This window comes from Eulemur rufifrons, chromosome 30 (assembly GCF_041146395.1).
Source record: "Eulemur rufifrons isolate Redbay chromosome 30, OSU_ERuf_1, whole genome shotgun sequence".
NCBI classification, from domain to species: domain Eukaryota; kingdom Metazoa; phylum Chordata; class Mammalia; order Primates; family Lemuridae; genus Eulemur; species Eulemur rufifrons.
In genome coordinates, this window is record NC_091012.1 from 25,194,637 (window position 1) to 25,266,063 (window position 71,427).

General features: G+C 46.9%; 2 protein-coding genes and 1 pseudogene across 6 annotated transcripts; 2 read left to right on the plus strand and 1 right to left on the minus strand.

Annotated features, from left to right (window-relative positions):
• The first annotated feature begins 7,005 nt into the window (after positions 1-7,005).
• LOC138378291 (transmembrane protein 185A-like) lies at positions 7,006-9,678 on the plus strand. The gene is made up of 3 exons (XM_069463644.1): positions 7,006-7,196; positions 7,794-7,917; positions 9,107-9,678. The coding sequence occupies exons 1-3, from the start codon at positions 7,047-7,049 to the stop codon at positions 9,349-9,351; spliced, it is 519 nt and encodes a 172-aa protein (XP_069319745.1). The 5' UTR covers positions 7,006-7,046; the 3' UTR covers positions 9,352-9,678.
• Positions 9,679-15,425: 5,747 nt separating this feature from the next.
• Positions 15,426-35,284, plus strand: LOC138378837 (melanoma-associated antigen 8-like; annotated as a pseudogene).
• Positions 35,285-38,381: 3,097 nt separating this feature from the next.
• LOC138378229 (protein EOLA1) lies at positions 38,382-43,586 on the minus strand. 5 transcript variants are annotated; one of them, XM_069463568.1, is made up of 5 exons: positions 43,408-43,586; positions 42,232-42,284; positions 40,767-40,884; positions 40,384-40,666; positions 38,382-39,588 (listed from the first exon to the last, which is right to left on the minus strand). In XM_069463568.1, exons 3-5 carry the CDS (start codon positions 40,770-40,772, stop codon positions 39,365-39,367), a joined length of 513 nt encoding a protein of 170 aa, XP_069319669.1. In that variant the 5' UTR covers positions 40,773-40,884; positions 42,232-42,284; positions 43,408-43,586; the 3' UTR covers positions 38,382-39,364. The 5 variants fall into 5 exon arrangements, with proteins under 5 accessions (XP_069319669.1, XP_069319667.1, XP_069319668.1 ...); XM_069463566.1 differs by lacking the exon at positions 43,408-43,586 and adding an exon at positions 42,861-42,912; XM_069463567.1 differs by lacking the exon at positions 43,408-43,586 and adding an exon at positions 42,861-42,912 and having other exon boundaries at positions 40,767-40,907.
• Positions 43,587-71,427: the final 27,841 nt, after the last annotated feature.

Here is a 71,427-nt window from a genome sequence, read left to right on the forward strand (position 1 = left end):
AATGCTTACTTATGTGACGCCCAACCTTTCATTGAAGTGATCTCTTTAACTGCATCACTATGAGGTTTTCCTTTCTGAGGTCGATCCAGAGGGGTGGGGCAGGAGTGTCCTGTCAGCCACCCACAGAGACAGCTAGGGCCATGGTGTCCCCAGACAGGAAGTCTGAGCAGACTAAAGGCCGTAGCAGATGGTGGGCACCAGGACCCTCCCCAGGCCCCAGAGCACCCCCAGACCCATTTTAGGATTTGGAAAGGAGGGGGAAGGGAGAGGGCTTTGGGGTCCTGAGGGACATGGGCTGTGGTGAGGATCAGCCGCCCAGGAGAGATGTGAGGAGGATCACCCGCCAGATCCATCTGAGCTGCCCTGGGCCGGCCCGGGGAGGGACGTGAGGGCAGAATGGGGCCAGAGGAGAGCTGGAGCCCTGGGCCACAGCATGAGCTGGGTGCTCCCAGGAAAGGCCAGGGGCAGACCCTGTGGGACACTGCAGGATGGAAGCAAGGACACCGCGTGCCCCTCTTGGAGCGAGCTGATGGGTGTGGGAGAGTGCACACCCCAAGGTGGCTAAGGACTGCAGGGATGCAGCAGCTAGGACCCCCTCCCACGGCCTCTCCCGGAGGGATTTCCAGGCCCCGGCAGCCTTCGCAGCAGCCTCCTGTGTGGGCACACGCCACCCCGGGATGAGCCAATCCTCACCGGGGCAGGGCAGAGCAGACAAGAGCCACCCCGCGCCCAGCCGTGGGAAGGTCCTGCGGTTCTCTGGATGGCCTGAGCCTGCCCCGCCGAGGGGCTGGTGTGAGGCCTCCCAGGACGTTCCTGCTCCCCTGAGAAGCCTCCCTGTTCCACCAGCCACGGTTAAAGCCCTGCTCTGAACTCCAGCCTCCTTGGCAAGGGGCTGACTTCCTGCCTGGCTCTTGCCAGCCCTCCCCTGTGGCAGTTACCCCTGGCAGGTGTCCTGTGGCCCTTCCTGAGCCAGTAAGAGGTCCCACGTCTAACAGCTTGCCTCCTTAGGGTGCTCCTGCCACAGTCCAGGTGAGATGAATTGTGAGGCTGGATTAGGATGGTGCTTGAGGGCTGGAGAAGGGGTACAGAGCTCCGGGGTATTGGCCAGGGCCAGGGGCCACGTTGGGAGGCTGAGGGGGAGGCAATTGCTGAGGACTGTTCAGGAATGTTGGCTTCACGTTGCCTAGTTCTCTGTACTTGTGTTTGGTCCCCTTTCTCTCTTTTTGTTTTTCTTTTTTTTTTTTTTAAGATACATATCGATCACCCTCCAAAGTTTCCTTTTGTGTTCTTTAAGTTTTAAATTTCAATATACTTTATTCTGAAGTATGGTGGATCTGAAAAAAATTTGCAAAGATGGAACAGAGTTCCCTCAGTTGCAGTTTCCCCTATTGTTAGCATTTTACAAGAGGACGGTACGTTTGTTACAGTTGATGCTTTATTTGTTCTGAAGCAAAGGCCATTCTTTACTCAGATTTCTTTAGTTTTTCCCTAATGTCCTTTTGCTCTTCCAGGATTCCATCCAGGATACCACATTATGTCTAGTTGTAATGTCTCTTTTGGCTCCACTTGGCTGTCACACTTTCCTTGTTTTTGATGACCTTGACAGTGTTGAGGGGTACTGGTCAGGTATTTTGTAGAATGACCTTCGTTTATGGTTTGTCTGGTGCTTTTCTCATGGTTAGACTGGGGTTGTGGGTTTGGGGGAGAAAGACCACAGAGGAGAAGTGCCATTCTCATCACATCACAGCAAGGCAATATATATCACATGACTCATCACTGATGACATTGACCGTGACCACCTGAGGTGTTTGTCAGTTATCTATACTATAAAGTTACTTTTTTACTCTCCTTTTCTATACAGTGTTCTTTGGAAGACAGTTACTATGTGCAGCCCACGCTATGAGTGGTGGGGAGTCATGCTCCACTTTTCTGAAGTGAGAATATCTGTGTAAATTATTTGGAATTCTGCTCTGTGTGAAATTTGCCTATTCTCCCTCAGTTGATCATTTATTTCTCTTAGCATGAGCTCATAAATACTCACTGTATACTTTGGTTTAAAATCCAATGCAACTTGATGTATTTGGTTGTCCAAAGTGCTCCACGCTTGGCCATTCGGAGCTCTTTCTGTTAGCGCCTTTTGTACATGCCTTTCTCGTACATCTCTCAATATGAGTTTAAAAATTTATTAGCACTTCTTTTGCTTTCAAGCACTACAAGATGCTTTGGGATCATCTTGTATAATTCCTTCCTCAATTCTATTTTTTCTTGTTTTTTGTTTTTTGTTTTTTTTTCTTCCTTAACATGCTCCTGGCCAATCCTTCTTCAATTCTAGAATCACCAATCTCTCCACTGATTCCTTGTTCTCTTTATTGGAGAATGGTATTAGAAACCTAGATCCGGGGCACTGGGTAAGCGTATTGTTACCGGGGCATTGTTGCTTTATGGCTTCTCTGCAGACAGAGGAAGGAATTATATGTGTGTGTAATAACCTGTGTATGTGTATGCACCTAGGAATATTTCCAGATGTAATGACCTATATGTATATGAAGTTAAAGATGAGTTCTTACTAATGTCTCCAACACTTATCCACTATAACATTGATTATTATAGCCTCATCTGCTTGCTTGACTGTCAATTTTCGCTCAATAGTGAGAAACCTTGAGGTTGACAACTGGTTTGTGTGTCAGTGTAGTGTTGCCTTTACTAGGTAGCCTCCAAAGCCTGGTCAACTCTAGAGGAACTATTAAAATTGAATTTGTGGGCCTGCAGAGCAGTGGTTCAGCTCCAGGACTCCCTAGGACCACCCTGAGACTCCCTGGGATTTCACTTAAGTAGCATCTTCCCTAGAGGCTCCGGACTCTGGGCAGCCTGCCTGGCGTCTGTCTATGAAGCTCTTGAAAGGGCAATGGTGCTTGTTATTCAAGTGTCTGAACTGACAAGCCATCTCTCTCTTGATGCTTGTCATCTGGCTACTGGCTGGCCAACCTGGCCACTGGCAGGTACCTCTTCCTAGCACAGTGTGGCCTGTGGGTTCAGCTGGACTCTGAGTTGAGTCTCTGCTCATCCACCCTTACTAGCTGGTGGCTCAGGGCATGTTATACAAGCTTCTCTGTGCTTTAGTTCCTCTTCTGTATCTGAATGTTCATTGGCAACCTCATCAGGGCGAGACATGTCCCCCACAACACACACATACACACACACGCACACACACACACACACACACACACTCACACTCTGCTTGTACAACCTCTATCGAAAGAAATATGGAGATACCTAAAACAACTAAACTTTTGATTTAGCAATCCCGTTACTGGGTATATACCCAAAGGAAAAAAAGACATTCCATAAAAAAAACGTTTGCACTCGGATGTTCATAGCAGCACAATTCACAATTGCAAAGATGTGGAAACAACCCAAGTGTCCATCAATACATCACTGGACTAATAAAATGTGGTATATGTATACCATGGGAACTACTCAGCCACAAAAAAACAATGGTGATCTAGCACCTCTTGTGTTATCCTGGATAGAGCTGGAGCCCATTCTTCCAAGTGAAGCATCACAAGAATGGAAAATCAAGCACCGCATGCACTCACCATTCAACTGGCATCAATTGATTAACACTTATGTGCAAATATGGAAGTAACATTGATAGGGTGTCGGGCAGGTGCGAGGAGGGAGGAGGGGATGGGTAAATTCACACCTGATGGGTACAGTGCGTGATGTTCGTGTGTTGAGCATGCTTGTAGTTCCAACTTGGGTGGTGCGAAGGGAATATATGTATCCAAAGCATTTGTACACCCATAGTATTCTGAAATTAAAACGAGGTAAAAATTAAAAATAACATTGCTGTCATTTATTTCATTTATCCATATACACTAATCAGCTGATACATTGTTACTATTGTTAATCTAAACAAATAGTTATCTTTTAGATCAGTTAAGAATAGGAAAGCTTTTTATTTTACCTTCATTTATCCCTCCTCTGATGTCCTTCCGTTATGTAAGGCCAAGTTTCTAACCTATATAACTTTTCAGTAATTGTTGGAACAAAATAGACAGAAAATGTGTAAGAACGTGGAAGATCTGATGACCATTAGATACAGAGAATCATTTAAAAATTTGAATGCATTTCATTTTTTAAACTTCCCAGCAAACAAGAAATATATCGTAATGTTCTCCATTAGTTAAAGAAAATCTACAAAAAACCTAGAGCTAAGATTACATGCAATGGCAAAATATAGAATGCTTTCTATCCAGGGCCGGGAGTAAGGCAAAAATACCTTATTTCACATTTCTGCTCAATTTTTTTCTATTAGACATTTAAACTATTGCAATAAAATGAGGGAAAGAAATAAAAGGCATAATAATTTAAACGGAAGAAATAAAACTTCTTTGTTGCAAACAGCATGAAGATCAATGTGGAAAATCCTAAAGATTCTATGAAGGAACCAAAAATATAATTGACAGGTGAACGAACATATCATGGTTGTAAGGCACAAGTTCAATATACAGAAATCAATTGTATTTCCCTATACTAGCAACAAACCCATGAAAATGACACTAAGTCAAGTACACCATCAATAGCATCAGAAGACATAAAATATTTTTTTTTTTTTTTTTTTTTTTTTTTTTTTGTTGAGACAGAGTCTCACTTTGTTGCCCAGGCTAGAGTGAGTGCCGTGGCGTCAGCTTAGCTCACAGCAACCTCAGACTCCTTGGCTTAAGCGATCCTACTGCCTCAGCCTCCCGAGTAGCTGGGACTACAGGCATGCGCCACCATGCCCGGCTAATTTTTTTTTTTTCTATATGGATTTTTAGTTGTCCATATAATGTCTTTCTATTTTTAGTAGAGACGGGGTCTCACTCAGGCTGGTCTCGAACTCCTGACCTTGAGCGATCCACCCGCCTCGGCCTCCCAGAGTGCTAGGATTACAGGCGTGAGCCACCGCGCCCGGCCAATATTTTGGAATAAATTTAATGAAAGGTATGTAAGACCTCTACATTGAAAACTACAAAAGATGGGTGAGAAAAATTAAAGACTACCTAAATAAACAGAGACATATTAACATGTTCATAGATCAGAAAACTCAAAATTATTATTCTATTCTATTGGTTATAATTCAATACTATCATTGTTCATATTTTTGCTGAAATTTCCCAGCTTTGGGGAGTCCTTTTTGCCTTTGGGAACTCCTGCATCATGTTTTTTATATTTCTCATCATTTCTTAAGCATTTCCTTATTTTCCGACACCACAAAATATTAAGTTCATCTTGTATTTTCTTTGCCCCAGTCCTAGAATAAAATATATGAATAAATAAATCTGGACATCCTCAAAATTGAAATGAACAAGAAGACAGGCCACAGATTGGGACGAAGTATATGCAAAGCACATATCAAAACACTGATGAGTACCTAAAACATACAAAGAACTCTTAAAAACTCAAAAATAAGAAAGCAAACACCTAGTTTAAAAATTGGCAAAAGGCTTAACAGATAATTCGCAAAGCGGATATACACATGGGGAATAAGCACCAGAAAAGACGCTCAACGTCATTACCCATCAGGGACAGGCAGGATGGGGTCCCCGGCACATTTATCAGAATGGTGAAACTCTAAAACACTGACATTTATCAGAATGGTGAAACTGTAAAACACTGACAGGGCCAGGTGCAGGGAGATGGAGGGATGGTGTAGAGGAACCGGGAGGCTCCTACATTCCTGGCAGGAGGGCACAAGGGCACAGGCATTCTGGAAAACGGATTGGCAGCTTCCCATACAGTTAAAGGTGCACTTGCCATGTGACCCAGTAGTCACTCTCCTGGGTGTTTACCCTAGAGAAACGGAAACAGCCAGCCATTTAGAAACCCAGACTCCAGTGTTTGTAGCAGCCTCGTCTGGGGTAGCCAAACGCTGCAAACCACCTTCGATGGACGTTGGGGAAGCAAACTGTAGTCGTCCATGAGGTGGAATACCCCTCGGCTATGAAAGGGAACCACCTGTGGACACAGGGAACGACGGGGATGAATCTCAGAGACATCATGTTGATCGCCAGAAGCCAGTCTCAAAAGGGTTGCATGCCCTGTGATACCCCCTATGTACCGTTCTAGCAAAGACAAAAGTACAGAGACAGAACAGATCATTGGTTGCCAGGGGTTATGGTGGAGTGAGGGTGTGACAATGGAAGGAGGACAGCACCAGGGAGTTGTACAGCGTGGGAGAGCTCCTCTGTGTCCTGCCTGTGGCTGTGAGGATCTACACGTGTGTTCCAACTCATGGAACTGCATGCCAGAGGAAGACAGTCACTTTTACTGGACCATAATTAATCAAAGAAAAAGGGAGAACTGGGAGGCAGGGCAGGAGGGAGAAGAGATGACACAAGGGAGCCAGGCCAGGTGACGCCCCCAGGGCTTATCCTCTGGGCTTGCCTGCGGGTGAGACAAGGTCTTTCTGGTAGGACAGCAACATACTCAGAACTCACCTGGGCATGGTGGCAGGGACAGGGATAGCGTTGTGTGCCCAGCGTCAGCCTGCCAAGTTCAACTAATGCAGTGGGGGTCCCTAGAAGCCCAGGCAGCTGAACTTTCTGGGGACCCGTCCCCAAGTGTGTCACCAGAGTACCTCCAGCAGGTTGTGGAAATGTTTCCTGAGAAGCCGGTGCGGTGGGGTGTGATGCCAGTGAGCGGGGCAGCGCCTGAGTGAGTGTAGGAAGGAGGGAGTGAGGGACCCCAGGAAGAGCAGAGGCGTGGGGGCCGGATGCAGGGCTGTCACGGAAGGAGGAGGGACTGACTGACTGACGACGGAACGTGTGTTTGCCCAGCATCAGGCCCTACAGCAAGCAGACCGTACCTCCTCTTCTTTCCCGCGCTGTCCGCACGGCAGTCCTGGGAGGAGGGACCGTCCTTATTCAGGCTGGCGCCGTCTTACCCGGAGAGACCCAGCAAGGTGTGGACACCGCCTTCCACCGGAAGCTGGGGTGGAAGCTCTAAAGAGACTTCTTCTGCCCTCCTTGCCTCAGGTTGTGTGCGTCCCCCTGTGGATTCTCATGTCCTTCCTGTGCCTGCTGGTCCTCTACTACATCGTGTGGTCCGTCCTGTTTTTGCGCTGCATGGACGTGATTGCAGAGCAGCGCAGGACTCACATAACAATGGCCCTGAGCTGGATGACCATCGTCGTGCCTCTTCTCACTTTTGAGGTGAGCTTTCGACCTACGGCAAGCCTCCCCAGCCCCCAAGGCCCACCCTTCCCTGCAACAGCGCCCTGCCTACCTGGAAAGGCAGCCTGCTATCCCTGGGAACTGCAGCGAGAGCGCGCCTCCAGGATAGGGCGTCTGTCCAAGGACAATGTCCTTTCTTTCTCTTGGGGGGCGCAGGCAGGGGCTGGCAGTGAGGAGTGCCCCTTTCCAGTGCTGATGCGTCTGTGTGTCTTGAGGTCCTACTTTTTGAAAGGGCGAGTTGGATATTGGATTTTCGTATTTGAGTTCTGTGGGGAATTCTAGAATGGCCACCATTGACTCCTTTGAATGAACACGGGGAGGAGGAGTTTCCCATAATACTCCTGGGGCCGGAAACTTTTCAAGGGGAGGGACTTTTGCTTAACCCTAGAGAGGGATGTGAAAGCTCATCTCCTGGCAGCCCCCGAGGATGGGTGGTCTTTGGCCAAGACCCGAGGCGCTGACCTCTCCGCTTCTGACAGCTCACCGGGCGGGGGCCGTCTGAAGAGGTGCAGCTTACATAGTTGTCCATTTTCCGTCGTCGTGTCAAAAGGACCTTGACTGTGTCTCTCTCTTTAGATTCTGCTGGTTCACAAACTGGACGGCCACAACGCGTTCTCCTGTATACCCATCTTCGTGCCCCTGTGGCTCTCCTTGATCACACTGATGGCAACCACCTTCGGACAGAAGGGAGGAAACCACTGTACGTACTCGGCACGTCAGAAGCCCTTCACCTGTGTGTCTGCGGGGCTGCAGGGGTCCCCGAACTATGAAAGGATGAGCCTGAGGACCCTGAGTTAGAAGTTTATGTTGGAGAGCAAGGGCTGAGGAAGTTCTAGGACCTTCCAAGGGAAGGGCACGCCGTCCCCTGGCCTGCGCCAAGGGTCTCCTCCAAGTGCTCCCTGCGATTTGAGGGAGGAACAAACAAGGCAAGCAGCCTCTCACAGCTCCCCTTTCCTCCTCTGCAAAATTGGGATCAAGATGCCTCTTTCGAGGGCTTGTGAGGAGTAGATGAAAAGTCCACATCTCCCACCTGAAGCCCGAGATCCTCCTAGGGCCCCTTTGCCCTCCCCGTGCCCCATGTCCTTGCTGAAGTCAGTGAGTGTTGTCAGGTGCACCTTGTGTGCCCTCTCTTCCTCTGCACCTGCATGCAGTGCCACACAGTTTTGAAACCCTCTGTAGGGAGGGTCCCTTCCTCACGAGGCTGTGAGCTCCATCGCATGCAACCCCAGAGCACTGCCCTTCTGGAAGCCAGTGGGGTGGGAGCAGTGCCTGGACTGCAGCCCAGGCCATGCTTGCTGCTTGTGCCCCGGGAGGGCAGCACGGAGCCGACGGTTGGGTGGTGCGCAGAGAGGAGGGGCAGGCCTCGGGGTGGCCCCTGGCCTGGGCCAACACCTGCCTGCCGCCTTCCCAGATTCCACAGGCTGACACAAATCCTCTTCTTGGAGGACACCCTTTGTCACCCAAGAGCTTATCCTGGGCATGGAGGATTAGAGGAAGACGGCGTGGTCCAGGCCCCACAGGCATTGGAGACTCACGAGGGCAGTGGTTCTCGACCTTGAGCACCCAGCAGGATCCCTAAAGGCCAGGAAAAGCGGGCGGCCTCGGCCCACGCCAGCCCCACCCACAGTTTCTGATTCAGGAGGTCAGGGCTGGGGCCCGAGAATGGCATCCTGAACAAGGCCCTGGGGATGGTACCGCTGCCGGTCTGGGAACCCCACTTTGAGGACCCCGGAGCTGGAGGTCATACTCTGGCCCCTTATTGGGTTGAGGCCTTGTTGAGTCTCGGTTTCTGAGCTCCCTGCAGAAAATGGACTTCTTTTGCAGGAAAGAAAGGTAATGCGAAAGTCACTTGGGCCTAGCGTTTGAAAAAGAAAATTCTTATTTTTCAGGGTGGTTTGGTATTCGCAAAGATTTCTGTCAGTTTCTGCTTGAAATCTTCCCATTTTTGCGAGAGTACGGAAACATTTCCTATGATCTCCATCACGAAGATAATGAGGAAACTGAAGAAACCCCAGTGCCGGAACCTCCTAAAATTGCTCCTCTGTTTCGAAAGAAGACCAGGGTGGTCATCACGCAGAGCCCTGGAAAGTATGTGCTTCCCCCTCCCAAATTAAACATCGAAATGCCCGATTAAACGCCACCTCGGGGGACAGCACGTAAGTGGACTGGGACGCACACTCTCTCCACCTCCCTCTGCCGCCTCTTCACCCACAGCCCAGCCCCGGAAGTGGAGCTGGGTCTCCTTCCAGGTACGTCCATCTCACGCCTTGTTTGCATCCAACGCCTGTCAGCCACTCAGCACCAAGGGACGCAGAGGTGGCAGGTGACCGGCCAGGGTGTGTGTCAGCGGACCTGGCTGCCAGGGAGAGTGGAAGAGGGAGCAACGATTTCCATCCGTCTGGGTGGGAGCCTGAGGCGGTTACTGGTCCCCGTCAGAGCCAGGGTGGTGGCTGGCTGACGAGCCCCGCAGAAGGGACATCTCTCTGCATGGCTGGTTTTCAAAGTGCTAAACGTTCCGATCCAACCTGTTGTTCCAAAATGTATGTTCCCACAGGGCCGGCCCCCACGAGCAGCTGCCAGTTGTCCCGGTCTTGGCGTAGTCAGTAGGAACTGCAAGGATGTCTCTAAGGCACCGGGTGGGTGCTGACACACAGCACAGTCCTCCTTTTTCCTGTTCCTACCGTGGAAGTCGTTTCTCTTTGGGCACGCCGACAGCAGTTTTTAATCGGCTGAGGGGCGCGCCCTTTCTAATGGAGTCACTCCATGCCTGTATAGTATTTATACAAATATTTTAGCACCGTAATACACGGTGTTAACTCCTAGTTCTGTACAGTCTACTCTGTTAAAGTATTTTTTTACAAGCTTGTGCTGGAGACGAGGAGGTGTTCTGCTGCAGAAGTAGAAGCCGGCGGCACGCCTGCCCCACCCCAGCAGGGTGCCACGCCTTCATGGGACACTGCCCTTGCCGCCCTGGAATTCCTCCAGGTACCCCGTAGCCGCTATTGCCAGGACAGCCACAGCAAGCAAGCAAGAAGTGGTTCGCGCTTCTCTGACGTTCTGGGAATACGGGCTGGCCGAAAACCTGTAAGGCGCTGCTGGACGCCAGGACACTGGAGGGTGTTGCCAAGAGCAGAAATGGCGTCAGCGTTAAGGCTCAAGCTTTCTGTCTGCCAGCAACAAGGAGGCTTTAGACGAGGTGCGATGCCTTCACACGTGAGTGCGGATTCTGCCGGCACCGCGGGTACAGCCGTGAGTCACATGCTACAGGGGTGATAGCCTCCTGCCTGAAAACAAATCAGTCATTCATTTAAAATCGGGCAAAAGGGGGCGTCGATCTACTCCGCCGGGAGAGGGGGGGTGCAGTGTTACCGCGGGAAGCTGCTCGCAGGCCCAAGTGGGCTTCATTCCAGTCCAGCTCACGCAGGCTCCGCCCTGCAGCAGGCCTCCAGGGAGCCTGTGCTGTTTAGGGTAAGGGGGAATGGAAAGGTGTAGCCTTTCCTGCTCTGCGTGTAAAGAGTGTAGCTAAATCCACTATTTTTACTCTCTTAAGCCGTTCAATAAACTGGCTCTTCACTTTACACGGGTACCGTGTGCATGTCCTTTTGTTGGTGGTCCGGGAAACCGGAACTGTTCTCAGCCAGAGCAAAGGGAATCTCCAGCTGCCACAGGCAGCCGAGGCTGGCGGGGGTGGGGGAACACCAACGTCATTGAGCTCGTGCCCAGAATCAAGTACGGGAGTTTGTGGACAGGTGGGCCCGTATGTGGGCACAGCGTGTGACACACAGGCTGCTTTGGATGGACGCCTCTCCCTTGCCCTGCCAGCAACACACCCGACAGGAAGGATGGCAGAGATGGAACGCGGGGCCCACACCTGCACACATCTCTCTGGAGATGTCGGCTAAGGAAAATAAAATGTGCGTGAAGGCCCGTGGCCAGATGCCCTGTCACGCTGTGACCACGAAGGCCCAGGGTGTAGAAGGGTGCCTCTGTTTGGCGGGGTAGGGGGGCATCACCCCCAGGAGTGCAGGCTGAGGAGAGGTGGGAAGAAGGCCGCCATCTGCCTTTGGCTGCCTCCTGCCCAGCGCTATGGGTGTCTTAGGAACATCTCTGTGGAGGACATCCCAGGGTGGTGACAGTGTTCAAAGCATGGTGTGGCTGCAGCCGGAACCACGGGGACCATGCTAGACTTGATTGCGTGCTTAAAAGCATCAATCCCATGCTGAGGGATGTGGGCCAGCGTCCCCATCAGTGGGCCCTGACTTCTTTAGTCAGTGCTGTGCGGTGGCTCTGCCTGGCCCCAGGACCTCTAGGATAAGGAGACAAGGAGAAAGTTCACGATCTGCGCCTACGGAATAGCAGGTGACCGGAAACACTAATGTGTTCCAACGTCGTCTTTCCCATCGAGAGGACTCTGCATGGACCAGAAAGTTGGCATGCTGACAGGTCACTTGTCTGGCCTGGCCTGGCCCTTCATTCGATCGTGCGCTGGCTGTGTTGTGATGTCACCCCAAGCAGCCTGAACCCCTTTGTGATGCCCGGAGCTGCGTTATTACCAGGGCGTGCTGCTGGCTGCGCCACACTCCCGGGCTGACATGACCGAAAGACGGGCATCACTTCTCACTTCTCGTGGCGAGATGTGAGGAAAGTAGCGCCGGGGGCGGGGGCACAGCTCCCAACGGTGCCTTTTCCTCCAGAAGTAAGTCTCCCCCAAGGGAGACTGCACACCCTCCTGTGCCTGGGTCGACCCGATGTCCACTGGGTGCCCTGACGTCAGGCCGCCACTTGAACAAACTGCTTTCTGAGCTCTGGCCGAGGAGCCTTTGTTGAGACGGCCGTGCCCTGTCTATGACATCCCGTCAATGGGAGACGGAATCTCCTCTCCCTCCCCTTCCAACAAAAGCTGTGGAGGATCGTCCACAGCAATCAGTTTGCGTCCCTTGGGTGGGATGATGGTGGCACTTGTGTAGGGAGCAGGGAAAAGCTGTTTCAAAAGGAGACGCTGGAAAGGAATGGCCCCGACAAAGGCTTTACAGAGATGGTATGGAGCGCTTCTCCGCCAGCTAAGCCTCTACAGCTTCAGCAAAAGGTGTCAGGACATTCACACTTCCCTCTGCCTTGCGACCTTTTTCACTGGAGAAAGAGCAAGTCTGTGTCGTGAGCAAGGAAGCACAGGAGAAACCTCGTGAAGGCCTGAGACAGTGGGCTCTGGGGTCAGGTCGGGTGAAAGTCCCAGGACTGCCTCATGAAAATCGAGTGACCTGGGGTGGGACACAGAGCCACTGCTGTGCCTGCTTCCCCCTCTGGGTGGTGGTGACATTAACTAAGTAAGAATTCACGTGGGGAAAGGGCTGAGAACGGTGCCAGCCCGTGTCTAGCGCATGAAAGATCAGGGCTGTTAAGTCCTTGTACCTGCACGTCCTCCTCTGGAGGAAAAGAATGTCGCCTGGCAGTTGGTGTGTCCCCGTGACTCCATAGTGCTTTAATCTGTAACAGAGGAAGGTGTGGGCATCTGTTCCTGTTAAAATATCAGCGTCCCCCTGGCTGGCATCTGGGTAGGAGCTGAACCGAGAGCATTTAAGGGAGCCTGCCGAAGGTGGCATAGACGCGCCTGCTTACCTTGGTCCGCGGGCCCCTGGTACAGAAGAGCCAGTGCCCTGGTCTCCCAGCCAGGGGGTAATTCTCTTGCCAGCTGACACTCCACTAGAAGCACCCAGAATCTTCTTCTCTCCCAGGCTGCAACTTCAAAGTCCCTTTCCCTTGGCCGTGTACGCTTCCTAATTTGCCATTTTTAAGCACTTTCCAAGGGTGAAAATGCTTTCTTTGCAGTCCGGTACCCCCCTCAGCTGTCTTTTGCTCGTGTGATAAAGGCTTCAGTGTAACAGCCCTCCCGGGCCTGATGCAGGTACCCAGTAGATACTCAAGCAGGGTCTGGGTTTTATTAAGCCCCTCAGACGTCCCATCCTGCCTCCACTCATTAAAATTGACCTTGAAATGCTCGCTCGGCAAGTACAAAGACTGAGCGTTGCTGGCTGAGCGTTCACAGTGACCCCGTGTTCCTGGCTATCCAGACACAATTCCCTGTCATCGTGGTGCCTTTCTATAGCGGGATCTTCACCTTACATACAGATGAGATCGAGTCTCACTTGTGAATGGGCTAAAATTGCCCTAAGGCTTAGATGGGGAGGTGAGAGACACTGCCAACGAGTCCTGTGGGTTTGGGGTTTTCACTCTACTGGGTGCTAGATGGCGGCTGGGTTACACGATTTATGTTGGACTTTTATGCCAGGTTCTAGGTCTGGTGACTTCTTCCTTCCTTCATCCCCCCACTCCACTCCTCTTTTCCTTCATTCTTTTTGTTTTCTTGGAGCCCAACATTTAAAGGATGTCATGTTTCAACTTAGGCAGCAACTGTGGTCGCTTGGGGCGTCTAACTTAGAACACATGCTGTCGCCAGTGACCCTTTATAAAGTGTGGTTTGTCTGAATGATCACGGGACTTAAACCTTCAAGTGCTTTCTGTAGCCATAATTGGGTGTAGAGACTAACAGAGCTCTGAAATCAGGTCGTGGAGAGAGCCCGGACACCGATGCACCAGAACCCAGTGGTAGCCCTCGCCTTTATTTCTACTTTGACAGCAGGTAGAGAGTCCTGTGAGAAGTGGGGAGAGTCGACGAGAGAATGAAAACATGGACGTGGATTAATCCAGAGCCTAGCGATGGTGTGCAGGTGGATCCCCCGGTCTCGGCCTGCCCAGTTATAAACCGGTGCTCATTAACTAATGGGTGCCTATCTCCTTTCTGAGATTCATCATTTGTGAGCTCCTTAACTTTCAGGATGTACAATGTTCTCATCTCTTTCTTGGACTTACATATGCCTACTGATCCTGAATCATGCAGAGATCCCGCTGCTTACAAACCTCTTTCCTAAAAATGTACGCCCCTGTGGTCCTTGCTTACGTGTAAAATCTATATAGAAAGATGTAGCTTTGCAAAATGTGATCATGAGTTATCTTCTTTTCAAGAAAACTTAGCGATATTTTTCGTTGTCATGACTGGGCTGTTGCTCCTGGTTTCTAATAGTTGAAAGGAGCCAGGGATGCTGCCAAGCAGCCTACGATGCCCAGGACACCGCCTCCAGTGCAAAGAATGGGCCAGCTGCAAAGGGCAGCAGTGCCGTCCGTGGGAGAGAGACCTGCCCAAGAGCGTAACCTGCGTCCCCACCTCTCTCACCTTTCCTCCCCCTTCCACTAGATATTGTGCACACAGACTCAGTTTCCCAGGCAGGACTGAGAGAAAACAATCCATCCTCCCTCTTCCAGATGTAAACAACAATCAAGAAGTTCAGGTAAACGTGGTGATGAGGTCAGGTAAACCTGACGATTCAGGTAGCCCTGGTGATAGAATCAGGGCCACCGATAGGCACTTTGCTTCACAGAGGTATTGGGCTCTTGAAGACACAGGATTTGAAGGTTCGAACATCTTAACAGCTCTCAGGAAGCAGCGAAATTGCAGGTGACAGAGAATCACCCCCGTTTCCTTGTTCTTAGCTACATCTCTTAATTTTAAATTCTCAGCTTTGTCTCAAATTCTTAAACTCTCACATTCTTAACCCACCAGCTAAATTTAAAACTGAGTTTGCAGAAGAACAGTGCCAAGCCCTTGGACCAAGCCTGGCTTAGCTGGTTGCTGGGACCGACCCTCCCTGCTACGCTGGTGAGTGAGCTCCCTGTGGAAGAAAACCAATCTGGGCTTGCTGTGACCCTTCCCGAGGAGAGGCCTTGAAATGACTCAAAGCTCCACCCGCTGGCAGGTGGCCCTGGGTACAGGCCACAGTCTGCGTCTTTTCCACATGCACAGCCCTCCCGCAACACAATCAGGTTCTTCGGCCTGAGGACATAGTACAGAGTACCGGGTTCAGGTTCACAGCATTTACACGGGGCAGAGCCTCAGAAACGGCCGAGGGAGGGAAGGCCTCGTATTGCCAGAGAGACACGCCGCAGACCAGGCCCTGGCAGTCAGGGCCAGTAGCTGCCTCACTGGGGCCCTGTGCCAACCCCAGAGCCTCTTCCCTCCTGGAGTGACCCTCCTCTGAGCTTACTCTCCTGGAGCACCACAACTGCCTCGGCACCTCTGGCCTCCTGATGGCGCTGGCGTTGGGTCATCGCAGGGAGAGGCACTCACTGACGGGGTTGAGAGGAGACCTGGGTGACATGCATTGCCAGGCTCGCAGGAAGGAAGCCCTGTGGACAGACCCCAGGGTAGCCACGTGCCAACCTCCACCTCCCCTGCCCCAGGTGAATGGGCAGAACCAGCGGGTACTTGGAACCAGCCAGTCACAAGTTCCTGAATCCCCTGAGCCCGCCTTCGGGATTATGCCCCAAAGTAGGCTCTTCAGACCACTGGGGAAGAAAGCACTTGGGCAGTGGGGGTGCAGCCTTTCGTTTTCCTGCCTGCCCTGTGACTCAGGCATCTACCAGGGTGCTCCAGGCAGCCCGTGAGGGCTTGCTGACCGAGGCCCAAAGCCCTACACTCTTACCCTCCCTGTTCGATGTCAGTGACTCCACCTCCCTGCTTGAGTGAGGGTGAGGCCCACAGGCGAGGCGGCGGGGAACCGGAGAGACCGGTGGTAAGTACTTAGCCAGAGGATAGAGGCAGGAAGCGAAGCTGGAGGTGTGCCACCCCTGGATCAGTGCGAGAAGTTGGCCCTGAGGTGTTCAGCCCATGCTCTGGTCGACAGAAGCCCCTCCTAGCTAGAGAAAGGAGGGCTTCTGTCCAGCATATCCGAGTTAGCCGGCTCGCGTTTCCAGCACTCTTGGCTCCGCAGTAGGGAGGTGAGACAGGGCACCTCACAGGCATTTGGGGGAAGGCAGAAATGAATATTCCCCGGATGGCCAGCACCTAAGCCTGTAAGGGCACAACCTTTTCACATGGACCTTTCTCACCGGTCCTTTTCCAATATGGGTCCCACATCTTCTTGCTGTCATGCGTAGACACTATGTGGAGCCCTTACTCTCTCCATCATGGCCTGGGACTTTCAGGACACAGGCACGGTGCGTCCTGGGTGATGACGGCTCGCAGATCCCCCCCGTGGCCACTGCGACGTGAGTGTGGAGGCCGAAGATCAGCCCGGGTGCAGGACCCCTCTATCAGTTGCTGCCATGCTAGCCTCGGGGGCTGCCTGGTTTCATACCCACATTCAGAAATGCCATGAGGACGCAGCACGACATCGCACATAGACGTCACTAAATGACAGCTGCCCCTTATTCTGGAAAGGTGCTGCGTCCCAGCTGCCTGCCAGGTGAGGACAGGGAGCAGTGGAATCACCGCACCAGGGAGCCTGGGAGTGCACGGGAGGAGAAAGTGTGCACCAACAGCGGATCACAGGCTGCAGAGGGCCTGTGGAGGGGGCAGGGGAGGAACCCCTCGGCTGTCAGGGAGAGAGGGTGATGCAGATGGGCCCACTCACAAATCTCCACAAGAATGGGGTGGGTAGAGGTGGGTGAGTGGAGCGCAGGTGCAAGCAAGGCTACATCTACCAGCCAGGGAGCCCCACTCTGTCCCCTGATGGCGGGGGTCACATCTGCCTCACCTGTTGGTCCAGATCCAATAGCTGGTGGGGGTCAAGGGGATCTCTCGGGAGCCACTGACAGATGGATGAAGCAAAAACTGACAGAATTGAAGGAGACAATCCCACAATACCCCCTGCTGTGGACTGCATTTTGTCTCCTCCCCCTCCCCCCCCCCCCATGCATATGCTGAAGTCCTAACCCCTAGTGAGACTATATTTGGAATTGGAGCCATTAGGGAGTTAAGGAAGGTGAAATGAAGTCATAAGGGTGGAGTGCCATTCCCGCAGGACTGGGGTCCTTAATAAGAAGAGGAGACACACCAGATACCTCTCTTTTCCTGCCCTCTCACAGACAAGAGGCCACGTGAGAAGACACAGTGAGAAGGTAGCTGTCAGCAAAACAGGAAGAGCGGCCTTATCAGAAACTGAATCGCCTGGTTCTATCGGCCTCCAGAACCCTGAGAAGGTCAGTTTCTGTTGTTTAAGCTACCCAGTCTGTGGTCCTTTGTTAGGGCAGCCCTAGCACACAGATTCACCTCGTTTTCAGTACTGGACAGAACAAGAGACAGAAGATCAGTACAGGAATAGAAGACTCGAACAACACAATAAAATAACTCGGTCTAACAGACATCTAAACAGCACTCCACCCAACAACAGCAGAATCAATGCTCTTCTCAAGCGTACATGCAACTTTCTCCAGGATATGTTTCTTTCTCCATATGTTACACCGTACAACACCTCTCAACAAACTTTAAAGGATTCAAAAGCATTGAACTCATACAACGTGTGCTCTCTGACCAAAACGGAGTGAAATTGGAAACCAATCACAGAAGGCAACGTGGGGAATTTGCAAAAATACAGAAATCATGCAATACATTCCTCAATAATTGAATTAGTTTGCCAGGGCTGCCACAGAAAATGCCTTCAACATCAGAAACTTATTTTCTCACACTTGTGGAGGCGGGCACCCTTAAGACTGAGGTGCCAGTAGGGCTGCTTTCTCCTGAGGCCTCTCTCCTTGGCTTGCAGGGGGCTGTCCCCTTGCTGCCTCTTCTCACACTGGTCGTCCCTCTGTGAATACGCACCCGTGCTGTCTCTTTTTATGTGTCCTAAGCTCCTGTGTTGATGAGGACACCAGTCAGATTGGATTGAGGCCCTCATTTAAACTTCATTACGTCTTCAAAGGCCCTCTCTCCAAATACACTCACATCCTGAGGTACTGGGCACCTGCAGTTCAGTGTATAACAACAACCAACGGGTCAGAGGAGTGAGCACAACAGAAACTAGAAAATTCTTTGAAATGAACACAAACAAAAATGCAACATAACAACCGTTACTGGATGAGGCAGCAGCAGCACTGAGAAATAGGGAGCTGTACCCACCTACCAAAAAGCAGAAAGCTCTCCAATCAATAACCTAGTGTTAAACATTTAAAAACTAGAAAGAACAAACCAATGCAAAACAAGCACAAAGAAGGAAATAAAAGAGAAGGAATAAATGAAATAGAACAAAATACGATAGAGGAAATGGATGCGACCAAAATTTGTTCTTGGAAAAGGTCAATGACATGGACCTATTTTAGCTGGACTGACCAAGAAAAAAGAAAGGAGACGAAGATTCAGGTCGTCTCTCTGGAGGGGCTACATACCGTACCATTCCAGTTCTAAGACAGTCAGCAGAAGGCAGAAGTATAGAGATAATAAAAGGATCAGTGATTGACAGGGCTTCATGGGGAAGGAAAGAAGGGTTGGATAGGTGAAGGCAGGCGATTTTTTAGGTCAGTGAAAGGATTCTGAACGACACTGTAATTGTGGATACCTGATATTACGCATTTGTCAAAGCCCATTGAACTTTACAGCACAAAGGGTGAACCTTAATGCATGCACATTTAAAACACACATTAAAAAAAATCATGCAGAGTTCGGGCACAGAGGCTCACACTTGTAATCCTAGCACTCGGGGAGGCCAAGGCAGGAGGATTGCTTGAACTCAGAAGTTTGAGACCAGCATGAGCAAGAGTGAGAACCTATCTCTACTAAAAATGAAAAAATTAGCTACTGCACACCTACACTCCCAGCTACTCAGGAGGCTGAGGCAGGAGGATCACGGGAGCCCAGGAGTTTGAGGTTTCAGTGAGCTATGATGATGCCACTGCATTCTCACTGGGGTGACAGTGTGAGATTCGGTCTCAAAAATAAAATCATGCAGGAATTCAGAGGAATGCCAGGGAGAAATGCAGCCTGCCAGAGGAATCTAAGTGCACGACAAATGTATGAAACAACCTCAGTGGAGGGGATGGGGGAAAAGGTGCTGACCTAAGTAGCTTGGGAAGTGAGTAGAGTCTGTAAGACTAAAGGCACAGGGAACTACACAGCCATCGCATTCTCGCTCAAAAAGCTGCTGACCGTGAGGGCAACAGTTCTGCCACGATGTTAACGACGACCAAGTCAACAATTCTGATACTGCTATTCAGGTATACCTGAAGTGAAAAAGTGTGAAAATGGACAGTGGTTGCTGGGAGGCAGCTTTCTCAGTGTGGAAGTGGGAATTTACTTACAGGCAAGGAGAGGAGGCACATGTAATGAGGACGTTCTTCAGTACAAACTCATGTTTAGCCTAATGTAGACAGGGGTGGTTACACATACAAATATTTATAAATGTGTGCTGTACACAGGGGGTAGTACAAGGACATATATTTCTTTTTCTATCAGCTGAGAGGGTCTAGGAGCAATGACACCCTAGTAGCAATGAGCACCCCTGGCACCCAGATCCTGGTTTCTAAAAACATTCTGCAGTAAAAGGAACCAGGAATCCAAAAACAAATAGATGATTGTAGGACTGGGGCAGAAAATATACGATATGAGCCTGGAACACCTTGTAATTCCGAAAAGTAAGGAGGGAGTAAGACACAAGCGCGCCCACACACACACACACACTTCAAGGGTATGTCAAAGAGACACAGGAGCTCACAGAGAGGATGCCCCAATGGCCAAAGTTGAAACAATTAGAGCAAGAAGTTAAATAAAACAGTATTGGCTCATAATCAAAAGTATTAAACAAATATCCTTGATTCCAAACTGAGAGTACTGGTTAAATAAGTAAATGGGAATGGACAATCTTAACTTGCACAAGAATTCAAACTAATTTAAGTGGATACTCCTCCCTCAAGAAGGTGAGGCTCAACTCACCACTCCTTCGGTGTGGTCTGAGCACAGTGACATCCTTCCTCAAGTACAGTGTGGAAAGGGGAACTCCAAGGGTGGATTTACAGTGTAGAAACCGGACGGACACTACCTCAGCCAGATGATCGAGGTCAACATCAATAGTGATAAGTCAAGTACATAATAGGTTCCCTTGATATGACCTGATGAGAAGGGCACATCACTTCCGTGGTCTTCCTCCCCCAAACCCACAATAACCTGAGTCTAATCAGGAGAAAAGCATCAGACAGAGCCCAGCTGAGGGGCATCCTACAATATACCTGACCAGTACTCCTCAAAACCATCAAGGTCATCAAAACAAGGAACTTCTGAGAAACTGTCACAGCCGAGAGGAGCCTAAGAAGACATGGCAACTGAATGGACTGTGGTATCCTGCCTGGGATCCTGGCACAGCAGAAAAGGGCATTAGACATTAAAAACAGGCAATCTGAATAAACTGTGAACTTCAGTTAATAATTTTCAATATTAGCTCATTAATTGTAACATACATACCATACTGAAGTTCCATATTAATAACGGGGAACTGGGTGTGGGGTACACGGACACTATCTGTGCCAGCTTGGTAGTTTTCCTATAAATCTAAAACCGCTCAAAATAAAGTCTGTGGAAATTCATAAAAACTGAAGGGATGTAAGAAAACTTTGAAGGGTCATGAATAACTTTAAAAAGGACAAAAATGGAAACCAAACACAAGCACAGAGCACTAGGCAATGTGAAGCCAACATTCCTAAACCATCCTCAACTCTGTCCTGCCCCACTCAACCTCCAAATCCAGCCTCTTGCTCTGGCCAGTGCCTCTGGAGTCCATCCCCCTTCCCACTACAACAGGACTCTGTTTCCCGAGTAAAGGCTATGCACAGAGGCCGGGGCTCATTTCCCTCTCTTCACAGACAGGCAGTGTTTCTGTAGCTGGCTCCACAGGAATCTCAGCCCCTGGGCCTCTACCCTGCTGGAGCCACAGCCAACGCCCCCAGCACCCACACAGACTGCAGTAGCCTTGGGGGCCAGTTGGAGAAAGTGAGAGTCTCCCAGAGGATGGGCATTAGGGCAGGCTGCTTCCTACTGAGAGGAGAGTGTAGCACACCAGAGGGCCGCACAGGACAATGGGGACCAGGGCACCAGCTCTCCACCATTTGGGGCATTGTCCTCTTCACCTCCCCCACAGTTATGGCTGTTTCCATCTGCTATGGGCGAGGGGTCCACAGGGGACGACTAAGCCAGGGCGCTTGTGAGCAGCTGCCTCACCTTCGACAGAGGGCCCATCACACCCAGGATTCTACAGAGCTTGGAGCTCACTCCTTTCCTACTAAAAAGCAATAGCACATGCTCTAGTATGTCCCAAGACAAAAGCTACCCCCTCCACAGAGGGAGGGTGGGGCTAGGAGCCCTCCCCCTGAGCTGCCTGTCTCTTTTGGGAGGAGCCCACCATCTCTGGAGGCAAGATGCTGGCACAAGCACATGTTCACCTCTGCTGCAGCATTTTAGCCACAGCCCACAGCCACTCTGGGGGCCCTTGACACAAAGACACAGCGGGTTGAGCTGGCTCTACCATCTCTGCTTCAGCTGGGTCAGGGTGGTAGCTGGGACTCTGGGCACTTCTGTGCACTGGAGGACAATGACTTCTTCCACTGCTGAGATAATAAGGTATCAGCAGCTTGTGCCTCCCACAGCTACCTGCTACTACCAATCTCATAAAGAGGGGCCCGTCCCTTCTGTCACAGGCTCACAGTGCATCCATCCTTCCCACCCTTCTGCCTGAGCATGTTTCTGCAGCAGGAGATCACCTCACCCATCACTATCACAACGAGCACCTGAATTCAGGGATGCTTGAGGGCAAGTTTGGTAGCCTGGGGTCAATCTGGTCCCCCGTCAAGAATGTCATCCAGGTGCCTGGGAACTGGAGATTACCTAACCTAGTCCACTACCGCTGGTACCAGTCCATTCTCCTAGAGGTCTAAAGTCCAACTGACCCAAATTGCCAGCAACACCACAGTGGGTACCTATCTGCAGGAGCTGACAGGTAGTGTACCTGTCCCCTCCTATACTGAGCAGCAAACAGCCTTCCCAGCAGAGGAGAACAGGGGAATCCCAAAGCTATTTGTTTTCAGCTGAGGAAAGTGATTCCAGATGAGAAGGAACCAGCATAAGAACTCTGGCAGTATGAAAAAGCAGGCTCTTTTGACACCCCCAAAGGATTACACTAGCTTTGCAGGAATGGATTCTAACCAAAAGGAAATTTTGGGAATGTCACATACGGAATTCAAAATATGGATTGCAAGCAAGGTCATTGGGATCGATGAGAAAGTTGAAGACCAACACAAAGATACCACAACCAACACAAAAAATCCAGGATGCAAATGAAAAATTCATTAATGAGATATATATATTTTTTCAGAATAACAGAATAACTTTTTTTGCTTTGCGTCGATGCCCAGTAATAGGATTGCTGGGTCATATACTAGTTCTACTTTTAGCTGTTTGAGGTATCTCCATATTACTTTAGATATCTGCACTCAATTCACAATTGCAAAGATGTGGAAACAACCCAAGTGCCCATCAATACATGAGTTGATTAATAAAATGTGGTGCATGTAGACCATGGAGTTCTACTCAGCCACTAAAAATTATGGTGTCCTGGATAGAGCTGGAAACCTTTCTATTAAATGAAGTATCACAAGAATGGAAAAACAAGCACCAATGTACTCACCATCAAACTGGTATTAATTGATCAATACTTATGTGTACATATGTTAGTAACCTTCATCGGGTGTTGGGCAGGTGGGAGGGGGTGGGGTTGGGGTATATTCACACCTAATGGGCGCGGTGCACACCTTCTCTGGGATCGACATGCTTGAAGATCTGACTCGGGTGGGACAAAGGCAATATATGTAACCTAAACATTTGTAACCCTGTAATATGCTGATATAAAAAAATAACAGAATATCTGGAAATGAAAGACTCATTTAGGGGATTTGAAAATGTAGTGGAAATTCTTAACAATAGAGTAGAGAAAGCAGAAGAAAGCATTTTCAAAGTTTGAACACAAGGCTTTTGAATTAACGCAGTCAGTCCAAAATAAAAAAGAATCAAGAGAAATGAAAAGAAAGTCACCGAGAAATATGGGATTATGTAAAATTCACAACCATGAAAATCTTAGGTATCCCTAAGAGAGAAGAAGAAAAAGCAAAAAGCATGAAAAACCTATTTGAGGGAATAATGGAGGAAAACTTCCCTGGACTTGCTAGAGATTTAGACATCTAGATATCAGAAGATCAGTGGACTCCTGGAAGATTCCCTGCAAATAGGACATAACCAAGACACATCAACATCAGTCTGGCCAAAGTCAAAATGAAAGAGAAAATCCTAAAAGCTGCAAGATGAAAGCGTCAGCTAATTTACAAAGGAAACCCCATCAGACTAACCTCAGACTTCTCAGGAGAAGTCTTACAAGCCAGAAGAGATTGGGGTCCCATCTTTAATATTCTTAAGCAGACTGTCAGCCAAGAATTTTGTATCTGGAAAAAATAAGTTTCATAAATGAAGGAGAAATAAACTCTCTCCTACTCTAGCAAACACTCAGGGAATTTGTCACCATTAAAACCTCCTATAAGAAATGCTCAAAAGTGCTTTAAAGAACAAAAAGAACAGTCAATACTCACCTGTGCAAAAACACTCTAAAAACTCACAGCTCTTATAAAACAGTAACACAAGGGAGAATGCAAAACAACTAGGTAACAATCAACATGATGACTGGAACAGTATCTAACATATCAATATTAGCATCGAATGTAAAGCATCCAAATGCTCCACTTAAAAGATCCCGAATGATGGAAGGATTTAAAAAAAAAATAAAAACCAAATCTCTGCTGTCTCCAAGAAGCCCAGTTAACTCATAAATTAGCCACAGATTCAAGGTAACAGAGTAGAAAAAAGTATTCCACACAAATGGAAACCAGAAGTGAGCAGGAGCAGTTATTTTAGTATTAAACAAAATAGACTTTAAATAAACTGCAGTAAAAAAAGCAAAGACAGTCATTACACAATGATAAAGGAATCAACTCAACAAGATTATGTAACAATCCTAAATATATACATACCTAACACTGGAGCTATTAGATTCATAAAACCAATACTACTCGACCTAAGAAAGGAAATAAACAGCAAGTTAATAATAGTGGGGGACTTCAACATGTCACTAACAAAACTAGACAAATCATTGAGGCAGAAAATCAACAAAGAAACACCGGACTTAAATGGGACTCTAGAATAAATGGACCTAAAAGACATTTACAGAATATTATACCTCCAAACTCCAGAATATATATTCCTCTCATCTGTACATGTAACATTTTCAAAGATAGACCATGTATGTTAGGCCACAGCAAACTTAAAAAAAATCAAAATTATACCATATATCTTGTCAGACCACACTGGAATAGAAACCAGGAATCAATCTCAAGAAATCTCAAAAGTACACAAATATGTGGAAATTGAACAACCTGCTCCTGAATGAGCTTTGCATTGATGATGACATCAAGGTGGAAATTTAACAACAACAACAACAAAAAAAAGAATTGAATTGAATGACAATGGCAACATGAGCTGCCAGAATCTCTGGGATACAGAAAAAGCAGTGCTAAAAGGGAAGTTCACAACACTAACTGGCTACATAAAAAAAAAAAAAAAAACGGAAAGATCACAAATTAAGAAATTAATGTCACACCACAGGGAACTCGAAAAATAAACTCCAAGCTAGGAGAAGGTAAGGAATAAGAAAGATTAGAGCAGAACTAGATAAAATTCAAACCAAAAAAAATAATACAATGGATCAATGTAACAAAAAGTTGGTTCTTTAAGAAGATAAACCAAATTCACAGTCCACTGGCTAGACTAAGAAGAGAATAGAGAGGAGTGAAATAAGATCAATCAGAAATGAAAAAAAGAGACATCACAACTGATAGCACAGAAATACAAGAAAATCTGCGACTACTCCAAACAACTATATACACAAAAACTAGAAAACCTCATGAAAATGAGTAAGTTTTGGGAAACATACAATGTCATAAGCTTTAATCAGGAAGAAATAAAAATCCTGAACAGACCAATAATGAGTACAAAGATTGGATCAATAATAGAACATCTCCCCAAAACAACAACAACAAAAAGCCCAGGATCAAATGTATTCAAAGCTCAATTCCACCAGACCTAAAAAGATGAACTGGTACCAATCCTACAGGAAGTGTTCCATAATGTAGATAAGGAGGGACTGCTCCCTAACTCATTCTACAAAGTTAGTATCACACTGATACCTAAACTAGGAAAGGACACAACAAAAAAAGAAAACTACAGACCAATGTCCTTCATGAACATAGATGCAAAAATCATCAAGAAAATACTGGCAAACAGAGACCAACAGCACATCAAAAAATAATAATAATAATAATAATTCACCATGATCAGGTCATCCCAAGGATGCAAGCATGGTTCAATATACTGAAATCAAAAAATGTGACTTACCACATAAACAGAATTAAAAACAAAACCCTCATGATCATCTCAATAGATGCAGAAAAAGCATTTGATAAAATCCAGCACCACTTCATGATAAAAGACCTTAAGAAACAAGGAATAGAAGGAATATACCTAAAAGTGATAAAAAGCCATATATGACAAACCCACAGCCAACATCATTCTGAATGGGGTAAAGTTGAAAACATTGCCCCTAAGAACAGGGAGAAGACATGCATGCCCATTGTCACTACTTCTATTCAACATAGTTCTGGAAGTCCTGCCCAGAGCAAGCAGGAAAGGGAAAGAAAGAAAAGGCATCCAAGTCAGAAAACAGGAGGCCAAATTCTTCCTGTTTGCTGATAGATGATCTGGAAAACCCTAAAGGGTCCTCTAAAATACTCCTATAATTGATAAATTCAGTAAAGTCTCAGGTTACAAAATTAATGTACAAAAGTGAGTAATATTTCTATACAGTAATAACAGCTAAGCTCAGGATCAAATCAAGACCTTGGTATCATTTACAATAGCTCCAAAGAAAATAAATAGCCAGGAATATACTTAAGGAAGGAGATGAGAGATCTCTACAAAGCAGAATCCTACAAAACACTGCTGAAAAAAATCACTGATGACACAAAAATACGGAGAAACTTGCCAGGCTCCTGCATTGGAAGAAGAAATATTTTTAAAATGTCAGTTCTGCTCAAAGTGATTTACAGATTCAATGTAATTCCCATCAAAATACCAATACCATTTTACACCAAATTGGAAAAGCAATCATAAATTTCATATGGAATCCAGAAAGAGCCCAAACAGCCAAAGAAATCTTATGCAAAAAAAAAAAAAACCTTGAGTCATAGCATACTCAACTTCAAAGTATACTACAACACTATAGTAATCAAAACAGCATGTTATGCTACCAGCCAGGTTGGATGTTACAAAAAAAATTAAAAATAAAATTAAAAAACAGCATGGTACTGGTATAAAATAGACACATAGATCTACGGAACACAATACAGAACCCAGAAATAAAACCATACATGTACAACCAGGTGACCTTTGACAAAGCAGACAAAAACAAACTGGGGAAAGGGCACTCCATTCAATAAATGGTGCTGGGAAAATTGCCACAGGCAATCTGCCACATCCAGCAGAATGAAACTGGATTCCTAACTCTCACCATACACACAAATTAAATCAAGATGGATTAAAAACTTAAATGGAAGACCTGATACCATAAAAATTCTAGAAGAAAACTTAGAAATAACTTTTCTGGACAATGGCCTAGGCAAAGAATTTGTGACTAAGATCCCAAAAGCAAATACCACAAAACCAAGAATAAATAAATGGGACTTAAGCTAAAAAGCTTCTGCACAGCAAAGAAATAAGCAATATAGTAAATAGACAACCTACACAAAGCGAAAAAATAGTTGCAAACTCTGTATCTGACAAAAGACTAATATCCAGAATTGACAAGGAACTCGAATAAATCAGCAAGAGAAAAACAAATAGCCCTGTTAAAAAGTGGGCGAAAGACATGAAAAAACATTCTTCAAAAGAAGAGAAGCTAGTGGCCAAGAAACATGAAAAAATATTCAACATCACTAATCATCAGGGAAATGCAAATTAAAACCACAATGAGATACCACTTTACCCTGTCAGAATGGCCATTATTAAAAAGTCAAAAAAACAAACAAAACAAAACAAAACAAAAAAACAGATGTTGGCATGGATGTGGTGAAAAGGGAATGCTTATATACTCTTGGTGGGAATGTAAATTAGTACAAACTCTATGGTAAACAATAGGGAGATTCCTCAATGAACTAACAGTTGACTTAACATTCGATCCAACAATCTCACTATTGTGTATGTACCCAAAGGCAAATAAGTCATTTTATCAAAAATACACATCCATGCATGTGTTTATCAGAGCACAATTCACAAATGTAAAGGTATGGGATCAATGGAATCAACCTAAGTGCCCATCAACTGAGGCATGGATAAAGACAATGTGAGATTACACAGACACACACACACACACACACACACACATATACACATTCACACACCAAAGAATACCACTCAGCCATAAAAAAAGAATGAAATAATGTGTTTTGCGGCACAGCAACTAGAATGGAACTGGAATCCATTGTCCTACGTGATGTATTCCAGTAGTGCAAAAACAAATAACACATGTACTCATTTACAAATGGGAGCTAAGCAATGGGTATACATGGTCATGCAGAGTGGTATAATAGACTTTGGAGACTCAAAAGGGGACAGGGGTGAATTACCAATTGGGTACAATTTATACACTTCAGGTGATGGGTCCACTAAATCCCTGACTTCACCACTATACAATTCACCCATATATCAAAAAAAAAAAAAAACCAAAAAACTTTTACCCTCTAAATCTATTGAAATAAAAAATAAAATTTCACTTTTCGAAAAGGAATAAAAAAGAAAGTACACAATCATAACATATGTATTTTTGCAAGCATAAACACTTAGATACTACCAGCAGTCGCAGGTTTGTAACAGTTATGAGCAGATGAACTGGAATTATAAAGAAATAGGTCAGAGCCTGGTGGGACCCGAGGCCCTCTCAGGTCCAGAGAGGGCGCCCCCCCCCCCCCCCCCCGCTCTGCCAGGCATGAGTGGCAGCACCCTGAGGGAGACTGAGGCCTCCCACCACCAATCGCCTTCCACCGCTGCTGTCAGCCCTCGGAAGCCCCTGTGTGGGGGGGCCGGGTGTGACGTCCACCGACTTGCGCCTGGGGGGCTGACACAGGCGAGGCCGTTGGTCTGAGGTCCGTTCTTCACGTCGGTGGAGGGGAGAGGGCCCAGGCTCCGTTAGGAGTCAAGGTGAGACGGGAGGGAGGACTGACGGGGCTCCCACCCAAGGTAGAGGGTCCCCAAATAATCCAGCTCCACCCCTATTGTCAGCCGTGGACCACCGCAGGACAGATGTGTCAGGTTGAGCCCCTCCCCCAACTTCTTCCTCAGGAGACTCTGGGAGACAAAGCGTGGTGTGACCCGGCAAATAAGGCCCATGGGGGGGGGGGGGGAGCGGGAACCAGGCTGTGCCACATCCCGATAGGGGGCCCCACAGTCTATCCTTGTCCCTACTGTCAGCCCTGGGAAACCACTGTGTGGGGAGGGCCGGATGTGACGTCCGCCGCCTTGCGTCTGGGGGGCTGACAGACGTGAGGGCCTTGGTCTGAGGTCCGCACTTAAGATCGGCGGAGACGGCCCAGGCTCTGTTAGGAGTGAGGTGAGACGCTGACGGAGGATTGAGGGCCCCATAGAATGCCCCCTGCCCCTCCTGTGACCCTGGGAGGCCCCAGAACAAATTTCACCATGAGATGCCTCCCGAATTCAGCCTCGGGAATCTGAGGGGTGAGGACGCCAGTCAACAGGTGGTGGGGGCCCAGGCCCTGCCGGGGTCAAGGGGAAGACACAGAGGGAGGGTGGTGTGTACCTTACACTCCAGTAGAGAGTGGGACCTGGCCCTGTGCGGGGCGGCCAGATGTGGTGGGCGTTTGCTTCTTTCTTTGGGGTCGCACGGAGGGGAGGGCCTTGGTCCGAGGGGAGTTGTGACATCAACAGAGGGAGGATTCTAGGATCTGCCAGGAATCACGGGAAGAACATTGGTGAGGATTAAAGGCATGAGTTACCCCCACATCCCCTAGAAGGGCCCCCCCCCCCCGCCCCCCACACAGAGCCTGCCTTCCCTGTTTTCTGCCCAGGGAGGCCCCGTACAGGGGTGGCATGGGGCGTTGCTCTTTTCTACCACGTGGTTGGGGGTGGGCGGTCTCAGGGAGGTGAGCGCCTTGGTCCGAGGCGTGAGGCCAGCCAGCAGAGGGAGGAGTCCCAGGATCTGCCAGGCCCGAGGTGTGCACCCTGGTGAAGACTGAAGGTACCCCCACCCCAGGACACAGATGGGACCCCACAGAAATCCGCCCCTACTCTGTTGAGAGCCCCGAAAACCTGTGTGGGGTTGTCAGGCTGAGGTCCCCTCTCTCATATGTGGATCACTGGTCTCAGGGAGGTGAAGGCCATCGTCTGAGGGGGCTGCACTCAGTTCAGCAGAGGCAGGATCCAAGGCCCTGCCAGGAGTCAGGGTCAGGACGGAGGGGACCTTACTCACCCAACACACAAGACCCAGCCCTGCCCTGCCCCACCTGTCAGCCTGAGAAAGACACAGAAAACAGTGGGTGGGTGGCCTCCCTTCGCTTCCTCTTCCGGTGTGTGGTGGGGACAGGGCCTTGGTTTAAGGAGGTGGCCTCAGGTCCACCCTCCCTCCCAGGCCTTGCCAGGCATCAAGGTGGGACCGAACAAGGACCCCCAGGACAGATGGACCCCACTGAATCTTACTGTCCTCTCTGGGAGGCCCCGGGCAGATGTGGCCAGATGTGGGGCCCACACACTGCCTTCTGCTCTGTATGAGGAATGTGAGCTCTTATTCTGAGAGCTTTTCAGGACAGCACAGGGTCTGGTCTAGGGCCCTCCAGGGGGAAGGTGAGGGCCCTGAGTGAGCGCAGTAGAGACCATCCACCTGATGCCAGAGGGAACACCACAGTGCCCGGCCCCACCCACGCCCTGTCAGCCCTAGAGCCTTGCACTCTGCTGGCCTGCTGCTTCCTCCTTCAGGTGCTGGGGGACAGGCCCACCAGGAGGAGAGGAGCCCTGGGAGGCCCCAGAGCATCCCCTAAGGAGAAAGCCTATAGGTTGGTCTTTGTCAGAGCCCCCAGGGTGTGGTTCTCACTGACGCCACTTACAGGGTCCCTCTCTCCCCAGGCGTGTGGGTCTCCATTGCCCAGCTCCTGCCCACATTCCTGCTTGCTTCCCATCCAGAGCCATCATGCCTCGCCGCCATCGTCACCATCATAGTATTCAGCACCACAGGCTTCAGCAACGCTTTTGGGCACAAAGAGAGGCACAGGGCCTGGTGGGTGCCCAGGCTCCCAGGGCTCAGGAGGAGGGGGCAGCTGCCGCAACACCGAGTCCTCCCCAGACTCCTCAGGGAGCCTCCTCCTCTCCCACTGGCCTGGCCGACAATCCAGGGCACCGCTACAATGAAGACTCCATCAGCCAAGAAGAGGAGGGGCCAAGAACCTCGCAGGACCCGGCAGACCCAGCGTCTGTGCTGAAAGAGGCACTAGATGACAAGATGTCTGATTTGATTTCTTTCCTGCTCCTCAAGTATCGAATGAAGGAGCCGACCACCAAGGAAGAAATGCTGGATGTAGTCATCAAAGATTACCAAGATCACTTCGCTGAGATCTTCAGAGAAGCCTCCGAGTGCATGCAGCTGGTCTTTGGAGTCGACATGAAGGAAGTTGACCCTCCCGGCCACTCCTACATCCTCGTCACCTCCGTGGGCCTCACCTACAAAGAGGAGCTGAATGATGACCACCGCTTTCCCAAGGCTGGCCTCCTGATCATCGTCCTGGGCTTGATCTACTTGGAAAGCGACTGCGCCCAGGAGGAGGTCATCTGGGATGCACTGGGTGGGATGGGGGTGCATGCTGGGAGTGAGCATTTCATCTACGGGGAGCCCCGGAAGCTCATCACCCGGGATTGGGTGCAGGAAGGGTACCTGGAGTACCGGTAGGTGCCAGACAGTGATCCTGCATGTTATGAGTTCCTGTGGGGTCCGAGAGCCCATGCCGAAATAAGCAAGTTGAAAGTCCTGGAGTATGTGGCCAAGGTCATTGGGTGCGATCCCAGATCCTTCCCACTCCTGTATGAAGAAGCTTTGAGAGATGAGGAAGAGGGGGCGTGAGCAGGAGTTGCAGTGAGGGCCGATGGGGGGGGCAGGGCCTGTGCACATCCAGGTCCCCTTCCAGCACCTCCTCCTGCCCCACGAGAAATAAGTCCTTTTTTACTCTATGTTTGAAGAGAGCAGTCAATGTTTTAAATAATGGAGGGTACCAGTAACTTGGGGAAATCACCAGTACATAACCTTTTTGTGTTCCTGTTACAACATTTGGGTGACTTAGAAATAGATCTTTGTTTTCCTTTTGGAATTTTACAAATTTTGTTCTGTTTCATAGAAGATTTAATTAGCTTCAGCATCTAAATTGGTGAATGATATTGAACAAACCTGTAATTTTGCTTATCAAAAGTAAGAGTTTGCTATTTTGTAAAACAACTGGGGAGACCTTCCATTTAATTTTGTTGCTTGCAACAGGGTGGAATTGGATTTTAATTCCCATGGGAATTTTCTTGGAAATGTGAAGGAATGTTGCATTTAAATATATGGAGTTGTGAAATAGAGAAATACAATTTAAAGACAGTTATTTCTTGGCATCTTATTCTGTTTCATGTGTTTTTCTATAAAATTAAAATATATTTGTGTATGTGACTTACCTTGGATTATTTGAGAATGTAGGGGAAGTTTTAATCTCAATATATAATATTCTGAAATTTTTTTTAAAAAATAGATAAATAAATAAGAGCCCCTGCTCACTGGCACATTTGTTCCCCAGATATTCATTGAGCATCTGCTCTTTGGAAGGCCCTGGGGTAACGGAGACACTAGGGTAAGCCAGACCCACCCCTGCCCATAGAATTAGAGAGTCTAGGTGCTGCAGTCCTATAATTAAGGTGGTGAGATGTCCTCCAAGTCCTAAAGAACAAGTGACGGAAGGGTTGAAGGGTGGTGCTTCTGCTGAGAGCAGTGGGGTGTGAGGACCCTGAGCCAGGGCGGTTTGGGGCTTGGGGAAACTGCAGTTCCTTCTGTGGGAGTTGGTTGTAATGAAGTTGGGTGGGGGCAGGGCCAGACTGTCAGACCATGTGACTGGTGACTTAGGGCTGAGAGCAAAGCCTGGAAGGGAGAACTGCCCTGAGCAGTTCCTTCTGGATGGTGAGCAAAGCAGAGAGGAATCTCCAGCTGGGGCAGGTGTGGAAGGTGTCCTGTGCTCTTGTCCCCCTGCAGCTGAGCACAGTGCAAGAGCCAGGTGATCGATAATCATCCTCTGCAGAGATTTCCTGAGAGATAAAGGGGAATCTCCCATGAAGTGAGGCTGGGAAGGGCACTGGCCAGGTATTCATCTGCCTGGCTGGGAGAACTACAGCTGACCCTATTAAAATGGCATTTTAATTAGGTTATTTCCATTGTAATTTGGCCAATTGTAAGCAAAGGCCTAGATTTTGGGTGGTGATGAAATGAATGAAAATAGCGGTTCGCTGGAAAAGCAGCTGGGAGGGAGGGAAAGAAATGGTCCTTGACTCAAATTCCAGGAGCTTTGAGCTGTATCCAGTTGGGGAGGACTCCCCCACACCCAAATTTTGATATATATCCTCTAGGAGGGTATACTCACTGAGTTTTATTTATGAAGCTTCCTTTTGGGCTGATTAACAATTCCATGTCCTGTTGAGCTGCATATTCTGTGATGTATCTAGAACAACAACAACAATGTCCCGGAGTGGTAGGGTCTGGAATCAAAGCAGCTAGTGACCCTGCCCAAATGGGAAATTAATGGGAGCTGGATTTGGGTGTTTACAGTATGCCTTTCATGGGATACTTCTTTTCCCTGGTGGATGGCCACATGCCTAGTTGTCTGACCCGTGACCAGGGGTTTCCTCACACAGGAAACTTGTTTATACTGGCAGACACCCCTGTGGCTCTTGTTTGACCTACGTCTAGTTTATGCCTGCCTGACCATCGTTCTGGCATCAGGAACCTGAACTTGTGTTCTCTGTGGTGTCCTGTCTAAAACTCAGCCTTGGGATAGCCCCTGGTTGTTCAGTTGGAAGGTGCAAGTTCAATCCACCACCACAACTAACTCCAAGATTTACTAGTTAGAGATCCTCAGCAGGGAGGGCACAATGAGTGCAGAGGGCTGTCTTCCATTCCCAGATCATGTGAGGCAAGAATAAATAGTCGGGCAGGGGGAAGCAACTAGCACCATAATATGGGGGAACAGGGTGTGGGTCACTTTAAGCTCACAGGCAAATGCCTGAGTGGTCAGTTTAAAGTAAAGAGTGCAAAAGGAACAGCAGGGAGCCCCGTCCCCTAGGTGCGAGAGATCCCTCCAGGTTATTTCTGGCCCCAGGAGCCACTCCAGTGGACCTGGAGAGCTGTGCTGGGCCAGCCCTGGGGAAGGAGCCTCGTGTGGTGACCTGGAACTTGAGGAGCTGGACCCTGACAAGCTGAGTGCCTCTGGGTAGGTAAGGGCATTCCCAGACAAGGGACAGCACGATCACTGTCACTGGCAGGGGAGTTCACAGCATACTCAGAGAATAGCACTGGGGGCTCCGGGGGACGAGGGGACCTGGCTCAGAGCAGATGCTGAGTGAAGGAGGCTGACAGGCGGCTGGCGTGGTGGACGCCTGAGACTGTAAGAGGAGTCCAGTGGCCGATGACGCTGGGAAGGGAAGGCCCTGGACATCTTCAGGAGTTGGTGCATAAGCAACTGACGAGTTCCCAGCCAGGGTTCAGAAAGTCCCCTCTGGGGTAGGATGAACCGGCTGCAGGGACACAGGCTGGATCCCAGAGGAGAGACCAGCATGGAGGAAGCTCCCCAGAAGCCAGGGAGACGGCAAGGGGGTAGGGCTAAGGTGGGGCGAAGGAGGGCGGCAGGCAAGGCCTACCCAGTGAGTCTTGCCCCGTGGCCAGCCCCAGGCCTCGGGCCTATAGCCACAAGCTTAGCACTGCTCCGGATCGCCACACTGCCACACAGAAGCTGCAGCGAGTCGAGACTGAAATCCTTTTCCCACGGGGCCACTGGTCCTCATTCCCCAGGCAGCTGTGTGCTCTGCTTGCTCGACTGACTACGGCGATTCCATTCACAAGGCGGTGATGCAGAGGGGTCATCTCTGGGGGGCCTTGGAGTGAGCACTGAAGAGAAAACCAATCATTTTTCTCAAAGGGGCTTGCATATGGTGGGTGCTTCACAAAGACTGCGTGAGTGGCAGCCGGAGGTCCCAGAGTTGAACTTCTGGGCCTGAGAGGGCTTAGCAGAGGGAGGCCGGCTTTCCCATAATGCCCTTCCTGAACTAGCCTCAAGTCAGCACTGTGAGTATTTTCTCTTCACGGGATAAGAGAAGCCTGATGTCTCTGACTCTTAATCCCTGTGGACATCTGTGACTCTGTAAACAGAGCAGAATGATAGCTAAAGGTCCTACAGAACTCATGGGACATAAGTGTGTCATAGCCAAATCAAGTAAGTAACGGCTCTTTGCTGGATGCCAGAGCTGTGGTTCTCCCAGTCATTTTCTTCACCACCATTCCCCTCCCACCCAATGGCCAGATCCCTTTATTGAAGTGATCAGCAGAGTTCACGGCTAACAAAGGCCACAATGAAAGATCATTGTCAGTCTTAAGAATCTGCTTAAGAAAAAAGATGTTGGTAGGTAAGTGAAAGATGCTGGCTGTTAACTGCCAACTCTCGGCGCCTCCTTTGGAGACGTCACCAGTGGCCTCCACTTTAATTCTTAGCCTCCAACTGCACATGCCTACAGGTTAAACTGAGTCCTTGAGTGGATGCTTTGTAAACCTGTTTAAAAGCTTGAGGACCATGAAGCAAGCCTGAACCCAGACACGGGGGCACGATTAAGGATCAGAGAGCCCTTAGACAGAAAGGCACCTTGGGAGAACCTCTTCCAAACCCTCTGCACTCAGGGCTGCCCCTCAGAGAGAGCAAAGGGCACAACTTAGTGGGGCGAGGACCCAGGATCCTTTCAGCCTGGGGCCTTTTCACTCTACCACTCTGTCTCCCTACACAGAGTGAGTATTCAGAACCTAGTTGTCTACAACGGCTAGAGAACATGTATCACCAAAAAGGGTGTGTATCCTCTCCTCTGTAGCTGAAGATGAATTTCATTTGGGTTCTCTCCCTCCTCCTGGCTCCCCCCACAGCCAGACTCTCATCTATTTTCAAATACATATCGAAGGGTATTTCTGTGTTGGATTACTTTAGTCACATCTAACTAAACAAGTAGCAACTTTCCTTAGGTTAGAGAGTGTGTAAAGCAGGCCTCAAAAATGAAGGGGGCCTTGGGCAAAGAGGGCAGTATCTATGGGGGAAGAAATAGAAACTAAAGGTAATCCCACTGTGATCTGCACAAGGATGAGATTTGGGGGCAAGCAAAGTTGAGGATGTGGCTATCCAATCACACAGCGGTGCTGTAACACTATGATCGAGGAATGAGAGGAGCACTCCCACTGTGCTCGGGCACAGCCTGCTCTGGGGACAGCTTGACCCAGTGGCAGTAAGAAACCCTCTTGATTTGGGCCTAATGGAGCAGATCCAACCAACCATTAGGAGTAGTTGGCAGAGACCAAAGCAGGAAGGAGATGGGGGTGGGAACAGGAGAAGAGGGGTGTTACCAACTGAGACTAGGCCAACCAGCCTGAGAGGGACCACCGTCTCCTGGGAGGTAGAGTCACTGGGGGCCCATCTGAGCTGGGCAGTCTTGATGATATGCAAGCTAAGGCTAACTGGGGACTGGTCCTTGAGCAAATCAGAGAGGCCATGAGCAGTTCCCCCCCCACCCCCGTCTTCAGGGGTGGGAGTGGCCATGGGATCATGGTTTCTCAACTCATCCCGGGAACACAGAACGGAACGGTGCCTGTTGGCAGATAGGAGACTTTTGTGGGAACTGGAACGACGACCTTTATCACTTTAAGAAAAGAGAGAAGCTGGTGGCCCTGTCACTGGTCCCCTCCCCCACACTGGGCCAGGGCTCCCTCTCTAGATTGGCTGTGAGCCACCTTTGTGACATCACACGACAAATAAAGAGGATGGTGACTTAAGCAGCTGGTTGCCCCGCGACCGAGACTCTAGAATTTCCTGGAGGGTATTTAGTGGGCGTCCCTACGCTGACCAAAGGCATTTCTGACTTGCTAGGATAGTGGTAACAGTCTTGGGTACAAAATGTTCCTGATGCTGGTGTAGCTCCATGGCCAGTCAGAGTATGGAAGAGCAATACGAAGCCGAGCTGGCCCCATCTGTTCGTGGAGAGCCAGCAAGTGGGGTTCCATCTAGTTCTCCAACTGATCTGAATCTGGATTCAAGGGAGGTGTCGGACAGGCCCAGAGACCACGCTGTGAGCCAAGACCAAGCCTCCCAAGATAATCTGCAACTGGAAGACCAAAGCCAACGTGCAGCCAACATGGAAGACAACACCGACCTCCGGAGGCTCTCCTTCCCAAGAAAGCTTTGGATGATAGTGGAGAATGAAGCCTTCAAGTCTGTGCACTGGAGTGACGATGGAGACACCGTGATCATCGAGGACGATCTTTTCCAGAGGGAGATTCTTCACCGGAGAGGCGCAGAGAGGATTTTTAAAACAGACAGCTTGAAGAGTTTCATTCGACAACTTAACCTCTATGGATTCAGCAAAATACGCCAGAACAACTCTTCAGTTCACGCTCCAGGGAACAAGAGGACGATGGTAACGTACAAAGTATTTCTGTTATACAATTTCTCTGTTACTCAAACATCTTCATAGAACACCAAGATGATGATATTGCGCAGGAGTTTAACTTCTGAGGATAACTTATGTTGATATTAAACTACAATAGTGATAAGCTGCAGGTCTGAGTAAAGTCTCAGGCCCGTTAATGTGTTTTTTATATATATATATGTATATATATATGTGTGTGTGTGTGTGCATATATATGTATATACACACACACAAGTTTTTTCATATATAGTGGACATATATGTTTATATATATCATATATCTGTGTGTAAAACTACCTTAATCTATGAATAGTTTCTCTTTGGTCAGGTCATGCTGTAGGACTAATGACACTGGCAACCACTTAAAACATTCTTTTCTCCATTGCAAAACAAGACCATTATCATCTGGGGAAGTGGGGAAAAAATGAACATTTTATCCCAGAATGACTGAAGTGTTTCTTTTGTTTCAGATCTACTGCAACTCCAATTTTCAGAGAGACAAGCCCGAGCTCCTGGAGAATATTGAGAAGAAAGGCTACCTGAGAAACACTGCTCTGATAGCGTCCGGGGCACCAGCTCTAAAGAGAAAGAAGCTGGTAGCTACAAGACGCTCCCCACGAATCCACCACAATAATGCGAAGAAAGAAGCCAACCAAAAGGCCCAGATGGGAGCTCCCAATGTTCAGGGACCCAGTGGCACCCGGTCCTTCACCTTCTCTGGTGTCTGTTCCATGAACAGCATCTCCAGGTATCCCCAGGAAAATTGTCCCGCTCACGAGCCATATGGCCCAAGTGGGGAGGGCACCTCCAGGAATGCCACATTTGTGCCTCTGGCTACTGCCCCAATGGAAGGCACGGGGGAAGTGGCTGCCAGCCCCCAGGTTGTTGCAGATTACGGTTCTGTCATATCTTTGTATGACACCTGCTACTTCATCCTGCTGGCTACCCTCTCGGTCATGTCTCCTAATGAGCCCCCCGAAGAGGAGCCGGAGGGCTCCGCAGATTGCAAGTGTGCACTGTGTGAACAGTTGAAGGACAGTCCAACTCCCTAAACTGAGAGGCCCCTGATGACTGATAAAAATTGCTATTTTCTAATGAGTAACCCGTTTTCGGTCTTAGTAAAGAGAAATAAAACCCCACGGGAGTAAATAAACAATTTAAACGAGAATCGTGAATCTGTGTTCTTTCTAACCTTCTATACTATACACCTCTCCTCGGCCCAAGCCAGGAGACTGAAAAGCCTGTCAGAGACAGGCTTTGTTCTCTGCTGTCCTGTTTGACGTGGAGAAGCAGCATTTTCACACACTTAGTAAAAGGTGCTGCTAGGGAGTGTTGAGGGCAAGCCCAGGAAGATCTGGTTTCCTGGGACCTGCCCCTTGCTCAGCAGACAGAACAGCCTTGCTCCTGATCTTCGCAGTATCACCTTACATTATTCATCAGTCCTAAGAGATTCCTTCCTCAGGGGTCCCCCTGCAGCCCCAAGGTGGCCAGGAAGTTTCTGATCAGCAGCTCAGCGTCCCTAACCCAGCATCCAGGGGTCCCCCAAGAAGACCCACCCGAAAGCCAGGCCCCCCATCTGCCGGGGGATGTATGACCACCTACCTCCTTGCGCAGAAGAGAAGGGCTGAGAAGTCAATACCTGGGGGAGGGGAGCCCATCATCCTCATAGATAACAACCACTAGAAATGATGCTAGGAAATAAAAAAAAAAAAAGATTTGCAAGGAAACAACACTACTTATCACTTTTGAAAGTCAACCTCACTCTGCTGGAGCTGTATTTAGGATCTTTTGGATATGAAGTAGCTGTGTGACACGTGGGACACACATGCTTCATGAAGCAGCAGCCACATTTACAGCACAGCGAGAGGAACCGAGAGCTTAGACAGCTGCTCTAAGGCTGACGTCCTCTTCATCCTGGACGAGTCAGTCCATTAGTGGCCGGTCTTGGGCAAACATTCAGGGTCGGGTGCCAGACTTTCTCCCATGTCCCGTGGGTGCTGCTCAAACATTTCATGAGTTTTGGGTGGAACATAAAGAGGGAAAAAGTTACAAGGGAGCCCCAAACACTAAGTGGCTGTCCACAACACATTTATTGGTACAATCCAGAAACGAGCAGGACCAAAGTTAGCAGCAACGCTGAGACGTTCCCCGGCAGCTTTTCCTTTTACCCACAGGTCAAAGTACTTGAGACCATGTCAATGACCCCTAAGGGGCCTCACACAAGGAGAGCCCCATCCCCATTCCCTCTGTCCCAGTGAAGGAGAAATTTGTTTACGTTTACATGAACAGTATGTAGTGCGTGGCACTCTCCAATGCAGGGACAATTCCAATGCAGGGACAATTCGAACTTAACCTGATGCACACAGGCCTGCTCCATGACGGTGTCATGATTTAGCTGGTTTCTCAGCAACGTTGCTCTCGGGAGCCCACACTCTTCACACCTCATGCCCTAAAGGGATCAGGTGCTCTGGGATGTCTACCTGGAATACATCCTTTCCTCCTTTCCTAGGTATGGGCTCCAGGAGCCACCTGGGGTTTGAAATCGCAGTCAGGTACTTCTGCTTCAGGTTGGTCAGCACAGCTTGATTTTCCAGTTCCACAACCGCATCAGGAGCTAAGTTTTCGGGGCACTGCAAAGTTTCCCCAATGTCAACGAGCCCTGTGCACAGAGAGAAACACACAGATGTTTTTCCCTTCCATAGCCGAAGGCCTGTCTGTGTGACAACATGCTTATTCAAAGTCACAATCGCTACAGACTAAGATGATATCCCCCAAAAGACATGAAGCCAGTCGAGTCCTCCTTCCTGCACACTGATGATGAGCCAAACTCTTCCGGGAATCCTAGGCGAGGCAGAGGGAGGGCCCCAGAAAGGAAGAGGAGCGGCCTTGCCCTCAAGGAAGCCACACAAGTAATGGGCGGCTCCAAGCAAGACAGCTGAGGGCAGCAGTTGCAGATTAGAAGGGCACCAGCCACCGCCAGGAAACCTACAGGTGATGTCAAGGCAGTTCACCAGGTGACAGGTGCTGATGTCTGACCTCAGCCACCCAGGGGCCAGGGAACTTGCCCAGGATGCCACGAGCAGTGGGCCACCTACTTTAGAGGCTACCTGACCCGCTCGCTGTGCTGTGCTGCCTCTCGCGGCCTCTGCCACACACACCCGTGCGCACACAGCCAAACACCACATGCAGACATGGAGCTGACCCAGCCTTTCAGATCACAAACAGGATCTGAGGCCTAGAGTGGAGAAATGATTTCCTGGAGCTCCTGGAACTTAGGCCCGCGGAACCCAGCCCAGGGCCCCTTGCTGCCCCTTAGGAGCTGTGTTGCTCAAGGAAACCGCAGCAAACATACCAACCAGTTCAAATGAAAACAGAAGCCACGAAACTCCCCAGCAACATCCTGGGCAGTTGCTCTTGGAGTTGTCTGCACAATGTTTGCAACGTCATCACTTACCAGCTACCACTCCCCGACCGAACTTTTCCCCTTCCTGAAGCAAGGCCCGAATCTGAACAGGAGTCATCCCCAGCCTCTCCCGCAGCAGCTCCCGCCAGGCGTCATCTTCCCAGTTCCTGTGAGCAATGTGGATGGCAAGGGTACAGTTCCGGTGGCTGCTCAGCAAGGGACGCCAGCGTGTCTCCACGGTCTTGACCCCGTTTAAGATAAACCCTGCATAAGGCTGCCGGAAGGAAAGGCAGCCAAATTTCATCTTCCGAGAGCTCCCTGTGCGCCATGTGGCCTGCGGAAACAGAGGCACCTCCCACACCAGGCCTCTGAGCTCCCAGGCAGGGGGCCTGCCCTTCCCCCGATGTCTCCCAGGTGCCCTAAACCTCACTGACCTCCATAGCCCGCTGCTTCTGTCACCACGCAGTCACTGACGTCCTGTGCCACGGTAGGCCCAATGGAAGGGGTTGGGATTCAGAGGACTCGGGACCATCCCAGGAAGTCTTTGGGGAGCTCACCGAGTAGGGCGGGGGCAGCTAGAGAAAGACACACAAAGGACAGAGTGTGGTCAGTGCTGTGACAGAGGTCACTGAGCCCTGGGGCAACACAAGGAGGGAGGGCCCCCTTGGCCTATGGACAGTCTGCCTGGCTTTAGCTGGCTTCCTGCACAGAGGGATAGTCCTGGGCTCTGCCTCTTTGCTTCCCCCGGCCCCGCCCCTGCCGCCAATATGCTCAGCTCCCTAGCCCTGCAGGTTATTGAGCGCTACACTGTGTCCCTTTAAAACCCATGTGTTGAAGTCCTAACCCCCAGCACCTCAGAATGTGGCCTTTCACAAACAGGGTCTTTACAGAGGTAATCAAGTAAAAATGACATCATTAGGGTGGGCCCACATCCAAAATGCCTGGTGTCCTTATACAAAGGGGGCAATTAGAGACAGTGATGTACACATGGAGAGCACCATGAGAGGATGAAGGCAGAGGTCGGGGTGACGCTTCTACAAGCCAAGCAACGCCAAATATTGCCAGCCAACCACCACAGCTAGGAGAGGGGGACAGAACAGATTCCCTCTCTCGGCCCACAGAACATACCAGCCGACCCCGCTGATACCTTGATTTCAGACTTCCGGCCTCCAGAACTGGGAGACAACCAGTGTCTGTTGTGTAAGCCACCCAGTCTGTGGCCCGTTGTTATGGCCATCTTGGCAAACTAACACATAAGTGTAAGACGTTCCCCACACGTCTCCACAGGGTAAGGCACGGCCTTTCCATTTGATGGCACATCAAGCACGTTCTCTCTGTACAGCTGCATATACCTTACTTTTTAATGCCTGCGTGGTATCCTGCTGCTTGTTGTCCCACAATTTACCTCACCATCCCTCTACTGGTGGAGAGTGACGAGCTGCTTCCCATTTTCTGCTGCTAGAAACGATATCACCCCTAACACTCACTGTCTGAACACGTGCTGAAGAGGATGCCTGGGTCACATGGCAAGCACATCTGAGATGCTGGGACTGCCAGCAAATGGCCTTCCACAAAGACCCACCTGTGCACACTCCACCAACCACCCATTCTGCTGACGGGTGACAAAAGATCACCCTATTCCTTGGATTTGGATTACTTATGAGGGAGGCTGAATGTCCCCCACGGGGCCTGGCCATTCCTAATTCTTCTATGGGGCTGTGTGACTGGAACAAAGCTTTGCCTAGTTTTCACCACTTGCTTTTTTAGCCAACCCTTTTCTCATTAACGCCATAAAATCAAAACAATGAAACATGAACTGCGAGGGTGGAATCCCTGGTGAGAACTGACTTAACAGCAAGAAGGGGGTCGAGTGCCCTCCTGCCTGGTGCTGCAGAGTACCTGCTCTGTGGCCCTAGGAGAAAACAGTCTTCCACTTGTCTCAGTGCCTTCACCTGCACAACGACAAGGGTCACAAGGAGAAAAGGTCATTAAGCACAAGTCAGCAATGCTGGGTCAGGGTACTAGGAGGGTCTTCTACTCAGCAGGGTTTAGAGACCAAGAAGAGCTGGGAGGGCCAGTCTTATCGGTAACACACATATGCACCTCACGCCTGGCTTGGTTCTGCTAATGGTAGCAGTGGGACACACCTCCCTGTCTGGGTCAAGGACCACACAATGCACCAGCCAGCAGGGCAGAAAATCATTTCATTAAGTGGCTCCCATTCTCACAGCCTAGCACCGCCCCCCCCAATCCAAGAGGAGAAAAATGACACCCACCTTCACATTGTCAGAGGGCAAAGGTTTGGGGGGGGCCTAAATCCCATTTCCCTGGATTTACTTTTGGGTAGGCCAGGCTGGGCCCTGTGCCATGGGCCACAGAGCTGGGCACCACCCAGCCTCAGGTCTTAGTGAGTTCACAGCTTAAGGTATGAGCAGAGCAGGAGGCGGGAGGACAGGGCTGAGCTGGGGCTCCTGCACAGGGAGCAGCACATTTGCTTTCTACATGCAGACACAAGCAGGCACAGGCACCTAGAAGGAGCAGGGGTGTGAGACGTTGGTGGGAGGAGGGCACAGGAAGGGGGTCCCCAGACCCACAGCTGGGGCAACCCCAGAGGTACTGTGTGCAGAGGGCGGAGCACACAGGCCCCCGAACAGTGGTTGGTGGCTCCCTTTTTGCTTCAGCTGGTCTCCCGGGCGCCTGGGGCCAACTGCAGCCTTTGGCTATGGGGCAGCACAGTCTTCAGCCTCTCTGCAGCCCGGCGAGGCCACCAGCGCAAAGATGACGAGCTCCCACGGTCAGAGGAGGAGCCAACGTCAGCAGAGAGCACCCCCCCCCCCGTATTGGGTGCAAAGCCGCCGGGGCCACCTGAGGGAGACAGGTAGATAGAGATAGGTGACAGGGACTCGCTGGAGTTAACCCTGCGGCGTTGGTCCAGCTCTGGACACCCGTGCGCAGCGCAGACAGGCACGCACTCACGCACGTACGTACACCCCCACGCACGCACATATGCACGCAGGCAAGCAGGCAGACAGCCGCGTACTTCGCATCCACACAGCTACAAAGACACGCACTTACGTAAACAAGCACGTAGGCACGCACGGGCCCCTGGGAGACGCCGTTTGACTCACAGGGCCCTCACGTACGCCAGCAGACAAGGTTGTGGCCAGGGGTCTGGAGACCCGCGGACCGGAGGGCAGACCAGAGGGAGGAAAGGGGATTGGAGGGAGGAAGAGGAAGGGGAGGCGGCAGGATGAGGCCAGGCTGTAGCCCTGTGGGCGGCAGGGATGTGACGGAGGGGGCGGAGCTGAAAGTGCTGGGGGAGGAGTCGGGGGCGGGACTAGGGTAGGAGCAGGGCGGGGCCGAGGGGGACAGCGAGTTGGGGTGGGACAGAGGCCCGAGAATGAACTGGGGGAGGGGCCAATGCATAGCCTGGAGCGGAGGTGGGAGTGAGCAGTGCCCCGCTGGGGAGGGGAAGGGCGGGGCCCACAAAGCGTTGGGGGATGAGTTGGGGGCGAGGTGTGGGAGGCGCCGGAGCAGGAGCCGCGCAGGAGCTGGGCTGGCTTGTGGGAAAGGTGGAGGAGGAGCTAGTGCGGAGCTGTGGGAAAGACCTGGAAAAGGAGGATTTGGGGAGCTGCCCAGCTCTCTCCACCCTAGCACTGCCTAACAGCCTAACACTCTTCAGAGTCATAGTGTGCTGCATGGTCACTGGTCCCTGACCCAGCCTGCTCTCTCAGAACTCCTTGCTTTGCACAGGTGATTCCCATAGCAGGAAATGCATGCCTCCTCTTGTTCTGGCAAACTCTTGTCCTCCCTCAAGGCACAAGTATAAAGTTACATAAGCTTTCCCACCCCCAAGTGTTAAGGACTTTTGTCTCCAAAATCTGGTACTGGTAGCATTTCATGCCTTGCCCCCACCCTCCGTCCATTAGGCGCTTGTAACTCAGGGTTGTAATTGCTCTCTGATGGTATGTGGCCTCTTCAGGGTCTCTGAGTTCCTTGAAGGCAAGGCCTGTGATTTACTCATTTCCATAAGCACGGTGCGGGACACAGTAGCTGCTTAGTGAATGCTGAATCAGCAAAGGACTGCTTTCTCTTCTTTTCTAGTGAGATGTACCTAACTCTCTCCTTGGAGGAGCTCAAGGAAACAGGAATGCTAGAGATGAGATGAGGTGAGGGGGAGAGTTTCCCTCTTCATGGGGTGTACGCCTCAGGGCTACAAGGGACCTTAAGATCACCAACTCCAATCTCTATCCATGCCGGTGTCCCCTGTTGGCCTCCTTGCCCCCGTGAATGGTGGCCAGCTTCTGCTAAACACCGCAGAACCTCCTAGGAGCAGTTTCAAATCATAATTGAGGGTTTCCTGAATGGTGGGCTGCTGTTGTTCCTCCCATGTCCTGTTGTTTGAAGAGCTACAACTTGCTTCATGAGCCAGGTACTCATACGTGGCTGCTAGCAGGGAAACCCATGGTCGTGCTATGAGGGCTCCCTTTTCTTTCTTTTTTTTTTTATTTCAGCATATTATGGGAGTACAAAAGTTTAGGTTGCGTATATTGTCCTTGCCCCCACCCCCGAATCAGAGCTTTAAGCCTGTCCATCCCTAGATGGTGCTCATCGTACTCATTATGTATGTATACACCCATCCCCTCCCCCCCCCCCCACATCTGCCTGACACCGGATTAATGTTATCCTAAATGTGCCCTTAGGTGATGATCAGTGAAACCAATTTGATGGTGAGTACATGTGGTGCTTATTTTTCCGTTCTTGGGATACTTCACTTAGTAGAATGGGTTCCAGCTCTATCCAGGAAAATACAAGAGGTGTTATATCACTATTGTTTCTTATAGCTGAGTAGTACTCCATGGTATACATATACCACATTTGATTAATCCACTCATGTATTGATGGGCCCTTGGGTTGTTTCCACATCTTTGTAATTATGAATTGTGCTGCTATAAACAGTCGAGTGCAGATGTTCTTTTTTATAGAATGTCTTTTGTTCTTTTGGGTAGATGCCCAATAATGGGATTACTGGATCAAATGGTAGGTCTACTTGTATCTGTTTAAGGTATATCCATATTGCTTTCCACAGAGGTTGCACTAGTTTGCAGTCCCACTAGCAGTGTATGAGTGTTCCTGTCTGTCCGCATCCACGGATGGCTCCCTTTTCTACCTCTCCTAGCTGCTCCTCATTTTCCTGTGCATGCTGAAAAGTGAGTGCAATTTGCTTGCTAGTGCACAATCTCCCTGGGTGAGAGCGAGCAACAGAGGTCTGCTCTGTGGTCTGACAAGGAGAGGAAGTCCCAGGTTAGCAGCTGCAAGACCGGTTCACAGCTGTGGTGGTGGGTGGGCCTAGGAAGAATGGCTTTACCAAATTGCAGGTGGGCATAGGGGTGGTGTTTGGCTACCCTTGTGAAAGGCACCAGAATGCATCCCAGTCTTAATTTTCATTACCAGTTACAAGTCAGCATTAAACCTTAAAATGCTCTGATTTCTGACTTCCGTATCACATTCTCTTCACAGGCTGCTTCCACATCTCCTCTCATTAACAAAAGTCCTGGCAGGGACAGGCCTTCTCTCCTTCCAACTCTGCTCATCTCTGGGAGATCAGCCTTCACCTCCCCAGACTCATCCCACTTCCGTCTTCCAGTACATGGCCAACTGTGGACAGGCAGGGCCTTCTCAGGTTCCTTGCTTTGCTCTCTTGCTGCTGCCAAGGCTTGGCTGTACCCCACTAACACGCACTCAACTGGGGCCAGGAGTGAATCTCCTCTTCCAGCTCTGCTTACTTCTCCAGACCTTGATTGCATCCCCGTCATGCTACCTGTCTTCCTTTTAGGAAATCCTTGCCTTTTCCAAAGATCTCTTTGCAGCCGACTGCCCACCAGGACATTGCTCCTTTCCCGAAACCACAGCACCCATCCAGAGTTCTCCTCCCTCTCTGATACCCAGGGAGCACCCTGCAGAATTCCCTGTCCACCCCAATGGCCTTCTGAGCCTTGCCTTTGTATTTCTTATCCCGTTCCTCTCCTTTCTACTGCCGTGGCAGGCCAGCCTCCCTGGCTGGAGTGGTCCTCTGGGAACTTGCAGCCATCTTCCCTCTTTGTGCTCAGCATCACTGGCTCAGCAGTCCCTCTCTTTAGCTCAGATGCTCCCCTACAGAGCCATTCTTTATGCTCAGTGTGATTTCTGTGTAACTCCTCCCTTTGTCTGAGCCTGTCACCCCCTTTCTCTTCCCTTGCCTCTCTACTTTACCTTCCAGAATGCCGCCTCTTCCCCTCCCTGTGCTTCTTTGACTCTGAGGCCTAGGAGGAAGGTGTCCTCCTCCAGAGAGGGCTCCTGCCCAGTGTTCTGAGGCACCACCAGCCTGGGACTGCTGTCACCCAAATTCATGGTTTTCCTTCAAATAATTCTTGGTCAGTCTACTTTCCTCTTCTAGGAAATGCCTGTTTCCCATTTTTCTAATTGAGTTACTTATCTTGTTGGTATGGAGTTGTTGGAGCTCCTTATGAAGTCTGGATCTAATCCTGCATTGGTTATTTGTATTTCAGATACCTCCCCCACTCAGGGGCATATTTCATCCTCTCTTTGCAGGGCTATTTTGGACTTGGTATTCACTTAGGCTCTCTGAGTTGTAAGTAACCCCAAAGGTCATGGAGTATCCCAGTGCCCCTCCTTTTGGAGGCTGTGACAGTCCCCCTGCCACCTCAGATGAGTATTTCCCTGAGGGGGAGGTGCTCATGCTTCGGCACTCTGCCCATTAGATTAGAGAGGGCTCCCTTCTTTACTCTCTTGCATTAATTCATTCACCATTTAGCTTTCCTTTTGTGCCCTGGACTCACACAGGGTCATGTGAACACACAGCCCACACACACAGGAGAAGCCCAGGAAACCATGCAGCTGTGTGAAAACAGTGAGCCTTGTTTTCTTCTGCCTGACCACTCTATTATGTCCTCTCATCCTGAATCCAGCCTGTTTGCCAGACTCCCCCCTTTTTTTCTCTCTGTCCTTTGGGCAGCTCCCATTTGGCTGTGTCCCTCTCAACATGGCCCAGATGACGTGGTGCCACCCTAAAAACTGCATTCATTTCTAGTTTTGTCTTAGTGACACTCCAAGTGAACAGGAATAAGCTGCATCCCAACAAAAACTGCAGACAGGAGTGGGCTACTTTGACTCCGTCGGTTAGGTGTGGTGCCTGGCACAGACTGTGGAAGAACAGAGTTTAAACCTTCTGAGTTTCTGTGAACGTGGGCACCTGTCTTCTCCCTAGTTCCCCCGCTTGCCTTCATATTACAAACTGTTAGAAGACATTCATTTCCATGTTTCCATGACTCCAAGCTCTTCAGTCAGTCTGCATTTTCTTCTTTCCTCTCCTCTTCTGATGGATCAGTTTTTTGTGCAAATAATGAGCAACCCAAGTGCCAGGCCCTCCAAAGCTGGAGGAGGGCTTCAAAACAGCATGTAGTGGCCACGTGAATGTGTGGTCCAGGTTATCTGTTTACATGATTCAGACGGGGGGCGGGGAGGGATTAGTGGACATGTTGCCAGCCCGTAACCATGGTTACAGGGCCCGAATTGTCAGATTAACGTGCTCCATGCAGAAGACCCATTCAGTTGACTCTTGTATACCTGCACACTCACTGTAGCAACTTTGGAAAGTACAGAAAAGTATAGGATAATCAGGAACAAATAATTGTCATAAGGCCATTTCCCAGAGGTAAGAATATTTGTAATTTTTGCCTATTTTCCCCAGTTTCTTTTCTATGGTTTTTTGTTGTTTATTCCATTAAGTTCATGCTGTATTACAATTTTGTCTTGTAAGTTTTCATTTATATTAAGTATTAGCCTATAATCTGAAAGGTTTCTCAGAAAATAAATCTGGCATCTCACTAGGTCTGCAGCTCGTTGGGGAATATATCAGAGTCCAGCCTCTCCCCACTCAAGACCAACAGACAAATCCTCAGGGAATGGATCATCATACTTTGAATCTAGTGACATCCTTTGTCCAGAAACTTGAGCACAGAAGGTCTGGCTGAAGCCACCTTTCAGATTTAGTTTATTGAGAATCCAGATATCAACGTGAAATTGGAGATTATGTCCAACATCCCTCAGACTGTCTAGTTATTCCCATTTACCCATTGCTCAATCACCCAGTATGTAGCCATAGGTCCCTGCAGGGATTTCCTGAGAGATAAAGGAGAATCTCCCAGGAAGTGAGGCCGGGAAGGGCACTGGCCAGGTACACATCTGTCCGGCTGGGAAAGCCAGATCTGTCCCTATTAAAATGGCACTTTAATTAGGTTATTTCCAGTGTAATTTGGCCAATTGTAAGCAAAGGCCTAGATTTTGGGTGGTGATGAGATGGATGCAAATAGTGGTTTGGCTGGAAAAGCAGGTGGGAGGGAGGGAAGGAGTTAGTTGGTCCTTGACTCAAATTCCAAGACCTTTCGGCTATATCACGTTGGGGAGGACTCCGGCACACTTAAATTTTGATGTATATACTTTAGGAGGGAATACTCACTGAGTTTTATTTATGAAACTTCCTTTTGGGCTGATTAACAATGCCATGTCCCGTGGAGCTGCACATTCTGAGACTTATCTTGGAGAACAACAGCAACAGCAACATCCCAGCTTGGCAGGGTCTCGGGTCAAAGAAGCCAGCAGTAACAGGGATCTGCCAATCATTACAGATCCAGCACACGCCAGGCGCTGGGCCAGGCGATTCACATACACTGTGCACATGGCAATAGTCCTGTTGGACGGGGCTTATGAAACCCGTGTCACGTGTGAAGAACTCCATGTTCACAGGGCTTGGTCATGTTTCATGATCACAGGGCTAGTAAGTGACAGGGCTGGGCCTGAGTCCTCCCGAGCCCACACTGTTCCCACTCCTCCCAGCTCGAGGCCGACCTCCTGGCTCCACTCCATTTCTCCTAACAACACGGCATCCCAGCTCTCAGGAGGGGCTCGGGAAGAAGGTCCTTGAGGCCAACGTGCCAAGGCAGGCCTACAGAAGGTGGCAATGAGGACCACACACCCTCGTGCCTTGCCTCTGGTTGCTTCCTGGAGAGTAACTCTGCAAGGTGCTTTGTGTCAAGGCCCTGCTCTGTCACAGGTGATGCTCCTGCATTCCTAGCCTTCCTCTCCTTCCTGGGCACATGGGCCCAGTACAGTCCCCGCATTGCTGTCCCACCCCAGCACTTTCCCACATCACCGCACCCTTCCCCTGGTCGCTCCCATGTGCCCTCCCTCCTGACTCTGGAACCTGGGCTGCTGCCAGCTCCTCCCTGCTGCCTCCTCTGGAGGCTACAGAGAATCACTGGCCTCCCTGTGACACAGAGCATCCCTGGCCCCTGCAGAAGCCCCCTGGCTGTCCCACAGCTCTACTCCTTCCCGTCCCCTCTGATAGCCACAGCCCCTTTGACACAGGAGTTCCCTCAGGACTGTGATTTTTGGACACCTGCTCATCCCTCCCTGGGAGTCCTCAGCACATCCTTTGTGTTCCCACTGGGCTGCGAGGACAGACTGATTTGGCCCATAATCTGCTGGTCCTGGGGCTGTAACCTGAGGGTAGGCAGAGGCCTTCTGAAGCCACCAGGATAATTGCAGTAGCGTCCTAACAAGTTTCTCATCTGAAGCCAGGAAGTGAACACAGAAACAGATGAGTGAGCAGGTGCTTTAGGTGGTCAGCACTTAAACCCCCTCGTAAGTGGTAGATGGGGAGTGACCATCTACTGAAGCTGAATTCTCAGAAGCCCTGAAATCCTCCCAGGAGGTGAAAAATGGTTCCTTGGTGGACATGCTGGCTCGAATTTGAGAAGTGAAAATACTTAGCCAGCTCTCCACTGTCTGCTGTCTGGCACCTGCCCCGCCGGAAAAGACTGGTTTTCAGCGCTCCTGATGGCACCTGTACAGGAGTTCAGGCATGTTCAGAGACTCCCAGGTAGGATCTTGCCCCTGCATCCAATGGAAGGAGAAAATCCTCAGCCTCCTGACATTATAGACGGTATTGCAAAGGGAAGTGCAGAACAGTGCGAGCGAGTGAAGAAGGTGAACCCTCCCTGCTGGCATTTGCATGATCGCCTTCACATCAGATGGATTTGCCAGCATCTGCCACGTAGTAGGCACTTAAAACTTCAGAGAATTTCAAGGCAAGTCTGATCTTGTCAGAAAGTGCTCTAAGAAATGAAGAGTGTTGTCATCACAAATTATGACAGTTGCTTTTTGTTGAGCACCTACTATGTAACAGTTTATGGGACTGATTTACAAGTGCTGTTATAGTTCTTGCCTTCCTCTCTTTTCTGGACACATGGGAGCACTACCTTGCTGGGACAGCTGTAGCTAGCAAGGGTCACGTGACCAGCCCTGTCATGGAGATATGGTAAAAGCATTGTTTGTTTCAGTCTTAGCTCTTGTGCTATTCCTAGGCTTCCTCTTCCATTCAGCAGCAAACATGGCAACCCTGTGTTGAGATAGTGCAAGTTCAAAATGAAAACAGCCTGGAAAAGTTGTACCCCTGAGAGTAGGGGGCCCCTGCCAAACCACCTCAAAATTTATGTGCACAAAAAGTAAGCTTCTGTTGACTGAATCCTTTGAAATTTCAGATTTTGTCTGTTGCATCAGCTACCAGTTACTTTAGCTGATCAATATACAACTACTATTTCTGCTTTTATTATTATTATTTATGTATTTAAATTACAAAGGTAATGGTGCATATAGTCTTTTTGAGAAATTCTAAAAATACTGAGAAATCATAATTTTCCCTTTACAAAGTGCCTTCAAAATTCAGCCCCCTATTCAGAAGAAACCATAATTCACTACCTGCTGTGTTGCATTTTAAAGCTGATTCTAGACTTTTTCATTCATAAGTGCTGCAGTGAGTTTGAGAATTTCACACCTCATCAAGGAACAAGATAAAACAGGACATGGCAGTGGCATAGGACAAGCTTATTGGTCAGCACTTTGAGAGGATGGCATGGGACGGGAAAGTCCTCTCAGCATGGGACCTAGAGATAAAGACCAGGGCTCCCACCTGGAAGGGGAGGGGAGCAAGAGGACTCCCAGGGATCAAAGTGGGCTTCCATGTCTAGGTGATGTGCCTCAGCAGCTCAATGGGGACAGAGGGCTCTTGAAGGGCAGCTGTGGCTTGGAGTCTTTTATAGCCCCAGGGTTATGTGATCTACACCTAGCAAATGTTAGGTGCAGTTCTGCAGGTTATGCAAAGTAGGCAGGCCGTAAATGGTTAAAAATCTGCTGATTTGGGCTATTTTTAAAGCAACCAGATGTGTCAGATTTGAGTTTGTTAGGGGATATTTTAGGAATGGGCTTGGTTTTACACTTCTGGAACCCATTAAAATACTGTAGTTCCCTCAAGCTTCACCTGCCTTCCTATTGTAGTCACCTGTTAGTCATTTCTTCCTGAATGCTACTGCTGTCCTGCCAGTGCTGGGAGGACACTGGCCCAGCTGGCTCACTCTATGAAGAGCTCTCTCTTGCCACCATTTTGTTCTTTCACAGCATTGCACTGATTTTCATGAAAATGTGACCTTTTAAAGTTACACATAGACTAGACCAGTTCTGTCTGTTGTTGACTGTGTAAGGATCAGATACCTCTTCTACAGATATCAGGGAGGTGTCACTTGTGTTACTGATCCTGTTTGTGTTTATGGTTGTGTTGACATGTGACATGTATTGTAGGCCAAATAAAGCTAATACAACAAGGTTGTGTAAGTTTTGAGTAAAACGTTATCAAACAAACATTTCCTGATCCCCTACCGGGTGTCAAGGCCCATGGTGGGCACCAGGAGTACAGGGCATGACAGGTGACCCTTGCACTGAGCAGCTTGTGATCTAATGAGGGGGAGGTATGACCACATAAGGAAGTTCTTTCTGTATGTTTTGATTTCAGAGCCCCGGGCCTCTCCATGAGTACACTGGCTTACTTTGGGATGCATAAATACTGCCATTACAACAATAATAGTGAGCTCTTACTAGTACTTTTAGGTTTATTCAATGGGTCACAGAGATTACCTCATTTGCTAAAAATAAGTAATGAACACAGTAGGCTGGAGATTCTAGCATTTGATTGAGCCCAAGTCAAATACCTGGGACCTTTATTCCTAGAGTTTCTGGCAGAGCACATGGATGGCCCCTGCCCAAGGTTTAAGCCTCCAGTAGTGAAATCACGGTGTCTAACTTGCATTTCATTCTGCCATTCACTTCTGCTGCCATTTTAGAGCACAGTCACAATAATCATTTGAAACCAGACAGTGAGATAAATCAGTAGACCAATGTCCTGACATTTGCTGCTCACCCCAAACATTCATTCACCACCCTTTCGTGATGTGTGAGCCAGGCAGGACAGGGCATGTGTTTTGCTGCCAATCAAAGACATCCTGCTGTTATTTGGGAGGTAATTTGGAGCCTTGGCCTTAGTTGAAAGTTAATATTGACAGGGTTACTCATAATTGGGACCCGCTTTCTAATAGTTCCATCATTTCCCTGCTCTTCTGAGCCCAACTCTGGGTTTTCCCATCCATCTTCTCCCCTGGCACTTGAGGATGCATGCTGTTTCGGGGAACTGGCTGCTAGTAGCCCAGGGTAGACAAAACAACGCAACACCTGCAAAGGTAATTCCCCACAGGGAAGGAGTGCCAATGAGAATAGCCAGATAGGCAGCTTCCTGTGAAGCTCTCACAGCAACAGCTGTTTAAGTAATGGAAATTCTGTTCTAGGGACCCCAATGCAGTTGTTTTCAAATTACTTGTGAATAAATCACAATTGTGTATTACTCAAAACCACCCAGCATCTCAAGAAAACCTGTAGGCCGCACCATGGGGCTTCTATTCCTGAATCGTGTGTCAAGGGCTCCCACACTGCCTGGCACGTTGGAGGTAGCCAATAAACTGTGACCCAGTTTCCTGGAAGATGCCAGGCCGGTGGAGGAGCTGAAGGAAACAGAAGGCATGTCAGTGCAATTGTGCACAGCTTATGTTTTATTTTGCTTATATCATAAGGTAAAGTGCTCCTTCCACTGTCCCTACCACCTTGGCTTTTAGATGATTATAATGTTCAACCTGGAGGGGTCCTTAGAGCCTGCATCAGTCTCTGGGTTATGCCGTTGTCTCCAAGGCCCTCCTTAACCCTTCTGATCTGATCTGCATGTACTCTGCTGTACAAGCTTCACTGACCTCCTGCCTTCCCTTCAACAGGCCAAGCACAATCCCACCTTGGGGGTTTCTCGGCCTGCAAGGCTCTTCCCTCAGATCTCTGCCTGGCCCGCCCATCCGTCCCTCCAGGCCCCTGCTCAAATGCCAGAGAGGCCTTCCCTGACCACCTGTCCACAGTAGCTCCCGCCCCATGCCCAGTAGCACATCACCTTCAGCTAATTTACTCTGGGGCACTTACTGCTACCTGCCATCTTGCCTGTTTGTTTATTTGTCTGCCTCTCCCACTAGGATGGCAACAGAATGAGAAGCAGTTTTGTCCATTTTCCTCCATGCTGTTTCCTCAGTGTTGAAATCAGCACCCATCACACAATGGGCACTTACAATTATTTGCTGAGTGTTGAATGCATGGATGACAGGTGTCTGAGCCACTTCTGATGCAGAGGTTGGATGGGTGGTGTCCGTGTGGCCTTAAGTGCTTAATATCTGCATGGTGTGACTCTGGAGGGAGTCTCCTGAAATGGGAGCGAGCATCAGCACAGAGACAGTCGCTGGTGCAGGGACTCTCTCAGACTGGGAATCAAGCAGGGAATGTCATCACACATAAGAACAAACTGACTTCTTTCAAGGGCTAGCTCAGTAAGGCTGGGCAACATCAGGCCTGAGTCCCAGGGCATCCTGTCACTCATATTTTGTGAGCCAAAGCCAAAAGGGAGATACAGGGTAAGCAGGGGTACCAGCACCACGCTTAGCTGTTCCTTGTGGCTACCCATATTGAAACCTTTGGGTTTTGATTTCGGGGTCTTTTTGGTAGCTGAGGACTAGAAGGAAAGGCTATCAGGAAAACGCCAAGCCAGAAGTAGTATGGTTTCCCTCTGTTAACAAGATGTATGGTGTCCAGGATGAGTAGTATGGGATGGAGTCGAGTGACCCTCGAGCTTTGTGAGAGGATATTTTCTAAAATCAAGGATAGTAGAGAGTCGATTAGAAACTGCTAATTAATGAATTCATATCTGAATCCTGGAGCCTCAACGCATCTTCCATTGTGGCAATGAAGAAGAGTATGATCAAAATATGGATGTGTGCAAATTGTATGAATAGACTCAGAAAAGTATAATGATACAGTATACCCCAGGCTCATGGTATTCTGGACTGCTTGGTTGGGGGTCAGTGGTTCTAACGACAGCACTTAGAAATGGGTGTTATCAAATACTTATTAGAAACCAAGATGAAGGGAAATCTGCCTTCATGTGCTCTATGGAGTCTTACCACTTAGAAATGACATCCTAAGGTATTTCTGGAGTTCTGCACTTTTAGCTATCAATAAAAAAGATGGCTGGGGATATGATGACAATAAAATGTCATCAGTTTCCTAGGGTTGCCATGACAGATTACCACAAGCTGTGTGGCTTTTAACAACAAAAACTTATTCTCTCACAGTTCAGGAGGGTAGAAGTCAGAAATCAAGGTGCCAGCAGGACCATGCACCCTCTGGAGGCTGGAAAACGAATCCTTCCTTGCCTCTCCTAGCTTTTGGTGGTTGCCAGCAATCATTGGCATTCCTTGGCTTGTAGCTGCATCACTCCAATGTCTGCCTCCATCTTTACATGGTAATCTTCCCTCTGTGTCTGTGTGTCTCTGTGTCCAAATTTCCCTCTTCTTATAAGGACACTAGTCATTGGGTTTGGGGCCTACTCTACTCCAATATGATCTCAGCTTAACTTGATCACATCTGCAAAAGGCCTATTTCCAAATAAGGTCACATTCCCTGGTTCCAGGTGGACATGAATTTTAGGGGGACACTATTTAACCCAGTACAACTGCCTTAGTTGAGCTTCCCTGGGTAACAGACTGAGATGGAGATGTACATGCTGTTGAAAGTAACACCTGTTAAGAGTGAGGGAAGAGAGACAGGGCAGAGGGAGGAGTTAAATTGTGATGCAGCACAGGCCTCAGCCTACCCCGTGGGAAGCTCTGCAGTGCAGAAGGCCCTGCAGAGATATCCCCAGTCTGGGCAAAGAGGCCAGGCCTTCGTACTGCACCCCCCCCCCATTAACTCTTTGAGCAGCCATCAGAAGTGGGCTACCACCAGGGAGGCAGTTTCCTTCACTGAGGGCAATTTCTGTAGAGGAACTAAGCAGCGAGCCTTTATCCTGCAGCACTTTTGGAAGCCGAGGGAAGGAGCACCTGGGTCATGAAGCGGGGCTTTGGGGGGCCCAACAGCATCCAATAGAGCCCCGCCCCTTGTGGTGCTCAGATTGACTTGCTTCACATAGGAAGCTGATCTCATTTGGGAACAGCTCCTCTAGGATTCAGTGTGGTTCTTTTCCTGGGGAAGTCCACATGAGGAAGGGGAGTGGGACAGTTTTCAGCCCCTGCTGCTGCTGCTGCTGCTGCTGCTTTGAAGCCACAGTTGGTGTTCATGGCCTCCCTCCTCTGTCATCCGTTCCAGAGTCTCCTCAGTCCCAGCCAGCACCTCTGCTGTTCTCTGTGACTCACCTGGAAGAGAACACAGACCTTTATGTCTGAGAGTTCTCAGCCCCTGGCCCCCATGCCCCTCTCAGGCTGTGGAAACTGCACTTGTCCATTTACCAAAGAAATATGGCAGGAGATTACTGAGACACATTCAAGTGGATCACTTGGGTGCCAAGCACGTCCCTCTGTGTTCTCATTATGTAAGAGCAGCCCTGCCTCCTCCCAGGGATCAGGGACAACACCCCGACAGGGTGGTGACTCTTCTTCATGCCTGCTGGTCCCACAGCAGGAGAAGCCCAACGTGCCCATGACTTGTAATTCAGTTGTCAGCCAGGGCTTGGAGTTCAGTGGGAGACTTACTGTGTTTCTTGGTGGAAGCATTCCCATTGGGCGAACCAGGGTGTGTGCCCGACCAGGTAGCCACTAGCTACGTGCGGCTACTGAGTCCTTGAAATGTGGCTAGTGCAATCAAGGAACTGACTTTCTGATTATATTTTATCTTAATTAAATTTAAATAGCCCAATGTGGCTAGTGGTGGGTGCATTGGACAGTGCAGCTCTAGATCCACAGAACCTAAGCTTGCAGAGCGGGAAGCATAAATTCTCATGTGGGTCACTGGGAGTGATGGTTAGCAGAGTCACCCTATCCTTTGTCTCATAGGATATGATGGATTCTACATATTGGTGGCAAATAATGATCATAGATTTAGGGTATACAGTGTGTACTGGATGACACCCCATTGTCACATGGTATTATCTCCAAATTTGTGCCTCATGTGCACTTCGAAGAAGTCATTAAATTGCTCCATAGGACCAGAAGCTTCTGAGCAGATCCTATGGTCATTCACCCACTGCACACCTTCTTTACTGTAGAGCGGTTCCCCGGGTCCCAGTTGATCTTAGGTAATACGCCGTGCTGGGAGTGTTCTGTTTTCTTACATTCTGTATTTGTCTATTGGACATCCATTTATCACAGAGCCAATTATATTAACTATATTTTCTTATATTTTGTATTCTTGATGCTCTGGCATTTGGGGGCCTTACAGACCCAGGAAGAGACTGTCCCTCCCAGGACCAGCTAATTTCTAAAGACAATAACAACTTGCCTGCTAGCACACTTTTCATATATAAACCAACCAATTCCAAATTACACCCCCCACCTACCTTATATAACTCTCCCACACCAAGTCAATACTTCCCCTGCCCCATACCATCACAGGGCCAGGTGCCAAACAACTAAAGACCACCTCTATAACCCAAAGCCTCCTGGCGTTATTCAGACTAGCCAATCCTAAGACATTTCCTGTGCACTGCCTTGCCCTTCCTGAGGAAACCAAGATAAAAACCGTGGCCCAATGCTTTCCCCTTCCTCCTTTCTGCCTCCGGACTGACACTGGTACTTTCCTATGTGACACTGAGTGGTGTGGGGTGACTTGTTGAGCCTAAGAATACTGAGTTGTAGAAATGCCCCCTGTATTTCTGGAGACAAGATTTGATTTCAGAAGTCAAATAAGGCTTTGCCTTAAGGAAAAAATAAATGTGTTAGTACAAGAGCTGCCTCGTCTCAGGAGGGCGTCTTGCTGGTCAGTAGAAGCTGCATCTCAAGGAGACAGCTGTAAACTGGGCCTTTGGTTCTCACCTGTTTTGAAAGACAAGGCAGGCCTCCCTTAGGACCAAAGGTTGCTGGTGCTGCTGACAGGTGGACCCCCGGAGATGAGAGCTAATCAGATAGATATGCTAATGCCCAAGCCGGGCCCAGATGGAACCATGCGGTTCAAGTAATTGACACAAAGCACAGCCCATGTTGACTTCTGGGATCATCTCTGTCTCCAAGAACACAATCACCAGAGCCAAGATGTCTCTGTTTGTTGCTAAAGTAATAGCCTTATCATAAAACTTAGAAGTTTGCCCCAAGACGATTTTATAACCCATTGTTCCCCTAGTTAGAGTTAGTTAAAGGATCTGTAGTAGCCTTTTAGGAGACTTTGACCCTAAAGCAAACTGACTGTTAGTATGCAAATCCCGTTGCCCTTGGCAACGGGGAGCCTGTATGTACCCTATATAATACCTGTGTGGAGTTTCAGTCGGGGAAATATTTGATGCGGGTAAAATATTTCCATCCGGATACCCTCCTTTATCTATTTTCATAAACTTTTACTTTATAAACTATATCTTTGGCTCTGTGTATTATTATTGCCATTACTTTATATTTTATTTCTGTTTCCTACTATATTTTTCATCCTTTGCGATGACCCCTGCCTGAGAGACCTGATTGGAGGAAAAAACCTCTTTGCGGGGAGCGTAGCTAACTCCCCGCAGTGACTCCTCTCAATGATCTCTGAGCATAATAAACTTCTTCCTTCCAAGTCTCATTCCCAGTCCCTCCTGTGGCCACACTGACATCACCATACCATAGACAACATTTACATTCTTAGGACAAGGGGATCCGGCACTCTTAAACACGTCAAATAGTGGTGCTTGAGAAGGCACTATAAGCAGGAAAGTCAAGCTGAGAGTTGGAATGTGTGAAAGTTCCAGTAAGTGTGGAACTTGCAGGATGTCTTTTCCTGGAACACTGCCCTTTCCAGGATGAAAATTGTCTGAAGCAATCGACTTTGGATACTCTTTTGAGGTAAGGGTTAGGGTGCTTATGGTGGTAAGCAAGATAATTATTATATATTGTGTTAGGTAGAAGCATGACTCTGTAATTTTCTTTATATGCAGTTAAATATGGATTAAGGAAATGTATGTGGGTGCCTCGTTGACAAGTGTTGGACTGTGATGGTTAATTTACTGTATCATACTCACTAGAATATAGTCCTAACTTATTTACTCAGATCCAAATCTAGTTGTTGCTATGAAGGTACAGATGCTCCTTGACTAATGCTGGGGCTATATCCTAATACATTCATCATAAGTTGAAAATATTAATTGGAAATGCATTTAATGCATCTAACTTACCAAACATCATAGCTTATCCTAGCCTAGCCTACCTTAAACATGCTCAGAACACTTAAATTAGCCTAAAGTTGGGCAAAATCATGTAATGCAAAGCCTATTTACAATAAAGTGCTGGATATGTCACATATTGTGTTTAATACTGTACTGAAAGTGGAAAACAGTATCGTTGCATGGGTACTCCAAGTACAGTTTCTACTGTATCACTTTCACACCATCATAAAGTCAAAAAAGTATAAGTCAAACCATTGTATATGGGATCATCTATATTTTATAGATGTAATTAAAGGCCATAATCAATTGACTTTAAGTAAAGGAGATCATCCTAGATAATCTGTGTGAACCTGATTCAATAAGGTGAAAGGATTTAAGAGCACAACTGAGCCTTCCCTGAAGAAGATATTCCACTTGACTGCAGCTTCAGCTTGAGAATTCTAGGCTCCAGGACTTCCTGATGGCCTTCTCTAGAGATTTCAGACTTTCCTAGCCCCACCATCATGTAACATGTGAGCCAATTCCTTACAGCACCTATAAAATGAGTATAATTTAAAAAGGACAACTGTTAGAAGGATATGGGGAAATTGGAACCCACACACATACATTGCCGATAGGAGTGTAAAATGGTGCAGCCACTTTGGAAAACATCTAAGAAGATCTTCAAATGGTTAAACATAAAGTCATCATATGACCCAACAATTTCACTCCTAGGTATATACCCAAGAAAATTGAAACATATGTCAATAGGAAAACTTGTACACACATATTCACAAGAGCATTATTCGTAATACTCTAATTGTGGAAAAACAAAATGTATATAAACTGATGATAAACAAGACGTATATCCATACAATGATATCTTATTCAGCCATACAAAAAAGCAACTAAAAGCTTTCTAAAAAATAAAAAAGAAGGAAATACTGATACTTGCTCCAACATGGATCATGATCAACCTTTAAAACATTTTGTTAAAGTATCCAGAACAGGCAAATCTAGAGAGACAGACAATATATTAGACATTGCCAGGGGTTGTGGGTAGTGGGTAACAGGGAATGGCTTCTAATGAGTACAGGGTTTCCTTTTGGAGTGACAAAAATATTCCAGGATTAGATAGTAGTGCCTGCTGCACAGCCACGTGAATATACCGGAATCAAAGTATTGTGCATTTTAAAATGGCAAATTTTATATGATTTGAATTATATCTCACTAAAAAACGTTACTAATAAAAAGGAAGACAGTTGTCCTAGCTGGAATCTGTCGAAGAATGAGATGCAGTATCCTACTCACAAACTTGAATTCCTGGCCCTCAAGTTGACCACTTCTGCTACCTGGGAGTATACAGATGGGTTACCTTCTGAGGAGGGGAAAGCAATACTCTCACATACATGCTCAACAGTGCTAAGCCATAGACTCCAAGGCATCAAGTGTAACCCATTGAGTGACGGTAAGATCCCTCCTCAAGAAAAGACTTGTTACTTAGCTCCAAAAATTGTGGTTAGCTGATGGGCTCTGTTAACTCCTTCAGGGGCTGTCTTTACTAAATAGCTGAAGTCACAATAATCTAGGCTTGGCCACCAGTCAATGACTGAGCAATACAGTTGTAGCTAAGGCCACACATTTCTCAGGGAGGCCACCAGCTCGTGACTAAGAAAGCTGGAGGTACAATGACCTGGTAGTACCCACAAAAGGGATCCCTCTAACAGAGGCAATCTTTGCTCCAGAACTCCCTGTTGGACTGGTAGAGACTTTGTGAGTTCTGCTCCAAAGATAAGAGGGAGAAATTGGATTGATATTGTTGTAAGTTTCTTATACAGCACAAAAAGCAATATAAATATTATTTGAAGATCGATTTTGATTAAAGATTACATTGTAAACTTTAGGGAAACTACAAGAAATATTTTGAAAGCCGTATACACAGGAAGCCAACAATGAAGATAAAATGGAATAATAAAAATATATGATTTAAATGGTATATTTGAAAAAATATATATATGATTTAAAAGAAGGCAGAAAAAGAAGAAAAAAGAAAAAGTAGATGGGGCGAATACAAACAAGAAGATGGTAGATTTGGAAACAAGCATTTCAACAATACATTTGCAAGGGTCAAGTGATACAAATTCAAAAACAGAGATTTTCAGATTGGATAACAAAGCCAGAACTACCATGTGCAGTCTAAATCATGTCCACTTTAAATATGAAGATGTAAATCAGTGAAATGTAAAAATAAGAAAAAGATAAAAATGCTGACACAAATCAAAAGAAAGCTGGATTATCTCTATTAATATCAGATTAAAGAACTGCCAGAATTGGGCCTTATCTGGGAATAGTTTTATTACCTTAAGCAATCTAGGCTTGGACATTTTCTTAGTTCTACAGAGAACAATTATGTCAATGCAGTGGATGCTGCGATGACACGTGCCTTAGTCCATTTAGTGCTGATATAGCAGAATACTTGAGGCCGGGTAATTTATCAAAAAAGAGATTTATTTAAGTCATGGTTCTGCAGGCTGGGAAGTTCAGGAAGCATGATACCAGCATCTGTTCAGCTTCTGGTGACAGCCTTCGTGCTATGTCACTATAGGTGGAAGCTCAAAGGGGAAGTGGGCACATGCAAAGAGGCAAGACCCAAGGGGCATCCTGGCTTTGTAACAGCCCACTCTCATGGGAACTAATTGAGTCTTGTCATAGTGAGAACTCATTCACTACCATGAGAACAGGACCAAGCCATTCATGAGGGATGTGGTCCTGTGGCCCAAATACCTCCCACTAGGCCTTACTTCCCAACACTGTCAAATTGTGGATTAAATTTCAACATGAGTTTGGGTGAGGACAAACCAACCATATCCAAGCCATAGCACTCTGCCTACATTCTGCCTTAAGTATCAAGGTGGTTATAGCCCATTTCTGAGAATATTGGTTATTGGTGGATTATAGCTAAATCTGTCTTCAGGAATTGGCCTTTCTGGAAAGGAACGAACTTAATATATTCCAGGGGAAGCTGGGATACAATGACTCGCCAGTGGTGGGGTAAAAAGTCTGATTTGATTCATTTTATTCTCAACACTAAAGGGCCACTCTAGCTCCAGTAGTCACTAGGGGAATGGTTGTGGCCAAAGTTGAAACTTCAGTCTCTAACTATTCCTAAAAAAAGAAAAATGTATTAAATAAAAATCAAATTTTAAGAAAGGAAATAATAAAGGTAAGTACAAAAATAAATGGCATTGAAAATAAAAGAGAGAAAATCAGTGAAACCAAAAGCTCATTCTTCGAAAAGATTAATAAAATGTTTAGCATTTAGCTAGACTGAAAAAGAAAACAGGAGAGAAGACACAAATTACTAATATCAGGAATGAGAGAAGGAATGTCACTGCAGACCTTACACACATTAAAGGTAAAAAAAGGGAATACTATGAACAAATTTATGCTCATAAATTCAAAAACTTAGATGAAATGTGAAAATATCTTAACAGACACAAACTACCAAAACTCACTCAAAAAGAAATACAGACCTCTTGTTTCCAGGCATGTTAGAAGATTAGAAGTTGCCATTCTGTCCTACACAACTAAAAGCGGAACAAACTGAAAAATCAAACTCTTCTTAGATCCATAAGAGAAGTGAGGTCACAGGGCAAAGCTTTGCTTCCAAAATTGGAGAGACTGACAGGTAAATGCAAACAGTCAAAACTTACCAAAGCAGGAACCCAGGAGTAGAAACCTCGAAGGGAACCAGTGCTGAGGTAGGAAAGCCTGAACCGTAATTGATGAATTGCTGGAGGCTCAGGGTGGACAAGCCTGAGAGTTAAAAACTCCAGGATGGCCCAGTCATTGTGGAGCCCCCACACCTTTGTGAGTTTTGCCTTGAGGAGTTCTACCAGGCCTTCATAGTGACTATCGGAGAAAAATCTCTTGTGCTTCCAGCAGGGAGAGGGAAACCGGAACCATTTTAAAATATGCCAGAGCATTCTGTTCTTAACAAGGTCTGAACTCAGGAAAAACTATTTGATCAGAGCCTAATCTGCTGGGGATTTATCAGAGACTAACTGACGTGGGCAAAGGGAAGTCCTCAACTCCAGCCCGCTCTAGCCTTCCACATAAGGAAAGGGAAATATCCAACTCCAGCCCACACTAGCCATCCTGTCCCACCTAAGGTGGGTGGGGGACAGGTAGTGAAGAGCACATATAAGTAGACCTACCATTCGATCCAGCAATCCCATTATTGGGCATCTACCCAGAAGAACAAAAGTCATTCTATGAAAAAGACACCTGCATCCGAATGTTTATAGCAGCACAATTCACAATTGCAAAGATGTGGAAACAACCCAAAAGCCCATCAATTCATGAATGGATTAGTAAAATGTGGTATATGTATACCATGGAGTATTACTCAGCTAAGAAATAACGGTGATATGGCATCTCTTTTGTTCTCCTGGAGAGAGTTGGAACCCATTCTATTAAGTGAAGTATCCCAAGAATGGAAAAATAAGCACCACATGTACTCACCAGCAAATTGGTTTCCCTGATCATCACCTAAGTGCACATTTGGGAATAACACCAATTGAGTATTGGACAGAGGTGGGGGTGGGGGGAGGGGATGGGTGTATACCTACATGATGAGTAAGATGTGCACTGTCTGGGGAGTGAACACGCTTGAAGTTCTGACTTGGGGGGATGCAGGTGGGGGAAGGGGATGGGTGTATACCTACTTCATGAGTGCGATGTGCACTCTCTGGGGAATGGACATGCTTGAAGCTGAGACTCGGGGGCATGGGGAGCATGGGCAATATATATAACCTGAACTTTTGTACCCCCATAATAAGCTGAAATAAAAAAATAAAAAAGGGAAAAAAATTAAAAAAAAAACTAAAACAAAAAAGATAATAATGCAGAACTGCACGTTTGCTGAAAGACTGTGACCTAAACATAGAACTACAGGATGATTCACACACACACACACACACACACACACACGCGCGCGCGCGCACCTTACCAACACAGTACTACAGGCTTATTTATAGCAGCTTCTTTTACCTAGTACATAATGTCTCACTGTTAGGAAAAAAAAAAAAACAAAATATATTAAAAGGCAGAAAAACAGTTTTAAGAGATGGAGCAATCATCAAATCTAAACTCAGATAGATATATTAGGCATGTTGGAATTAATTAGATCAGGAATTTAGAACAATTTTGATTAATATGCTAAGGGCTCTAATGGATAAAGTAGACAGCATGCCAGAACAGATGGGCAATGTAAGAAAGAACAAAAAGAAATGCTAGAGGTAAGATAAAAACACTGTAACAGAAAAGAAAAACGCTTTTGACGGGCATAGTAGTAGACTGGACATGGTTGAGGACAGAATCTCTGAGCTTGAGGATATCTCATGAGAAACTTTCAGAAACTAAAAAGCAAAGAAAAAAGATGATTTTAGAAATCAGAATATCCAAGAACTGTGGGACAGCTACAAAAGGTGTAACATATGCATAATAGGAATTACAGAGGGAGAAGAAAGAAAGGAACAGAATGAATATTTGAAACAATTATGACTAAGAATTTCCCCAAATTAATGTCAGACACCAAACCACAGATCCAGGAAGCTCAGAGAACACCAAGCAGGATCAATGCCAGAAAAACTACATGCAGGCATGTAATTTTGAAACTACAGAAAATCAAAGATAAAGAAAAAATCCTGAAAGCACCCAGAGTAAATAAAAAATGCCTTAAGTATAGAGGGGCAAAGATAAGAATTACATCCAACCTCTCTTTAGGCTACATGGATCACTTTTGTAATGCTTGAGTCCCAGCTAAAGGTGTGCCCATCACCCAAATAGTGTTTTTAGTACCTGTTAGATAGGTTTTTGCCCCTCCCCTCCCCGCTCCTTCCCCCTGGTTGATCTCCACTGAGTTTTACTTCCCTTTATGTACATGTGTGTTCATCGGTTAGTTCTAATTTAATAGTTTATTAACAAGTTTTACACTTAAGTCTATTTTCAATTTTGAGGTGTGGGTTGTTATTTTTTTTTATTTGAACTGCATTTGCACGTTTGTGTGGGCATATTCTGATCTCTCATTATGTTCAATTTATCTATAGGTCTATCACTTTGTAAATACCACTCTGTATTGGTTAGATAGGTAAATAGTACTGGTTGGTAAAGTATGGCCCATGGAGCAAACCTGACCGGCCACCTGTTTTGTAAATAAATTTTTATGGGAATACTATGATCCTATTCATTCACATATTATCTATTCCTATGGCCACTTTTCACTATAAAAGCAGAGTTGAACGGTTGTTACGGAAAATATATGGCCACAAAATCTAAGTATTGACTTTCTTTTACAGAAAAAGAGTGTCATCCTCTGTTAAAGAGTAAGTCTTGAAATCTGGTTGTGTAAGACTTCCAATATTGGTATCCTTTTCCAAAATAACTTTGGTATCTTAGTTCTTTTCCTTTTCCATATATATATTTAGAATCAGCTTTTTTAGTTTCTATGAAAATCTGCTTGGATTTTAATTATGATTGTGTTAAATGTACACTCTAATTTGAGAATAATTACTATCTTAATGATATTGAGATATCTAATCCATGAAAATTATATATGTCTCTACTGTTTATCTCCTTCTTTGATTACTTTCATCAGTGTTCTGCAATTTTCATGATACATATCCTATCCATATTTTGTTAAATTTACACTAATGATTTCATGTTTGGAGTTCCATTGTAAGTGATATCGATTTTTTATTTTTAAATTTTCAACTTGAACTGCAATAATAGTATAGAGAAATATAATTTATTTTTCTGTATTTTCCTTGTGTCCTGTGACCTTGCTAAACTCACTCATTAGTCCACGGAACATTTTCAGACTCTGAAGGAGTTTCTACATAGACATTGATGTCATCTGTGACTAGAGATAGCTTTATTTCTTTTGTCCCTATTTGTATACCTTTTATTTCTTGCTCTTGTGCTACTAATATTACATTGGCTTGGACTGCCAGGAAGATGTTGAATGAGAGTGGCGAGAGTGGACATCCAGGCTTGTTCCCCAGTCTTAGAGGGAAAGCACTCAGTCTTTCATCATTAAGTATGATGCTCGGTGTAGGATTTATTTCTTATATTTTTGGATGTCCTATATCAGGTTGAAGCATCTATTTTCTAATTCTCGTTTTCTGAGACACTTTATCAGGAATCAATATTGGGTATATACACACTTAATGGGTGTGGTGCGCACCGTCTGGGGAATGGACACGCTTGAAGCTCTGACTCGGGTGGGGCAAGGGCAATATACGTAACCTAAACATTTGTTTGAAAAAATTTTTAAAAAAGGAAAAAAAAATAAACAAAAGTTAGCATTCTACATAACAATAAAAAAATAAATTTGGAATAAAAAAATAAAATGGCTAAAATAGTAAAAAAAATATTGAATATGATCAAATGCATTTTTTCTCTAGTCTGTTGATGTGGTTAATTCATAAATTGATTTTTGTCTTTTGTTTTTTGCTTTTTTCCTTGTCAGAGATTGATTTTTGAATGCCGAAACAGCCTTCTATTCTCAAAATATACCTCACTTAATAATGATGTTAATGATGTACTACCTTTTTTATATACTACTGGATTTCATTTGCTAACACATTGTTACAAATTTTAGCTTTTATGTTGATGAGAAGAGTGATATGATTCTTTTTCCTTTCTTGTAAGGTCTTTATCTAGTTTTGGTATCACAGTAATGCTGGCTTCATAAAATAAGTTGGGAATAATTAACTTCTGTACACTTTCTGGAAAAATTTGTGTGTAATTGGTATCATCGCTTCCTTAGAAGTCTGTTGAAATACATCACTTAAGCCATTTTTAAAATCTGGAATAGTCTTTATGAGAAAGTTAACTAAAAATTGAAATTTTAAAAAGAGTTACAGCGCTATTCAGTTCTCTCTTGTTATATGAAGTTTAGTATTTAGAGAAATTTTGCATTTACAGCACAATGGAGCAGAAAGTACAGTGATTTCCCACATACTCCTTGGCCCCGTGTATGCACAGTCTCCCCCATTATCAACATCCCTCCCAAGAGTGGTACATTTGTTAAAATTGAAGAAACTATATTGTTATATCATTATCACCCAAAGTCCATAGATTACATTAGGGTTCATTCTTGGAATGGGTTTGGAAAAATTTGTAATAGCATGGAGCCACCATTAAAGTATCACATGGAATAATTTCACCTCCTTAAAAATCCCCTATGCTCCACCTATTCATTCCTCCCTCCTACCAACCCTGGGAACAACTGATCTTTTTACTGTCTCCATAGTTTTGCTGTCTCCAAAATAGCATACAGTTGGAATCATGTGAATTATGAATAAAGCTGCTGTAAACATCAGTGTGCAGGCTTTTGTGTGAATATAAGCTTCAGTTCCTTTGGGTAAATACTAATGAGTGCAGTTGCTGAATTGTATGGTGGGAGTATGTTTAGTTTTGCAAGACACCACCAAACTGTCTTCCAAAGTGGCTGTACCATTTTGCATTCCTATCAGCAATAAAGGAGCGTTCCTGTTCCTCCACATACTTGCCAGTATTTGGTGTTGTCAGTGTTCTGGATTTTGGAAATTCTAATAGGTGTGCAGTGGTATCTCATTGTTGTTTTAATTTGTATTTCCCTGATGATATATGATGTGGAACATCTTTTTATATGCTTATTTTCCATTTGCATATCTTATTTGGAGAAGTTTCTGTAAAGTCTGTAAAGGTCTTTGGCCCATGTTTAATTGGGTTGTTCGTTTTCTCATTGTAGAATTTTAAGAGTTTTCGGTACATTTTTTTTTATTTTGAGACAGAGTCTCACTCTGTTGCCCAGGCTAGAGTGACTGGCGTGGTGTCAGCCTAGCTCACAGCAACCTCAAACTCCTGAGCTCAAGGGATCCTCCTGTCTCAGCCTCTCGAGTAGCTGGGACTACAGGCATGCACCACCATGGCCGGCTAATTTTTTCTATATATATTTTTAGCTGTCCATATAATTTCTTTCTATTTTTAGTAGAGATGGGGTCTCGTTCTTGCTCAGGCTGGTCTCGAACTCCTGAGCTCAAACGATCCACCCACCTCGGCCTCCCAGAGTGCTAGGATTACAGGTGTGAGCCACTGCGCCCGGCCTTGATACATTTTTTATAACAGTATTTTATCAGATAGCTCTTTTGAAAATATTTTCTCCAAGTCTGGCTTCTAATTTTATTCCCTTGACAGTGTATTTTGCAGAGCAGAATTTTTTAATTTTAATGAAGTTCAACTTATCAATTTTTTCTTTCATGGATTATGCCTTTGTTGTTGTATCTAAAAAGTCATTGCCGAAACCTAGGTCATCTAGATTTTCTCCTGTGTTATCTTTTCGGAGTTTTATAGTTTTGAATTTTACATTTAGGCCTGTGATAGGTTTCAAGTTAATTTTTGTGAAGGATATAATGCCCGTGTCTAGATTCATTTTTTTTCCATGTGGATGTCCAGTTGTTCCAACACCATTTGCTGAAAAGATTATCTTTTTTCCATTGTATTGCCTTTGCTCTTTTGCCAAAGATAATTTGTCTGTATTTATGTGGGTCTATTTTTGGACTTTTTATTCTGTTCCATTGATCTATATGTCTATTCTTTCACCAGTACCACACTGTCTTGTTTATTTCACCTATATAGTAAGTCTTGAAGTTGTATAGTGTCAGTCCTCTAACTTTCTTTTTGTCCAAGATTGTCTCAGCTATTTTGGATCTTTTACCTCTCTGTATGAACTTTAGAATCAGTTTGCCAATATCCACACAAGAAATTTCCGGGATTTTGATTGGGATTGCATTGAATCTATAGATCAAGTTGGGAAGAACTGATATCTTGACAAGACTGAGTCTGCCTATCCATGAACATGGAATATCTCTCCATTTATTTAATTCTTCTTTTATTTCGTTATTAGAGTTTTATTGTTTTCCTCATATAGATCTTATACCCATTTTGTTAGAATATTTCATTCTGAGGGATGCTAAAGTAAATGGTAGTGTATTTCTAATTTCAAATTCAACTTGTTTATGGCTGGTATATAGAAAGTGATTTACTTTTATATATTAACCTGCAACATTGCTGTAAGCACTTGTTAATTTCAGAAGTCCTTTCCTCAATTCCTTCAGATTTTCTACATGATCATTATGTCATCTGTGAACAAATAGTTTTATTTCTTCTTTCCCTACTTGTACATTTTTTATTCCCTTTTCTTGTCCTATTCCATTAACTAGGACTTCCCTTACAGTGTTGAAAAGCAGTGGTGAGAAAGAACATCGTTGTATTATTCCTGATCTTAGTGGGAAAGCTTTGAATTCCTCACCATAAACTGGAAGTTTTTTCCAGACATTATTTATCAAGTTGATGGTCCCCTCTATTCCCCTCTACTGAGAGTTTTTTAATCATAAATGGGTGTTGTATTTTTGTTCAATGCTTTTACTTCATCTATTGATATGATCATATGATTTTTCTTCTTTAGCTTGTTGATGTGATGGATTCAAATAGCTGATTTTTGAATGTTGAACTAGCTTTGCATACTTGGGATAAATACCCCTTGGTCATGGTGTATTTTTATTATAATATATATAGTTGGATACAATTTCCTAATATTTTGCTGAGTATTTTTCCATCTATGTTCATGAGAAATACTGTTTTGTCCTTGTAATGTTTTTCTCTGGTTTTGATACTAGGGTAATACTAGCTTCATAGAATGAGTTAGGAAGTATTCCCTCTGCTTCTATCTTCTGAAATACGTTGTGGAGAATCAATATAATTTCTTCTTTTAAATATTTGGTAGAATTCACCAGTGAATTCACCTGGGCAGGGTATCTTTTCTTTTGAAAGGTTATTAATTATTGATTCAATGTTTTTAATAGATATAGGCCTATTCATCTTGTCTATTTCATCTTGTGTGAGTTTTAGCAGATTATGTCTTTCAAGGAATTGGTCCGTTTTATCTAACTTATCAAATTGGTGGGCATAGAGTTATTTATAATGTTCCTTAATTATCCTTTTAATGTCCAGGGGGAACCTCTTTCATATCGGATATTAGTGATTAGTATCCTCTCTTTTTCTCTTAGTTAGCCTGCCTAGAGACTTATCAATTTTACTGATGTTTTCAAAGAACTACCTTTTGGTTTCATTGATTTTATCTATTGAATTATTCTTTTAAATTTCATTTATTTCTGCTCTAATTTTTATTATTTCTTTTCTTCAACTTACTGTAGATTTAGTTTGCTATTCTTTTTATAGTTTTCTAAGGTACAATCTTAGATTATTGATTTTAGATTTTTATTCTTTTCTAATATATGCATCCAAAGCTATAAATTTCCCTTTAAGCATTGCTTTCACCACGTGCCACATTTTTTAAGAGATAGGGTCTTGCTATGTTTCCCAGGCTTGCCTTGAACTCCTGGGCTCAGGAGATCCTCCTGCCTCAAGCCTCCTGAGTATCTGGGAGTAGAAGGATGTTCCACTGTTCCCAGCTTATAACAATTTTTTTTTCAGCTCATTATGGGGTTACAAAACATCAGGTTATATATATTGCCCATGCCTCCCTGTCCCCCCGAGGCTAACCTTCAGGTATGTCCATTCTCTAGACAGTGCACATCACACTCATCATGTAGGTATGCACCCATCCCATTCCCCCACCCCATCCCCCCTAGTCAGAACTTCAAGCGTGTCCATTCCCCAGGCAGTGTGCATGGCACTCATCAAGTAGGTACACACCCATCCCTTCCCCTCAACCCCCACCTCTGTCCGATACCCAATTGGTGTTATTCCCAAATGTGCACTCAGGGAAACTAGTTTGCTGGTGAGTACATGTGGTGCTTATTTTTCCATTCTTGGGATACGTCACTTAATAGAATGGGTTCCAACTCTCTCCAGGAGAACCAAAGAGATGCCATATCACCATTATTTCTAATAGCTGAATAATATTCCATGGTATACATATACCACATTTTGCTAATCCATTCATGAATTGATGGGCATTTGGGTTGTTTCCACATCTTTGCAATTGTGAATTGTGCTGCTATAAACATTTGGGTGCAGGTGTCTTTTTTATAGAATGACTTTTGTTCTTCTGGGTAGATGCCCAATAATGGGATTGCTGGATCGAATGGTAGGTCTACTGGAATCTGTTTAAGGTATCTCCACAATGCTTTCCACAGGGGTTGCACTAGTTTACAGTCCCACCAGCAATGTATGAGTGTTCCTGTCTCTCTGAATCCACGCCAACATGTATTGTTTTGGGACTTTTTGATAAAAGCCATTCTCACTGGAGTTAAGTGATATCTCATTGTGGTTTTGATTTGTATTTCCCTGATGATTAGCGATGTTGCACATTTTTTCATATGTTTGTTAGCCATTCTTATACCTTCTTTTGAAAAATTTCTATTCATGTCCTTTGCCCACTTTTTGATAGGGTTGTTTGATTTTTTCTTACTGATTTTCCTGAGTTCTAAATAGATTCTTGTTATCAGTCCTTTTTT

Coding starts and splice junctions, on each gene's coding strand:
- LOC138378291 (XM_069463644.1), top strand. CDS start 7,047: ATGTCCTTCCTGTGCCTGCTGGTCCTCTACTACATCGTGTGGTCCGTC. Junction 7,197..7,793: donor TGCCTCTTCTCACTTTTGAG/GTGAGCTTTCGA, acceptor CTCTCTCTTTAG/ATTCTGCTGGTTCACAAACT. Junction 7,918..9,106: donor ACAGAAGGGAGGAAACCACT/GTACGTACTCGG, acceptor CTTATTTTTCAG/GGTGGTTTGGTATTCGCAAA.
- LOC138378229 (XM_069463571.1), bottom strand. Junction 39,589..40,383: donor CGGTCGGGGAGTGGTAGCTG/GTAAGTGATGAC, acceptor CTCTGTGCACAG/GGCTCGTTGACATTGGGGAA.